The 72,089-nt window shown below is 42.7% G+C and overlaps 1 protein-coding gene across 1 annotated transcript; it reads left to right on the top strand.

Annotated features, from left to right (window-relative positions):
* Positions 1 to 5,052: 5,052 nt before the first annotated feature.
* LOC122935423 (anti-sigma-I factor RsgI-like) lies at positions 5,053 to 35,837 on the top strand. The gene is made up of 6 exons (XM_044291192.1): positions 5,053 to 5,161; positions 30,499 to 30,579; positions 32,468 to 32,527; positions 32,636 to 32,655; positions 35,120 to 35,143; positions 35,304 to 35,837. Exons 1-6 carry the CDS (start codon positions 5,053 to 5,055, stop codon positions 35,718 to 35,720), a joined length of 711 nt encoding a protein of 236 aa, XP_044147127.1. The 3' UTR covers positions 35,721 to 35,837.
* Positions 35,838 to 72,089: the final 36,252 nt, after the last annotated feature.

Here is a 72,089-nt window from a genome sequence, read left to right on the forward strand (position 1 = left end):
GAAGTTATCATTATGGGAGATTTCAATCTTCCAGATATAAACTGGAAAACCAAAATAGCAAGTTCTACCAGGAGTACAGATATTCTAAATTCCCTACTGGGGTTATCCCTACAACAAATGGTTGAGGAGCCAACCCGGAGGGAGGCCATTTTGGATTTGATATTCACAAATGGGGATTCGGTATATGATGTCATTGTAGGCGAAACCTTGGGATCTAGTGATCACCAGTCAGTGTGGTTTAATATAAGAACTGTGAAAGAGTCCCACCACACAAAAACAAAAGTTTTAGATTTTAGAAAAACAGACTTTTCAAAAATGAAATTAGTCATAAATGAGTCCTTATCAGACTGGAACGGATTACATGGAGTCCAGGAGAAATGGGACTACTTAAAAGGTGCATTATTGAAGGCAACAGAAAATTGCATTAGACTTATCAGTAAAAGCAAAAAAAGGAAGAGACCACTGTGGTACTCAGCAGAAGTGGCCCAAATCATTAAAAATAAAAAGCTAGCATTTTGTAATTATAAAAAAAAACAGAGCAATGAAGATAAGGAAATCTACAAGATTAGGCAGAAAAAGGCCAAGCAAGTTATAAGAACTTCTAAAGCTCAGGCAGAAGAAAAACTAGCTCAGTCTATGAAAAAAGGGGATAAGACATTCTTCAGATATATAAATGAAAAAAGGAAATTAAAACAAGGAATAACTAAATTAAAAATAAAGGACGGAAGGTATGTAGAAGAGAATAAAGGGCTAGCCGACTGCCTTAATAAATACTTCAGTTCAGTTTTTACAAAAGAAAAAGAAGGAGAAGGACCTCCACTAGAAAGGATGGCTAATAAATCGTTTGATGCATGTGTCTTTACAGAGGAAGATGTTCTAAGTTTGCTGTCTAAAGTGAAGACAAATAAGTCACAGGGGCCTGATGAGATACACCCAAAATGATTAAAAGAGCTTAGTGGTGAGCTGGCAAAACCTTTAAAAGATTTATTTAACCAATCATTAGTAACAGGAGTCGTGCCGGAAGATTGGAAATTGGCAAATGTCGTGCCCATTCACAAGAAAGGTAGTAGGGAGGAATCGAGCAACTATAGACCAGTGAGTCTGACATCAATAGTAGGCAAATTAATGGAAACCCTATTAAAGGACAGGATTGTGGAACATCTAAAATCCCATGGATTGCAAGATGAAAAACAACATGGGTTTACTTCAGGGAGATCATGTCAAACAAATCTTATAGATTTTTTTGACTGGGTGACTAAAATAATAGACGGTGGAGGTGCAGTAGACATCGCATATCTAGATTTTAGTAAGGCTTTTGACACTGTCCCACATAGAAGACATCAATAAACTGCAGTCATTGAGCATGGACTCCCATATTGTTGAGTGGATTAGGCAGTGGCTGAGTGACAGACAACAGAGGGTTGTAGTCAATGGAGAACATTCAAAACAAGGTCATGTTAACAGTGGGATTCCACAGGGATCTGTACTGGGACCAATTTTGTTTAATATCTTCATAAGTGATATTGCAAAAGGCCTCGATGGTAAGGTTTGTCTTTTTGCTGATGACACAAAGATATGTAACAGGGTTGATGTTCCTGGAGGGAAACGCCAAATGGAAAAGGATTTAGGAAAACTAGAAGAATGGTTAGAACTCTGGCAACTGAAATTTAATGTGGATAAGTGCAAGATAATGCACCTGGGGCGTAAAAACCCAAGGGCAGAATATAGAATATTTGACACAGTCCTGACCTCAGTATCTGAGGAAAGGGATTTAGGAGTAATTATTTCAGAAGACTTAAAGGTGGGAAGACAATGTAATAGAGCAGCACGAAATGCCAGCAGAATGCTTGGATGTATAGGGAGAGGTATAAGCAGTAGAAAGAGTGAAGTGCTTATGCCGCTGTACAGATCACTGGTGAGACCTCACTTGGAGTATTGTGCGCAGTACTGGAGGCCATATCTCCAGAAGGATATAGATACTCTAGAGAGAGTTCAGAGAAGAGCTACTAAACTAGTACATGGATTGCAGGATAAAACTTACCAGGAAAGGTTAAAAGACCTTAATATGTATAGCTTGGAAGAAAGAAGAGACAGAGGGGATATGATAGAAACTGCTAAATACATAAAGGGAATCAACTCGGTAAAGGAGGAGAGCATATTTAAAAGAAGAAAAACTACCACAAGAGGACACAGTTTTAAATTAGAGGGGCAAAGGTTTAAAAGTAATATCAGGAAGTATTACTTTACTGAGAAAGTAGTAGATGAACGCAATAGCCTTCCTGCAGAAGTGGTAGCTGCAAATACAGTGAAGGAGTTTAAGCATGCATGGGATAGGCATAAGGCTATCCTTCATATAGGATAGGGCCAGGGACTATTCATAGGATTCAGATATATTGGGCAGACTAGATGGGCCAAATGGTTCTTATCTGCCGACACATTCTATGTTTCTATTTAGACAAAGATAGCTGTGAATGTCCTCCTCACACTTGATTTTCTGGTGGATAATTCAATAGACCATACAAATCTAAAATCTGGCCAACTCTTTCGAATGATAAACTTTTCAAGGGAATTATATGAAGTCACCGCTACAGACTGAGTCTTGGTGCTTCAGTAAGAGAATATTTGTAGGAGTCTGAAATCCATGCTTGAGGGAAGCTTATATTTAGAGCATATTTGAGAAATTGTCACCAATTTTTTTCGCAATAAGAAAATCATGCACCATACACTGAGTTATCGACCACGAATCAAGGTGAAACATCTATTCCGGGAGGAAAAGATGGATTAGAAAAAAAAAGGAGAAACAGCAAACAGTAATATAAACTTAAAATGGACTGCCCTCATAATAGAAGGGAATAGAATTTAGGTACAGATTTAGATTTAATAACCCTGGTTATGGGATCAGTGCTCCAAAACAGAGCTGTCCGTGAAGGAGGTGTAAAGAGGCGAGAACTTACTTGGGGAATCAATCAATAAAAGTTGGGATATATGTATTTAATAGAGTTTATGAAAAATAACTGCAATCCCATAGTTCTGTCATAGAGCAGGTTGAATAGAGTAGGGAGAGAGGCCATGGGTTTAGCAAGAGTCAACAACAGGTCAACTGCAAACAAATTAACTTTTTACTCAGAATGTATCGATGTGCCCACCAGTAATACTTGGATTTAATTAAATTGGTTAAAGGTTCCATTGCTAGTACAAACAATGCCAGAGGTAATGGACAACCTTGGGGGATGGTTATTACAATGGTAATTTAAAGGGGTTGTCCCATACGGGTTGTCCGTAATTGTGATTGGTGTGAGGTCAGGCCTCGGCTGATCATGCAGTTATACCTTTCCTCTGGAAAGGGGATAAGTTGCTGTAAAGACACAACCCCTTCAAGTTACCGTCATCACCATTCTTCATATCTATAGGTAGAAGAACCTGAAATGAGTTGTTTATTACCCCCCACATTGTTTGCACCAGCTATGGAGCCTTTAGCCAATTTAATTGGTGCTGTTTGTGGATGTGTAATAACCCGGAGTGCCATTAACATCTAATGTATTTCATATCATCACTTAATAATGTGCATACTTATTCATGAGACTATGATGTTCAAGTGTAATAACCTGGTTCACCAGCAGATGGCAGCAACATTGGCAGAGATAGTTTCTCTGGAGAGGAGCCTTCTGGTTCCTTCCAGAGTTCTGTGTTAGGGAGAAGTTAGTGAGCAGTTTAGCCTTCCCCTCCTTGGGGACAGGTTGTGTTCTAGTCCACCCTCCTTAGGGAGAGGTTGTGTGCTGGCTAGCAGAGCACTACCTGCTATGCTAGGCTCAAAGGCCCTGCCTCTGAAGTCCACGTGGTTGCTTGTCCCCTCCTGGGCTTGCATTGCCTTTACCCAAGCTGAGCCAAAGCTTGAGGTACTCTAAAGCCAGGACAAGAAGTTCCTAGAACTATAAGTAAGATACAGACTACAGCTAAATTAAGTTCCAGCAGAAGAGAAAGAGTTTCCCATTTATCCAGCCAAGCATAGCAGGGCTGAGATTGTTGCAGAAAAGTATTTGCCTGCCAAAGTTAGGCCAATACCTGCTGATTACCAATATATTGTTTGTTTGGATTACCAATTTATGACAAGTAAAAGCAACTGTTCATTGTTACTACAAAGTATATATCCAGGTAGGAACACCCTGACAAGTGTACATAACATCTACAGAGACTGTAGGCCTCCCTGCACCACTCTGGCAATCCTACTTCTGGGTATCAATATTACCATCTACAAAGGGAGCCTTGAGCTTCCGCTGCTTAACCGCAGCTGGCGTCACGTTTACTTGCTCTATAAGAGGGACATATTTCGTAGAAACCTCCCAAGGGGCAAGTGATACCCCAGATGCTGAACCTGCGCGCCCGTTGCATCACTTTGGCGTCACAAACAGGATTTCATGCAATGTTAAAACTGTGTTCCATAACGAACAGGATTATGACAAAACCATACTGTGTGTCGCAGACTGTTTGACTCCTGTTCTTTAGTATAACAACAAAATTGTGCGCCTACCAACTTTATTTAACTGTTGGATTTATAAATCTGTTGTTGAAAGTGACTTTAATGACTTTGTTGCGGAGTGACCGGCGCCCAAAGAGTTAAATCGACATTTTTACAGTCTATGGCGCAGCATCTTCTTCATTCCCAGAGGCGCGAAACTGAAGGAGCGCTCCTCGCTGAAGCATGAAAACTTAGCCCTGCCTACAGGGAACTACTTTGCATCATGGAAGGAGGAAGTGACAACCTATCTGGATTACAAATGACTATGTGCCTTGTGGATTACAACTAATGACATTGTCTCCATGGATTACAATTATTTCCCTTGTATTACAAGAAACTTTTATTGCACTTAAAGTGACTGTCACGGTGGGGAGTGGGGGAAACCTCCCACTGTACAATGTTTATAAAGCCCATGCCACTAGGCCTGGAAGCCAGGATAAGGGAGCAGGTTACCTCCTATGCATCCCTAAATACAATCCCTGACCTCCTGATTGTATGAGCCAACCGTAGGACCCTAATAACCATCCCTGGTAATAATGTCAGGACTAGAAGACCTGTTCATCCAAGACACAGATGAACTCGAATGTCCAGCAAGCCTAGCAACAAGGAAAGGAACAGAGAGCAAGCATAAACACATAACGGCAGGTAAGAGCCCAGCGCAAACTACAGGCACTGGAACAACCACCACTTACCTGCCACAACAACTGGGTGTAACAACTACAGCTTGCTGACTTGTGGTTCACCCCTCCGGGAAACCATGGAGCCCACTTCCACAGGTACAGACAGACAGGGGAAATGTCAAACAACCATGCTGGAGTACAAACACCAAATAGACCAGACATGGAACACCAAATGACATACAACAAACACCCTGTACATAAACCCACACCAAACATCATAAACAGGTGAGGAAGGGTAAGGGGACACGGGGAAACATCGGGATGACATTGACAAAGAACTTGATATTCCACAAGGAGGCCCTCACGGACAGGTGACACATCCAGAGAGGAGCAAAGCTCCTACTCATACAAAGGCAGACATACAACTAACCTCAAGGAGAGGCATGAGGCCACACCCAGCACCTTTAACCCAAAACAAACCAAAATGGGAATAAACACCAGTCTTAACCCTTTGGCTACCGGAGGTTTTTTCATTTTTGCATTTTCATTTTTCTTCCCTATTTTTCGTGAGTAACTTCTTTATATTTCCAGTCACATATCTGTATGAGGGTTTATTTTTTTGCGAGGTAAGTTGTACTTTCTAATGCCACCATTACTTATGGCATAAAATGTAGTGGGAAGCAGGAAAAAAATCCAAATGGGGTGGAATTGGAAAAAATAACACAATCCCTCCACTGTTTTACGGGTTTTGTTTCCACGGCAAAACTGACCTATGCCCTTCATTCTCTGGGTCAGATCGATTACAACTATCGCCTATATGTATATATATATTTTTTTTACATCACCATAAATTTACATCACCATATTCTGACCCCCATAACCTTTTTATACTTATGTCTACTGAGCTGTTTAGGGGCAATCCAAAGTTTTTAAATGATACCACTTTGGAGTGTGCGTGACTTTTTTATCACATTTTATTTCATTTTTTTGGGTAAGAGAAGCAATGAAAAAATGGCAAAACGGCCATTTTTTCCCTTTTTTCCGTTACGCCATTAGCCATAATGGATTTTTTATTTTATTTTTTATAGTATGGGCGTTTTCGGTCGTGGTGGTACCCAGGATGTTTATATTTATTGTTATTTAATTTTTTTTTTATTATACAGAAAGGGGGGTGATTATTTCTAAGGATAGAAAGTTTAAATGTTTTTTAATTTTTCATTTTGACCTCAGGAATTTTAAAATTGACAATTTCTTTGCATTTTGCTCATTTCTTATGTTGGACTGCCATCTGGTGGCCAAAATAAGAATTGAAGCATTAATGCTCAGAATCTTTTCATAGAGACTCAGAGCATTCAGTGCAAGTACTGAAGTCCTGATTGGCCGTACAGGGCTTCAGTACTAAGGGGTTTTTGCGCATTTAGGTGCCGTGATCTCACTTGATCACAGCATCTAAAGCATGCAATTACCGCGATCGGCATTATTGCCGGTTGCGGTTTTTAGCTGAAGGTCTCTGCTGGCCTGCACGCGCGAGCGTCATGCTTGCACTGCGCTACCAGCGCCATACATGTACGGCGCTGGTAGCAAAAGGGTTAAAGGGGAAGTGTAAAATCATTCTAACAACACATTGCCACCAGCAACAAGCATGCACGGCAAAAGTGTCACGGTCAAGGGCGTAGCTATAGGGGGTGCACAGGTAGCAGTTGCTACCGGGCCCAAGAGCCTGAGGGAGCCCAATTGTGCCACATAAGAAGACACTGGTATTATAGAAAGTGCATGCTGGTCAAGTCATAACTCTGGCTGGAGGATCAAGAATTTGGCATGGGGTGGGGTGCTTGCCATTTACATTTTTGCCCCAGCCAGCACAAAGGCTATGTGCTTCCCTGCCCCCTGGCCACAAAGCACTGAGAGAAGGGGGGCCAAGCTGAACTCTTGCACCAGGTCCTTTAGCTATGCCCCTCGTCATGGTCCACTACCACCAGGCCATGACAGCCGTGACACTCCCTCCCCTCAAAGCCCTCCCCAAAACATAACGGGGAAAAAAGGTGGAACACCCAACACCAAGGGGAAAAAAAAGTGAAGATCAGTGTCAGTACATCACCCTGAACTGCCGCCAGCATGCCTTAACCACTGACTAGAAACCAGGCAGCCAGCCAACAAGCAGTCAGGAGAAACTCAGACTCAGTTCACACTCAGGGCCGCTGCCAGCAAGCATTCCCCAACCAGCACGCAGCCAGTACACCAAAAGAATGCAACCAGCAACATGGCACAAGAGCAAGGAACCACTGAGAAATGGACGAGGGGGGCTAACACTAGTGACAGTTTACAACAACGCAAACAGTAACCGAGAACCGCACAGTTAACCGAAACTCCCCTTTCGCCCTCCCTCCGGAGGAAAAGCATGAATGCCCAAAACGTGAGGCAATCCATGCTGCACCCACTTCCGCAGGGAAGAAACACCTGGGGAGCCATTTTTGAACATACTGTCACGGTGGGGAGTGGGGAAAAACGCCCCACTGCACAATGTCTATATAGACCAAGCCACTAGGCCTGGAAGCCAGGATAAGGGAGCAGGTCACCTCCTATGCAAATACAATCCCTGACCTCCTGACTGTATGAGCCAACCCTGATGGCTCATACCCGGAACGTAGGACCCTAATAACCCTAGAGATCCCTGGTAATAATGTCAGGACTAGGAGAAGACCTGTTCATCCAAGACACGGATAAACATAGAAACATAGAATGTGTCGGCAGATAATAACCATTTGGCCCATCTAGTCTGCCCAATATACTAAATACTATGGATAGCCCCTGGCCCTATCTTATATGAAGGATGGCCTTATGCCTATCCCATGCATGCTTAAACTCCTCCACTGTATTTGCAGCTACCACTTCTGCAGGAAGGCTATTCCATGCATCCACTACTCTCTCAGTAAAGTAATACTTCCTGATATTACTTTTAAACCTTTGCCCCTCTAATTTAAAACTATGTCCTCTTGTAGCAGTTTTTCTTCTTTTAAATATTCTCTCCTCTTTTACCTTGTTGATTCCCTTTATGTATTTAAAAGTTTCTATCATATCCCCTCTGTCTCGTCTTTCTTCCAAGCTATACATGTTAAGGTCCTTTAATATTTCCTGGTAAGTTTTATCCTGCAATCCATGTACCAGTTTAGTAGCTCTTCTCTGAACTCTCTCCAAAGTATCAATATCCTTCTGGAGATATGGTCTCCAGTACTGAGCACAATACTCCAAATGAGGTCTCACTAGTGCTCTGTAGAGCGGCATGAGCACCTCCCTCTTTCTACTGGTAATTCCTCTCCCTATACACCCAAGCATTCTGCTAGAATTTCCTGCTGCTCTATGACATTGTCTGCCTACCTTTAAGTCTTCTGAAATAATGATCCCTAAATCCCTTTCCTCAGATACTGAGGTTAGGACTGTATCACTGATTTTATATTCTGCTCTTGGGTTTTTACGTCCCAGGTGCATTATCTTGCACTTATCAACATTAAATTTTAGTTGCCAGATTTTTGACCATTCCTCTAGTTTTCCTAAGTCCTTTTCCATTTGGTGTATCCCTCCAGGAACATCAACCCTGTTACAAATCTTTGTGTCATCAGCAAAAAGACACACCTTACCATTGAGGCCTTCTGCAATTTCGCTGATAAAGATATTAAACAATATGGGTCCCAGAACAGATCCCTGAGGTACCCCACTGGTAACAAGACCTTGGTCTGAATATACTCCATTGACTACAACCCTCTGTTGCCTGTCCCTCAGCCACTGCCTAATCCATTCAACAATATGGGAGTCCAAGCCCAAAGACTGCACTTTATTTATAAGCCTTCTATGTGGGACAGTATCAAAAGCCTTACTAAAGTCTAGATAAGCGATGTCTACTGCACCTCCTCCATCTATTATTTTAGTCACCCAATCAAAAAAATCAATAAGATTAGTTTGACATGATCTCCCTGAAGTAAACCCATGCTGTTTTTCATCTTTCAATCCATGGGATTTTAGATGTTCCACAATCCTCTCCTTAAGTATGGTTTCCATTAATTTCCCCACTATTGATGTCAGGCTTACTGGCCTATAGTTGCCCGATTCCTCCCTACTACCTTTCTTGTGAATGGGCACAACATTTGCTAATTTCCAATCCTCTCGGGGACGACTCCTGTTGCCAGTGATTGGTTAAATAAATCTGTTAATGGTTTTGCTAGTTCACCGCTGAGCTCTTTTAATAGCTTTGGGTGTATCCCATCAGGCCCCTGTGACTTATTTGTATTAATTTTAGACAGTTGACTTAGAACCTCTTCCTCTGTAAAGACACATGCATCAAAAGATTCATTAGTCTTCTTTCCTAACTGAGGTCCTTCTCCTTCATTTTCCTTTGTAAAAACTGAACAGAAGTATTCATTGAGGCAGTCAGCTAGTTCTTTATCTTCTTCCATATACCTTCCTTCTTTTGTTTTTAATTTGGTAATTCCTTGTTTTAGTTTCCTTTTTTCATTTATGTATCTGAAGAATGCCTTATCGCCTTTTTTCCCCTGACTGAGCTAATTTCTCTTCTGCCTGTGCTTTAGAAGCTCTTATAACTTGTTTGGCCTCTCTCTGCTTAATCTTATAAATTTGTCTGTCATCCTCTTTTTTTTTTTTTTTTTTTATAATTCCTAAATGCTATCTTTTTGTTTTTAATGATTTTGGCCACTTCTGCTGAGTACCACAGTGGTCTCTTCCTTTATTTGCTTTTACTGACAAGCCTAATGCAATTTTCTGTTGCCTTCAATAGTGCCACTTTTAAGTAGTCCCATTTCTCCTGGACTCCAATGAAACTGTTCCAGTCTGATAGGGACTCGTGTACCACTAATCTAATTTTAGAAAAGTCAGTTTTTCTAAAATCTAAAACTTTTGTTTTTGTGTGGTGTGACTCAGTCACTGTACTTATAGTAAACCACACTGCCTGGTGATCACTAGATCCCAAGCTTTCCCCTACAGTAATATCAGATACCAAATTCCCATTTGTGAATACTAAATTTAAAATGACCTCCTTCCGGGTTGGCTCCTCCACTACTTGCTGTAGAGATAATCCCAGTAGGGAATTTAGAATATCTGTACTCCTGGCAGAACTAGCTATTTTGGTTTTCCAGTTTACATCTGGAAGATTGAAGTCTCCCATAATGATAACTTCCCCCTTCAATGTCATTTTAGCTATTTCCTCAACTAGTAGATCATCTAATTCTTTGACTTGGCTAGGTGGTCTATATATCACACCTACACGAGTTACTTTATGATTATCAAGCTGCAAGGTAACCCAAACTGACTAAATTGTTCTCGCTAACTTGTATCAAATTAGATTTTATGCTATCTTTCACATACAGGGCCACCCCTCCCCCTTCTTGCCTTCTCTGTCTTTCCTGTATAGAGAGAACCCTGGTATTGATATATCCCAGTCATTACTCCCCTTGAACCATGTCTCAGTAACAGCCACTACATCTATATTCTCAGATGCCATTATAGCCTCAAGTTCATTGAGCTTATTCCCTAGACTGCGAGCATTTGTAGACAAGACTCTGAGCTTGTCATTTCTTAACCTTTGTGACACTGGCCTCTTCTGGCATTGTTCCGGGGGGCAGTCGGACTGCTGGATTATCACTCTTTTGCCCCCCTTTCCTAGTTTAAATGCTTCTTAGCAAATACTTGGAACTGTTCACCGAGGACATTCGTTCCCTTGAGAGAAAGATGCAAACCATCTTTCTTGTACAGTTCTTTTCCATTCCAACAAGAGCTAACATGAGACAAAGCCAAACCCTTGGTTCAGACACCATTCACCAAGCCATACATTGAATTCCTTAATGCGCATCTTCCTGTCATGCTGAAGGTTATGCACAGGCAAAACTGCAGAGAATGAAACAGTTGATGCAACCTCCCGTATATCCTTTCCAAGTGTGTGAAAAGCTTCTTTCACCTTTGAAACCTCATTGCAAGCCGACGTTTTCCCGTAGCCTTCCTCACCTGTTTATGATGTTTGGTGTGGGTTTATGTACAGGGTGTTTGTTGTATGTCATTTGGTGTTCCATGTCTGGAACACCAAATGACATACATGTGTCTCATGTTAGCAGGCCTAGCAACAAGGAAAGGAACAGAGAGCAAGCATGAACACATAACGGCAGTTAAGAGCCCAGCGCAAACGACTCGCACTGGAACAACCACCACTTACCTGCCACAATGACTGGGTGGAACAACTACAGCTTGCTGACTTGTTGTTCACCCCTCCGGGAAACCATGGAGCCTACTTCCGCAGGCACAGACAGACAGGGGAAATGTCAAACAACCATGCTGGACTACAAACACCAAATAGACCAGACATGGAACACCAAATGACATACAACAAATACCCTGTACATAAACCCACACCAAACATCATAAACAGGTGAGGAAGGCTAAGGGGACACGGGGAAACATCGGGATGACATTGCCAAAGATCTTGATGCTGCACAAGGAGGCCCTCACGGACAGGTGACACATCCAGAGAGGAGCAAAGCTCCTACTCATACAAAGGCAAACATACAACTAACCTCAAGCTCCAGTATAAGAAGATCCATGAGGCCAAACCCAGCTCCACCTTGCACACACCTTTAACCCAAAACAAATGAAAATGGGAAGGTACACCAGCCTTAAAAGGGGAAGTGTAAAATCATGCTAACAACACATTGCGACCAGCAACAAGCATGCACGGCAAACGTGTCGCGATCTACTACTACCAGACCATGACAGCCGTGACAGTGACAGTGTAATGAACTTTGTCTTCAGGGACAGAAGATAAGAGACTCTAAAGTGATTTATTTGCACTACTTTATTGAACTATCTATTTGCATTATTAAAAATGTGCCTGCTATATTTTGCACTAACCGTTTTACTTTTCAGCAACGTTCAAGAAATGTGCATATTGTATGCATTCTTTTACAGGTGCCGCAATATGTTTTATTATGCACTTATTGTCCAACTTATTCATCTCACCATCTTAGCCATATGGTCAGCACCTTACTTTGTTGCTCACAATGGACTGCCTCTTAGTGCGTCTGGTATGTTCCAAGCATGTCCTATATTTTATCGCTCAATAATGTTTGCCTCTGAGTACAATTTGAACTAATGGTTCTAAACCAAGTGGTATTGTGCTAAGTTAAGCTAGTACATGTACAACTAATGGTTATAAACCAAGTGGTTATGTTCCAAGCAAACTAAACATCATTAAGGGTGATCAGCTGCTATTATCTCTGGCGTTGTAGGAGAAAATGTCTCTCCTCCCAAAGTACTGAATTATTGAAGTGTTTTAATGTTTGACCGGTCACTCCTCCTTGTTTGATGTGTCCTAAGGCTTTAGGCCTCGTCTTATAATAATATTTGCTACCTGTTTCAATCATCAAGGTGACAAAGCGTAAAGCATAAAGCATAATTAGACCTTGTTGCCAGAAGGGACCCCGGATATAGCCACCCTTCTATCTGTGGGCGTTTTCATTGCATAGTGGTGGGTTGATGGAGTGAAGTCACCCCTGTGCTTTCTTTGGTATTCATAGCCAGAATGTTCCGAAGTTAGTCTGTAATGATCGCTTAATGCACACTATATTGGTTCTCTGGTTATACCTGATAGGGAAACTGTTGTAGGACACCCTACTCATTTGGGCTGAGAGACCTGTTAGTAGCTGTTGCTAAACTTTATGTCTGTCTTTTAATGCAGCACCTTATCTAATTTTGATATCCTTAGAGCATATACATATATGTACCTCTACCCGGAGCACAAGTCAAGGGCGACTTGCCTCTTAAGTAAAGGGGAATGCCATTACCACTTCTTTTTGGCACCTTGCTACCATTTCCTATGTGCTAACGTATAACATCTAATGTATTTCATGTCATCACTTAATAATATGTATACTTATTCACAAAACTGTTATGTTCAAGTTTAATAACCTGGTCCACCAGCAGATGGTGGTCTGGAGAGGAACCTTCTGGTTCCTTCCAGCCCTCTGTAGCTAGAGGGAGGAGTTCTGTGTTAGGGAGAAGTTAGTGAGAAGTTTAGCCTTCCCCTCCTTGGGGACAGGTTGTGTTCTAGTCCACCCTACTTAGGGAGAGGTTGTGTGCTGGCTAGCAGAGCACTGTCTGCTCTGCTAGGCCCAGAGGCCCTGCCTCTGAATTCTACATGGTTGCTTGTCCCCACCTGGGCTTGCATTGCCTTCACCCAAGCTGAGCCGAAGCTTGAGGTACTCTAAAGCCAGGACGAGAAGTTCCTAGGACAATAAGTAAGAGACAAACTATAGCTAACTTAAGTTTCAGCAGAAGAGGAAGAGTTTCCTATTTATCCAGCAAAGCATAGCAGAGCTGAGAGAGCTACCGCATATAAGAGCTGAGATTGTTGCAGAGAAGTATTTGCCTGCCACAGTTAAGCCAATACCTACTGATGACCAAGATATCATTTGGAAGCTGTTTGGATTAACAATTTATTCCAAGTAAAAGCAACTGTTCAATGTTACTACAAAGTCTGAACTCCATTTATTCCACTTGTTCATCATCCAAGTTCACCTACCCTTTTTGCACTGCTTCGGACCACATCATGTCTGGGATCCACAGATATCCAAGTAGGAACACCGTGACATGTGTACATAACATCTACAGAGACTGTAGGCCACCCTGCGCCACTCTGGCAATCCTACCTCTGGGTATCAACATTACCATCTACAAAGGGAGCCTTGAGCTTCCGCTGCTTAACCGCAGCTGGTGTCACGTTTACTTGCTCTATAAGAGGGACATATTTCGTAGAAACCTCTTAAGGGGCAAGGGATACCGCAGATGCTGAACCCATGGGCCCGTTGCAGATGACCTGTTGTTGACTTTGAGGCTACATTGACATAACAGTAAATGAGTGAACCCCAGCATAAGGTGGAGTTTTTTTATGCCCAAAAATTATTTTCATCCACTTGCACATGCAGAGGCTTGATGCTGAAGGACCTGAACTCCCAGCATGATGCTGTCACCTAGAAACACCAGTCTTTCAGCATCAAGAGAAGATTGACTGCCTCTGCAAAGGCAAGTGGATGAGTGTATTTTTTATTTATTTAACCTCTAAAAGGCCATTTTTCACTAGTGTAACAGTTTTTAACAGCCATTAAACGAGTGTCGGTAAATTATTTCAATGGGGTCAGTCTGGCCATGAAAATAGCAAAAAATAGCACGCCTTATTGTTTGACAGACACTATTCATTGGCAATTAAATAAGGCGATGTGAATAGTCCCTTTGATTTCAATTTGCTCTAAAACGAGGCGTGTGATGGCTGTTACAAAAATAGCTGTTTTTCACTGTTGTACGACTGTAGCCTTACTAAACCCCGATCGCTCTTCCTAATCTATTCTAAAATATTAAAGCCCCTTTTCCCATTTATCATACTTATAATAAACTAACATAATTGGTATTGTCGAGTCTATAATGACCCAATTTATTAAAATATCCCATTATTAAACTTGTATAGTGAATGTTGTGGAAAAAAAAAAACAGTCTGGCTTCTATGAGCTTAACTTCTTTCTGCCTTTCCAGACTTTTCATCTGTTGGCGCTGTGCTTCCATTTCAGCTTCCATTTGATGGCGCTGTGCTTCCGTTTGATAGCGCTGTGCCTTGATGTCAGCTTCCATCTAAATTTCTGCTCTCTTGACAGCAAGTTGTTCAGCAAATTCCTTTCTTAAGGCTGAAGTACTTGCAGACTCTGATACGTGGGTGGCACTTCTGCTAGCGAAGGAAGTTACACTTGAGATTGTGGTTCCACCTAAGGACCTAGCATAGCCTCTCATAAAAAGCTCATTCATTCTACTTCTTGCTTTAACTTCATCATAGTTTTCTGCAGATGATAGTTCTCTCACAAGCTTTACCAAATATTTAGTGACCACGGTACATGTGTCCATGTTTCTGGGAAGGTGTCGTAGACGACCACAGGTTGACATATGCTGCCATAAGCTCTGATTCAGATTTTTCTACCATCTCTACCATATCACTCAAGTTCCCTTTTATACTTATTTCAGCTTTCTATGAAGGTCTTTAATGTATCATTTCCAGTTATCATACATTCTGGCAAACTTTTTTCCTTTCAGTGCTGCTTCTTGCTCCAAATTTTCCAGCATCTTTGGGGTCAGTTTTCTGGCATGTGATAAACGTCTTAGTTCATTTGTTTGGACTAGATTTGTTTGCAGCACGACTAATGCTTGTTCTTCACCTTCTATCCTATCTATCTTTGTATCCTCTAACAGTGGCATGGTAGGAATAGGCTCAGACATTTTACTCTAACCATTAGGATACCAGCACCATACATGTACGGCGCATAAATGCGGGACAGAAATCCCAGCGCAGTACAGGTCAGAGGCAGGGGTGGCTGTCACTGATAGCCGGACCCCTGCTGTATGCTCTAGCATCGGTGAAAACACTGATGCCAGCGCAATAACCTTTGCACGGCCGCAGTCAGTGCTGTCCGCGGCACGTGCGGTATCCTCACTGGTGCCGGTGTCCATGGGGTCCCTGCGCTGCTGTGACGGGGACCCTGTGGCAGGGAAGGCAGCCCGATGCCTTCCTTAGGCATCGTGGCTGCCTTCCTGGAGAGCCTGTGAGATCCAGCCCCCTGATCTCACAGGCAAGCAGGCTGTAAGTGTATTACAATCTGTAATACACTTACAGCCAATGCATTACAATACAGAAGTATTGTAATGCATTGTAAAAGGGATCAGACCCCCAAAAGTTGAAGTCCCAAAGTGGGACAAAAATAGTAAAAAAAAAAAGTAAAAAAAATAAATAAATTTCAATAAAACTATTTTTAAGTTTGAAGTAAAAAAAAAAAAGTGTCCTTTTCCCAAAATAAATAAAATTTTTTTTGTTGTAAAAGATAGGGAAAAAAAAGAAAAGTAGGCATATTAGTTATCGCCTCATCCGTATCAGCTCTATAAAAATATCACATGATCTAACCAATTAGGTGAACAGCGTCAAAAAGTAAAATAAAAACTATGCTAAAAAATTTTTGGGTCATCTTACAGCACTAAAAGTGCAACAGCAATCGATCAAAAAGGTGTATGCACCCCAAAATAGTACCAATCTGTCACCTCATCACGCAAAAAATGAGCCCCTACAATCACCCAAAAAATAAAAAAAACTATGGCTCTCAGACTATGAAGACACTAAAACATGATTTTTTTTGTTTCAAAAATGCTTTTATTGTGTTAAAGTGCGTCCGTTACAACCTGCTCTATAAAAATACCACATGACCTAACCCCTCAGGTGAACACTCTAAAAAAATATATATATAAAAACGATGTCAAAAAAGCCATTTGTTGTCACCTTACATCACAAAAAGTGTAATCGCAAGCGATCAAAATGTCATATGCACCCCAAAATAGTACCAATCAAACCGTCATCTTATCCTGTAAAAAATAAGCCCCTACATAAGACAGTCGCCCAAAAAAAATAATCTAAAAACAAACAACCAAAAAAGTAGTCATATTTGGTATTGTCGTGTCCATAACAACCTGCTCCATAAAAATAGCACATGATCTAACCTGTCAGATGAACACTGTAAATAACAAAAAATAAAAACAGTGCCAAAACAGCTATTTTTTGTTACCTTGCCTTCACAAAAAGTGTAATATAGAGCAACCAAAAATCATATGTTCCCTAGAATAGTACCAACAGAACTGCCACCTTATTCCGTTGTTTCCAAAATGGGGTCTCTTTATGGAGTTTCTACTCTAGGGGTGCATCAGGGGGTCTTCAAATGTGACATGGCAGCTTAAAATTATCCCAGTGAAATCTGCTTTCCAAAAACCATAATGCGTTCCTTTCCTTCTGCGCCCTGCCGTCTGCCCGTACAGCAGTTTACGACCACATATGGGGTGTTTCTGTAAACTACAGAATCAGGGCAATAAATATTGAGTTTTGTTTGGCTTTTAACCCTTGCTTTGTTAGTGGAAGAAAATTGATTAAAATGGAAAATCTGTCAAAAAAGTGAAAATCTGAAATTTCATCTCTATTTTCCATTAAGTCTTGTGGAACACCTAAAGGGTTAAAGTTTGTAAAATCATTTTTAAATACCTTGAGGGGTGTATTTTCTAAAATGGCGTCACTTTTTTGGAGTTTCTACTATAGGGGTGTATCAGTGGGATTTCAAATGTGACATGGTAGCTTAAAATTATCCCAGTGAAATCTGCTTTCCAAAAACCATATGGCGTTCCTTTCCTTCTGCGCCCTGCCATCTGCCTGTACAGCAGTTTACGACAACATATGGGGTGTTTCTAAAATGGGGCCATTTTTGGGTAGTTTCTATTATGTAAGCCTCACAAAGTGACTCCAGACCTGAATTGGTCTTTAAAAAGTGGGTTTTGGAAATTTTCTGGAAAATTTCAAGATTTGCTTTTAAAATTCTAAGCCTTCTAACATCCCCAAAAAATAAAATGGCATTCACAAAATTATCTAAACATGAAGTAGACATATGGGCAATAAAAGTAGTAACTTTTTTTGGAGTTATTACTATCTATTATAAAAGTATGGAAATTGAAATTTGGAAATTTTTCTAAATTTTTAGTAATTTTGGTATTTTTTTTATAAATAAAAATGAAATTTTTTTACTTAATTTTACCACTGTCATGAAGTACAATATGTGATGAGAAAACAGTCTCAGAATGGCCTGGATAAGTAAAAGTGTTTTAAAGTTATTACCACAAGTGACACGTGTCAGATTTGCAAAAATCGGCCTGGGATTTAAGGTGAAAAGTGGCTCGGTAGTGAAGGGGTTAAATGCTATAACAATCAATACAAATAATAAGATGCCTTTCACTTTAAATGCAATATTGACAAATGCTAAAATAAATGACTTTCACTTTAAATGTAACAGCAATAAATGCAGGCAATAAATGACTTTCACTTTAAATACTTTAGAGTCCATATTCTACAAACTGTCCTTTGTTTTAAAGTCTCTTATTTATGAACACAAAAAATGTCTCTTTATGCCAAAGCCTATATGCAATGATAAGTAATAAAAGGAAAGCTCTGACCTTATTCTGAAAAGCAGGATACTGCGATCTGAAGGTTGCTGGAACAAATGTCTGTTTTAAAGAAGATGCGTCTTTTCGTGATGTGATGCTCTGCGCTGACTTGTGATGCTCTGTGCAGACTTGCGATGCGCTGACTTGTATACGCTGCTTGCTATTCTTTGTGCTGACTTGCGATGCGCTGGCTTGGATACGCTGTGCAGGCTTTGGGCCTAGAGGCGGGAAACTAGCTGGCTGCAGAACGTGGCCTCTTCGTGGATAGCGATGCGGGCACTCTAGCTCTGGACTTTGGCCTCACCATGTGTCTCTTTCTCTCTCTAGGGATCGCAGGAGGGTTGGCGCTCTTTCTCTGACTATTTTGCCTTTGCCATTCTGCCACTTTAAGAGTCAGCTGCAGTTTGACTAATGCACACGTTCTGTAGCCTCCCTGGTAGCTCCGCTGAGGGGTCTTTGCTTGCTCACTCAGGGAACATTTGCTGCGCGGCGGTATATGCTGGCACTCAGCTGCTCTAATGCGCTCTTTTCTGTGCAAGTTGAGGGGTGCTTTTGCTTCGCCCTCTGAGGGTAATAGTTCCACTGTGGCAGGCGCAGTATGAAGTGTCTTTTGCGCTGTGGCATTAGAAGAATTTTAATATCTCTGTCTATTACTCTGTAATTCCTCTAGCGCCATTCTATGGAAACAGTAGGTTTAAAGAGCACACCAAATGCTTGAAATAACTTTTTTATTAACTTCAACTTTTCTTCATATATAACAAATAGCAGCAGATAGTCCATGTACAAAACATGTGTTGAATAAAGTAGGAATAAATGGTAGTATGCATAAGATGGTGGTTCAACTGTTCAATCTTGTCATTCAACATAAATGGTGGATATATTTCTCTCTTGAGTATCTGTATTCTCACTTTAAGTTATTTAAGCACTTTATGATCTCTCTGAGAGGTATATCTGAGGTTTAACCAATAGTTCACTTGCTCTACTTGGTTTGCCGTTTGCTCTATACAATTGTTTTGAGCAGTTTGCAATTTGCTTTCTAAGGCTCAGTATGATCTGGTATGAGCAGTTTGTTTGCAAGTTGTTTGGTGGAACTGTAAAATACACATAACTGTTCAGTATACAGTTCTAGTCACTACATTAACAATAGGAAGATATATATAACTGTTCTAAATACCTATTTTGGCCTCTTGTTCCCATAAAACTGAACTCTGACTGGAACTGTGTGTCTTTTCATCACCGTACCCCTCACTCTGGCACACATATAGAGTCCAGTGGAACTGCCTTCACCTTATAGGAATCTATTGCTCATATTACTTAGTTGCTGAGCTCCATCTAGTGTCATTAGTTACTACACCTGCCTCCCTCTTTCATCCTTAAAGGGGTTATCCACTTTGTTTTAATATTTCTTACCTATCCTCAGAATAGGTCATCAATATTACATATTTTCAGTTGTTTCACACTTGTTTGTTATGTATATAATTCCACATGTGTTAATTCATAGTTTTGATGCCTTCAGTGTGAATCTACAATTTTCATAGTCATGAAAATAAAGAAAACTCTTTGAATGAGAAGGTGTGTCCAAACTTTTGGTCTGTACTGTATATAACGACTAAAAATGCTTAAGCAACTATACAGCAATATACAGTTTTAGCAAAGGATATTCGGTACTGTTTTTCCAGACCCCTTTAATTTTCTTTAGGAATATCAGATTCTTAAGGACTCCAGACCCCTTTTTTTCTTTTGGAATATCAGATTCCTGGGAGACGCTACAGAAGCGCTTACCGGGTTCAAATAATCCACTCTTACAGTATAGGGTAGTAATAATATATATAAAAAATATAGAATCAATTACCCGATACTGTTTTTGGCGGATCCCACTTCTGACACCAAACTGTTAGCGTCTTTTCTTCAGGCAGGTTTATGATGGTTATACGATGAGGCATCAGACCTGCAACCCAGTGAATATTTCCCTGTACAATGAATATCCGATTTGCTCTGGCCAGGAGATAAAGAAACAGCCCAGACTGAACTTGGGTTTTCAATATCTGAAATCTCTATTCCACAGCACATACTTATAGGGCATTGGGGGTGGGAGCATAGTGTGTGGCAAGGTACAATTGAAACAATACTGGTTTTCTAGGAGGCATTGGGCCACCAAACATAATGTGTGACAAGATACAAGTGAAACTTCGTTAAACAATACTGGTATCTGCTATATACAATACATGAAAGGGACAGAAATATTTTACATATTGACCAAGGTTGATCTAAATGCTAATAAGTTTAATGACTTGTCACAGGTTGCTGTCATTGTATGTGAGGTGTGATTTTAAATAGCCTTTTCTAAGGGAGGAGGGTGCTATTGTGTTCACCAACTGGCAAAGGGTGTACGATGTGCTAATTTGGGGTACTGTATGCCACAAGAGATGAGGCCTTGTATAATCTGTGATGTATCAATAGTAAAATTATGAGAAATCCCTTTCACTGACGCCAGAGTCACTACATTCCACAGTTAAGTTCAGAATAATCATCACCCAATAGATCTATAGCCAATTGTTTATCATTATTGAACAGGTGCAAATATCATTACAGGGCAAGCCTAAGCCGAATGAGCCACCTAGAGAAGTCATATATTGTTTCTTAAAATTCAGAGTCAAGGAAGACCTTCTTAGTAGTGCCCAAAGCCATGGCCCATACTCCTTGGACAAATGTTCTGTCACCTTTATCAAAATCTGGCTCCCACCACTCTTACTAAGAGAAGAATACTTAATCCTCTCACTGATGCCCCCCGTGAACTAAAAATCCTCTATCGCTGGCTATACCTCTTTGGATTGTCTACTACTACTATTGATGTTAAGTGAAATTCCATCTATACATTCCATCTATAATTCCAACTATACAGTTCACACATACAAGTAATATTAACAACCCACCCATCTGGTTCTATACTATCCCTAAGGTACGACAAGGGTTAACGGTGGCACTGCAGGGGTGTATGCAGGCCACCGACACAAATACAGCTACCCAGTAATGCATAGGGTTAATACCCTGCAAATGTAGTAACCAGGGTTAAAGCACAGCAGCAAAGCTCCTGGGGTGTCAGTGTCCACAGGGGGAAGGGGGGGGGGTGTTTGCTGGGTACTGTAAGGGTTAACCAGGGGTGGTCAAGGGTATCAGGGACACAGCAGGGGTTAAGGGGTATGGTAACCAGAATACCAGCAGGGGAGCTGGGGTACTGGCAGGGAAGGGGTTAAACATGGAAATCGGGTACAGGGTTTAACAAGGGGTGGAAGGCACAGCAAGGGTAATCAGAGGGTTAATCAGGGGTGGTAAATCAGGGGTTATGGGGTTAACAAGGGGATAATAGGGGTTTGGTTTAGGGGAATGGGTATGGTAACCAGAATACCAGCAGGGGAGCTGGGGGTTCTGGCAGGGAAGGGGTTAAGGCATGTGAGGTGGTGGGATAGGGAGATAGGGTAGGGTTAATGGTGGGATTGTGGTAGGGATCGTTGGTGGGATAGGGGATATTGTAGCAGGGGGTCAGGGAATAAGGGGGTGATACTCATGCTCGCGTCCAGGGGGTCTCCTCCTGAGCGCAGGATGCGATCTGCTCCTCTTCAGATAAAGGTCGGCTCGGCTAGTCCCTCCTGAGCGCCGGTTGCGCTCTCCTGCAGGATGGGGGGTCCGGTCGGGGGTCTCTATCCTTTCTGAGGGGGGGGGGCGCGGCACGGCTCTTTCTTCCAGAGCGCAGGAAGCGCTCGCCTTTCAGGTGTGGGTCCGGTTGGGGGGCCTCCTCTTCCAGGTGGGGGCCCTGACCCTAACTAACTTGAGTGCCGGGCCGCCCGCACTCCAGCGCCGCTCACCAGGGGGCGCGCGCACGCGCCCATCATCCACGTGGGCCGCCGCAGTGATATGACGTCACTGCGCCGGCCAGCACATCGGGGGCGCGCTGCAGGCAGTAGACTCCTTTGATCTCCCGTCTGCAGCACCTAGCATTCCGGACAGTGCGCATAATAGGAGGAGGGGAGGCTTCTCCCCTTCTTCTATCATGCGTAATTATCTCCAGCGGCGCTGGAGATAATTACAACAAAGGGCTCAGATTCTGTTGAATCTGAGCTCTTTGTATCCATCAGGATGACCGGACCCTTGTCCGGTCATTCTGATGCAATTAGCCAGATTGCATCGGTTCGAATGCTTGGGGCACATTCACACTGATACATCTGGTTTCAGGTGTAGGAGGGGGGAATATATATAATATACATGCGTATGGATGCTTGGGGCACATCCATACACATGTATACATTAATACATATCTAAAGGGGGCACATTATTATATAAGGGGGCACAAGCCCCTACATTATAAGGGGGCACGGCTTCCAGGGGGATTATAGATAACAAGGGGCTGCAGTCATTTATAAGCATATATACACTAAGGGGGCACATATTTCCCACAGGGGCCACCATGAGCCCCTGGGGATCACCATGGGCAGACGTGCGCAGATGCTGGGCACATCTGCGCACATCATCCCATGATGCGGTGGTAATGTATACATATATACCATACATGCCCGCACGTGTTTGCAGGCATGCATGGATATATATGCATACGTCTCAACCCTTCCTCAACAACGTCACTGGCCCTGCGGTAAACAGCGAGAAGGCCGCGGCACTACTGCCAGCACCGCTGCCTTCTCAAACAGCTGATCGGCAGGGGTCCCGGGTGTCAGACCCCCGCCGATCAGATACTGAAGATCTATCCAGAGGATAGATCATCAATTTGAAAAAACTGCAGAACCCCTTTAACTAAATTGCCCAGAAAAAATTTCTGTTGGAGACTGAATGAGCTCATTCTTTGATTTCAAGCCACTATAAAAAATGTGGAGAACACACTGTTTGTGTTTTTCTCCCTTAATGACAATGACTAGACTAGCCTACAAAATATCTCAGAAGCCCATAAAGCCTTCATCCAAGGTAAACTGATCTCAATAGGTACACATCAAAAAAAGCAGAAATTTAAAACTGTCAAACTTGCTTTCGAGCATAAAGTTCCTTGAAGGTCCTAAAAAGTCAGTGGCAGATGCAAATCTGAAAGAATGGACTTCTCTTAGAACTGAGGTTAAGAACCTATTAAACTTGGAGAGTTCATCTCTCTTTCCAATACAAAAACTATGCACATGGTTATAAACCTACTAAATTTGCTAATTAAACAACGAAAACCTAAGGCGTAGAGCCATAGCATTTGGGCGGATCCTTATTAGATACCAGTTCCATTGAGAGACAATTATTTAGTAACATAGTATATAAGGCCGACATTTGTGCATCCAGTTTGGCCTGTTATCCTTTATGTAATATATGCTATTAGGCATTGAGCGTCACAAACGCACACTAACGGAGGACTTTTAGTCCTCTGTTTCTCTTTCCCAATTAACTGAGCAGCAAGCTAGTAGCCTATGTACCCCGTTCATAGAGGCATACATTTTAACAGCTCTCAAATCATCCCCCAAAACAAATGTCTAGGTCCCGATGGGCTAACCCCCTTCTATCATCAGTCTTCTGTACTGTTTCCCTAAAGATGGCAAAGACCGTTCCCAGTGTAGCAGCTATCAACCCGTTTCTCAGAGGTTCTGCAGTTCATTTAAACTGATGATCTATCATCTGGATAGATCATCAACATCTGATCGGTGGGGGTCCCGGGTCTCAGCTGTTTGAGAAGGCAGCGGCGCTCCAGGAGCATTGCGGCCTTTTCTCCGTAGTCAACTAGTATCACTTTTCAACTAGTATCACTGGCCTGGGAGCGGCTAAGCTCCATTCAAGTGAATGGGGCTTATCCCCGTCCAAGCCAGTTATACTAGTTGTGACGTCACTGGGCCTAAGGGAAACAGAGATAACGCCGCTGTGCACCTGGAATGCCGCTGCCTTCTCAAACTGCTGATCGGCAGGGGTCCCGTGTCTCGGACCCCCGTCGATCAGACACTGATGATCTATCCAGATGCCTGATTTGAGCCTGGAAGGAATTTCTTCCCCCTAAAATAGAGAAACGTTGCTTGTACCTCACAGGGTGCCTTTCTCTAGATCAACTTGCAGGATAACAGGCTGAACTGGATGGACGTACGTCTTTTTTTAGCCTTATAAACTATGTTACTATAGCAGAGACCATTTATAGGAGGCTCAAAAAGGAGGATCTGAGAGCCTAATACAACTTTTGGTCAAATGGGAGCGGGAAATACCTTCCACCCTCCACGACCTATGAACACTGTGTTACAATGGGGCTGGAATGCAGAGAAGATCCCACTACCCCAGCCAGAGCAGGCATATCTGGTACAGTATCTAGGATTGACTGGGACACCTGAGAGATCATAGCCCAGCATATGCAGCCAGTCTGGGTAGAGGGTGTGGAGGATGTTGGGCTACATGACTTGGGAGCCTCGGTCACATTGATCAAAGACATCTAGTAGAGGACAAATGTATTGTTCCCTCCAGCTGTGTGTTAGTGAAAGCGGCCAGAGGAGAATCTCTGAACATTCGGAGCACCTGACTACATCTAGACAGGGTTCACAGCCACTGACTGGTGGATGTAGGAGTAGTACAGCACCTGCTGGAGAATGTACTTCTGGGAAACAACTTAGGAGCAGATAGCGTTCGACCCCCACCACTGAAAAAATAAGAAGATCCACAACAACAGATTAAAAGCATACCAGGCCAGAGATACATGTGCAGTGGTTATATGCTGTCCATTTACTGATGCTGCAGAACCATTTACTGCACACCAAAGAAAAAGGTAGGGTGGGGCAAGTCACCTTGGGAAATCACCTCACCCCAGTCCAGTCAATTACGGGGGGAGTATTAGACTAGTACAGTCAGCTAATCTCTAACTAGCTGGGCTAAACCACTCTATCTGAGCATCAAGGTGGACACTGGGACAGCAAGGCTAATTCGGCATCTGCTGTATTGTGTCTCAACTCAGGTTCAGCAGATTATTCGTAAGGAAGTGGATGAAATGTTAAAACTGGGAGTGGTTATCCCCTCATGCAGTCCCTGGGCAGCCAGAGCAGTCCTTATCCTGAAAAAGGACCAGAGTACAAGGTTCTGCATGGACTACCTAAGGGTACTTTCACACTTGCGGCAAAGGATTCCGGCAGGGAGTTCCGTCGCTGGAACTGCCTGACGGGTGTGGCAATCCGGATGCAAATGGATGCATTTGTGAGACGGATCCGTAGATGTCATGCTTGCAGGTTGTCAGGAGCAGTGATGGCCAGTTTGCAGTGTTCGCCGACGAACACATGCGATCTGCCATCTTTATTCCCAAGTCCGGCGATGCAGAGGTAAGTCCTTACCTGTGCCTGCGCAGCGAGCCGCTCTGAAACACATGCAGTCATCGGGAGCAGGCAGTTCCGAGAACAAGTTCCGAGATTTGTGGTGCAGCCTGATGCATTAGACAGTGGGTTGGGAGCTTTTCTCAGTCAAGTAGACAGTATAGGGAAGGAACATGGTGTATCTCTCAAGGAAAATGTTAGAAAGTGAGAAAGCATACACCACCGTTGAGAAAGAATACCTGCCCATTGCCTGGGCACTTAAAAAACTGTTACCCTATGTGTACAAGAGCGAATGCTCCATACCAATGGACCACAATCCATTGAGCTGTCTACACAGGGTGGTGGGGGAGAAAGTGCAATTTCTACAGTGGAGGCTGGCATTGCAACTAGGGTTGAACAAATCGGGTTCGGATTGCTATATCCAAACCAGATTCCTTTAAAAACGATGTTAAGAATATGTGCTCTATCCTACTGTAAAATGTATGGCCTCCGCAGAGGTCATTCCGAAGTTTCAGCAAATATCACAATACTTAAGTCGTGTTTATTAGCATAAATTACTGTATCAAAATACGAGGCTGAACTCAGCTTCGTTAATGGGTTTACCAAAAACAAAAAAGTTGTGAGACTAACCGGATTTGTTTTTCTGAGGAGGTGAGTAGAGGCCTGGACAGAGAGACAACTGTGGATGTAGTGTTCTTGGATTTTACAAAGGCTTTCGATACTGTCCCTCATAGACGTTTTAATAGGTAATGTAAGGTCTATAGGCTTGAAAAGTATAGTTTATAATTGGATTGAAAACTGGCTGATGGCCTGTATCCAGAGAGTTGTGGTCAACGATTCCTATTCAGAATAGTCCTGGGTTATAAGTGGTGACCCCAAGGTTCAGTGCTGGGTCCTCTATTATTTAACTTATTAATGATATAGAGGATGGGATTAATATCACTGGTTCTATTTTTGCAGTTGACACCAAGCTATGTAGTAATATTGTCACGAGGTTGTCAAGAACCACGCCTGACTCCATTATACCCCGGGTCAGGAAGTCGCAGCGGTTGGCTGCGCGCTCTATGTAGAAAGATAGGGCTGTTTCTTTATGGTAGCTTTCTGGGTTTGCTTTGCAACCCTTTTTGGCTCACTCAGGGATCCGTAGCTCCTTCTCTTCAGCCGTTCCTTGTCCAGCACTCCCAACCTCCTTATATTCCCCTCTCCCACTTCTCTGGTTGCCAGATATAGAGCTTCCTGCCTGGACTCCTATACTGACCCACTGGAGTTGTGTTGCTGCGTTCCCTGGTTGTTGGTCCAGAACGTTACCCTCCGGATCCCTGTTGGGCCTTTGTGGTCTGCTGTTGTCGCCCACCTGGGTTTATGTGTTTGTCTGTATTGTCTGTCCTCTCCTTGGTGTTTTCCTCTTAGTGTCAGTGGTGCGGAATAGTGATCCCACCGCCCCGTTCACTACCTAGGGCTCATCTTAGGGAAAACCAGGGTTTAGGCACGTGATCGGCGTACGGGTGAGGAACCCGTCTAGGGACGTCAGGGCAGTCAGGTGCCAACCGCAAGGTGAGTCAGGGGTCACCACCTTTCCCTCTCCCTTGGGCAGGGCCTTCCCTTTTCCCTCCCTTTGCGTCACGCCGGTCATTACAATATGCAGTCTATGGAAGATGTCCAAAAACTACAAGCTGACCTGGATACTCTAGTGATTGGGCATCAATTTGGCAAATCTGGTTTAAAGTGGATAAATGTAAAGTTATGCATCAGGGTTGTAATAATCTATGTGCATCATATGTCCTAAGGGATGTAACATTGGGAGAGTCACTTGAAGAGAATGATCTGAGTGTACTTGTAGATCCAGTGGCGTAACTAGAGTGTTATGGGCCTCAGTGCAAACTGATGCTTCAGAACCATTTTCTGCCCCCCCCTCACAGTAGTTATGCCCAGATATGTGCCCCTCACAGTGGATATGCCCAGATATGTGCCCCTCACAGTGGATATGGCCAGATATGTGCCCCCTCACATTGGATATGGCCAGATATGTTCCCCCTCACAGTAGTTATGGCCAGATATGTGCCCCCTCACAGTAGTTATGGCCAGATATGTGCCCCCTCACAGTAGTTATGCCAGATTATGTGCCCCTCACAGTAGTTATGACCAAATATGTGCCCCCCTACAGTGGTTTTGCCAGATGATGTGCCCCTCACATTAAATATGCCCATGTCCCTCACAGTGGTTATGCCAGATTATGTGCCCCCCCTCACAGTAATTATGCCTTCATATGTGTCCTCTCATAGTTATGCCTTTATATGTACCCCCCTCACAGTAGTTATGCCAGATATGTGCCCCCCTACAGTGGCTATGCCAGATTATGTGCCCCTCACAGTGATTATGCCAGATTATGTGCCCCCTCATAGTTATGCCTTTATATGTGCCCCCCTCACAGTAGTTATGGCAGTAAGAGATGCCCACTTGAGCCCCCTCAGTCTAGTTGTTCCCATCAACCCCCCCCCCCTTCCCCTTTGCCCCCAGTCTGCAGTGTTAGGAAAAAAAAAAAAACATACCGTCTTCCCTGATGTTGCGCTGTCACACTCACATCGCGCTGCTGGCTGTACTGAAGGCAGTTTCCCGGGCCTTCAGAGCTCCTCCCACAGCCAGCAGCACGATGTGTGGCCAGCAGAGGGAGCGCTGGAGCTCCTGCTTCACTGATGATCTGGAGACAGCCCGGCAGTGACAAGAACTGCTAGGCCGAGTGTATGTTTCTAGTGAATGCGCGCGTCCGCCCTTTTCCCCCTCTGCGCAAACCTCCCCCACCTTGCCGCATATTAAACATGTAATGGAGCGCCCTGACGGGGCCCGGCATTGTCACTGTACTTCATGCCGGGCCCCGTCACAGCGCTTCATTACATGTTAGTACAGCGGGCCCCCTCCCCCCGCCGGGCCCGGTCGCAGTCGTGCCCCCCTGCGACAGCGATCGTTACGGCCCTGTGTAGATCATAGACTAAATAACAGCATACAATGTCAATCAGCTGCTTCTAAGGCCACCAGGATATTCTCATGCATTAAACGAGGCATGGACTCGCGGGGCAGGAATGTAATACTACCACTTTACAAAGCTTTGGCATGGCCTTATCTGTAAAATGTGTTGTGGATACCAGTCCATAGATAGGATATCCTAGAGCTGGAAAAAGTACAAAGGAAAGCGACTAAATGAATTACAATTATTTAGTCTTGAAAAAAGACGTCTAAAGGGGGATATGATTAACCTATATGAATATATAAATGGACTATACAAAAAATATGGTGAAAAACTGTTCCATGTAAAATCCCCTCAAAAGACAAGGGGGCACTGCCCCCGACTGGAGAATAAAATGTTCAAGAGTCAAAGCTTCTCTACTGTAAGAACGGTGAAGCTGTAGAATATAGACTTCCTCAGGACGTGGTCACAGCAGGAACAGTGGACAGTTTTAAAAAGAGCTTAGATAAATTCTGAAAAGTAAATAACATTAACGCTTATGAAAACATGTAAAAGTCTGGGTTTCAAACCCCTTTTCTAAAATTCACCCCCCCATCCCTTGGTTGAACTTGATGGACTTGTGTCTTTTTTTAACCATATTAACTTTGTAGCTAAGGAACATTAAAGGGAACCTGTCACCTCCCAAAACCATCCCAAGCCGCCCCTTTATCCCCTGCCCGGCGCGCTTCTCCACACATGCTTGAAGTCAAGGAAGCAGCGGCCTCCTTGCTTCGAGTCACGGTAACCAGCCCCCTTCCCTGCCCCTTCGCTATGACTGACAGCCGGCTGTTCGGCAAAGCCAGCCGAACTCTCGTGCATAAGCCCTGTCAATCACAGCAAAGGGGCAGGGAAAAGGGCGTGGTTACCGTGACTTGAAGCAAGGAGGCCGCTGCTTCCTTGACTTCAAGCATGTGTGGAGAAGCGCGCCGGGCAGGGGATTAAAGAACGTTTTCAGTACTTTTGCTGCATCTGCCTTCAGGAAGAAAGGCATCATCAGAAACACACTGCGGGCAACACGCAGGTACTGCTAGCGGCTTGGAATGATTTTGGGAGGTGACAGGTTCCCTTTAATCTTAACCTTTATTTTGTTTTCTCCAACAAGGGAACTTTTACTTCTAAGTTCTAAACTTTAAATGTTTTATTATTATGCTTTGGAATAACTATGTATAATTACATAACGATGTACCTCCATTATACCCTAACAGGGATTATCTCAGGTAAGCCATGGGATCCCTCAGAACAGTTAGCCCTGGCAATTACTATTGCTGGGGCTGATGGGTAGGGGCAGTGGCGTAACTAGAAATGACTGGGCCCCATGTTCTCTCAGACGTGGCCTGGCAGCCTCTCAATCCATTTCCTACAGTGTCGCTTAATACAATCTCATTTTATAATACTGTTGAGGGAGCCCTGACAACAAAATCTTTGAGTCCTCCTCCTGGGTGGGCCCCTTCTGAGTTCAGGCCCCAAAGCAGCCGCTTCCCCTGCTTCTCCTATAGCTACGCCCTTAGGTAGGGGTCAGAGGGCGCTAAATATCTGAGATCAGCCATTTCTCTTATTTGCAGGTGGTTGTGTAGGGAACGCTTAACTAGTCTAACATTACCTGAAAACATTTATTGATCGAACTCATTTATTGATTCATGACTTGTTTTTGGATGAAAGTCGCATTTTGCAGTTGTGTGGCTTGTTACAGTTATTTCTTCAGTCTGCCCTTTTATTTGCCCTTAACTAACCTCAGTAAAATGCAATTTCCACAATTTACCTGGGGAAAGTATAAGAAGTTATGTTAATGTATAAGACATGGCCTCCTAGGAATCTGAAATAAGCATCATAATTATTTTAAATTACTATCATTAACTTACTGGCTATTTTAAATGTACCATGTATGTCTTCACTAAGCTATTATCTTTATGAGACTTATAAGTATTACTATATTATATTTATGTCATTGAATTCTTGATGACCACACCTTGGTTGGGCTGAATTCCATAGTGTTTAGATCCACCTATTCTTCCAGTATAAATAGAGTGAGATGGACAGTTGCATCTCAGAGTCTACTGCTGCTTGCTCAAGGTAGGTGACTTCTGACTACTACTAGAAAATTCAGCCTGGTGCTGTTTTTCTGCAAGACATTGCGTATGGGTTTTCTCTTTCTTCGTGTTCCTCTTGACCAATATAAGTCTTTTTAACATTCTTATGGATTAAAGCATGCAGTATATCAGTTATGGAACATTTTGACGTATGAGATGTCCGTTAATCTATAGATAAAACAATTTTTATTATCTGGACAAACTTTTTGATTTATACTGTTATACTTTATTGTATAATGATTTCTGATAATCTATCCAGAAAATGCACAGGGGCTATACTTTTAGAGGAACTCTTGAGTTTCTAGGATAGGTTGCTAAACAGGAAAGCCTTTATTAGTGCAGATATTCAGACATTTATTGGACAAGTTTTAGGGTAGGTGATACATTTTAAATGGCTGGGAGACCCACTATGAGGTCCTACTTTATGCTCGGAGAGGAGTTTAGAGGTTCCTGATCCATGCGGTCATTCCACACAGACTGTATGGAGGAAGTCACAGAATCAACCGAGTCAATAAGTGGAAATTTCCTAATACTGGAGTTCATTCACAAGTTTAAATAATTGCTTGCTTCAGTAATACACAGTCTGTTTATGGAACCTGGACCTTCTACGGCTTGCATTCGTAGACCATTTTGCCTTTACAGAATACAGTTTGGATACTGGTTTTACTATAAAGCATTTCTGTTTTAAGTATGTTCTCCAAACCTAACTAACCATAATCAATGAGACATCATGCTACAAGTATTCCTCTGCTTAGGGTGCCCATAAATTGTGTAGCCAGGCTGCCTCAACCACCTGGATTACCACTTACCAGTGGGCTACACCTGTACTTGTAGCCTAAGGCATGTCAAGTATAGCCACAGCCGGCAAATGGCAGTTACTGCACCTGGCCTTATTGGGTACTGGCACCATTCACCTCTAGGGGATTATTACTTTATTACTCTGTATCCTATAGAAACAGAAGGCCGACTTGTAAATGTTAATTATCTCAATGACTTTTCAACCATGACTCCTGACATGAAGATGAAAGCAAAATTTAACAACCAGTTATTAAAAAGTGTAATGACAGAAGGTGATTCCAACCACCCACTTTATATGTTATGACAAGCTAAATAATAATCCAAGGTTTACTGGACTACTTACTACATAAGATCTGTAGTTGTAATGAAGAAAGTATTATATCGACTTCTAACCACATACTTTGTATATAATATTAAGACAACCAATATATTACTCTACGTTAATCAATATATGACCAATTCCACTAGTAGATTACAGTGAGCCCAGCTATCTGATCCTCCATAGACTACCCCTTCCCTAACAGTAGAATAGTCTATTTTTTGTATATATGGACTATAGTTTATCAGTCACATGGGAGGCCCAATTTGCAATCTTTTGAAAATGTTATCATTCACACACAGAGTCTCAAACACAGAGTCCTAAGATCACAGTTTCTTCAGGGAATTATCTGTTTTGGGTTGCCCTTATTGTGGTCGAGTCCAGTTATATGGGGATTACAGGATTCCTACTAGCTTGAAGAGAATCGGTCAGCTCCAAAGCACCCCCCAAACTAGAGTAAGCAGTGAATAGTGTAAGTGACGCTGAGTCCAGTTATGTAATTTTTATCTTCATACCCATTTGCATTCTGACGCTGTGCTCCAACAAACCAATAATAATTTTCCCTGCAGCAGTAATGAAGCGCCATGCCTGTTGAAATCAATGGGATAGCCATGAAATGCATTGAAAGAACACTAATGAGAGAATCCTTGAGACGTGCACCGCCTGCACTTCCTACACTAGGCATAATGCAATATATACGTTTTGCAGACACTGTTCCTTTAATCTACTTTAATGACTATTAATTTCTCAACAGCTTTTATCCTACACATCCTCTTCAGGAGCCTAAAAACCCAAACCAAAGCCATGGAAGGAGGTAAGGTCCTTAGATTTATAGCTGGCCTCTAATCAAAGCAAAATTAATCATTTGTCACAAATAGTGACCTAAATCAGTATATTTACCTTCTTATTTTTCAATTTTCAGCACCAAACCCCTCCAAGAAGGTAAGAGAAGAATTTGTCTTATAGGAAACAAGCCTGATTTATTACATATTCATGAACTGGAATAATTGAGATGAGATAACATAGGTGTGGTATGCGCAGGAAATATTGGAATAGTGTCAGGGTAATATATCAAAGGTTTTGATCCTGATGTTCGAGCATTCAGTCCCCTGTCATTTGATCAAAGAAGGCATTAGAAGCACTCATTGAATGTTGTCTGAAGATGGAAATTAAGATGGTCTCATAGACTTTCTATTAAGCCCATGTTCACGTCCCTCCTCATCTCAGTGATCGGTGAGGTGGTCTCATCAACTGTTTTAATTGGTGAGGGTCCAAGCAATATGTCACTCTGACATAGCCAAAGTTTATGTAAAGTGCAGTTACTCTTCCAGTTTATTGCCATGACTCTTTGTGTAAAAATTTTGGCCATGGCAGACAGTCTTGTTGGTGCCACATCTCAGTATCCAACACCTGATTTACATGCCCCACAAAACGGAGGATGGGCGTGGTAGAGGCTCTGGTAGCGACAGTGGTTCATTCAAATCACAGTGGCAATCCTCACACCGATGCTTCCTAGGGCCAGGTAGCGACAGGAGGACGTACCCGTTTTTCCCTTAGGGCCCAAACTGATGTTGGGGCTCCTCCCTGATGGTAGTTGAGGTGCCCTTCATGTCAAGCATTTTGTAAGGGTGCAAGGCAGGAGATATAGGTGCCATGGCTGGAGATTGAGTCAGTAACTTGACTATTTCCTCCCCAATAGCAATGTATGGATAGCAGCAATGATGTTGGTTGTGGTCCTCCTTCCCTCTATCTTTCTCTCTCTCTCTGCAGTATCTAAGGGTGGCAAAAAGGTTCTTGAAAACTGTAATTCCCAGGCTGAGGGGCACAGTATGATACAGCTGACCAGTCCTTGCCAACATTTAAAAGAGTGTATTAGCAATATCCCTTTTCATAGGAGTAGGTCTCTGAAACAAGCACAATACTGACTTCAGTGCATGGCCTGGACCTCTGATCCTCTTTTTTTCTGGAGTACTTTTATGTAGCAAAGGCATTCTTGCTTTAAATGTCAGTGATTCTCTAGGACTCAGACCTAATCTGATGAGTGACACTAGGGGTGGACCTAAGGCCTCCTACACCCGACCGTTTTTTTTTTAACGTTTACTGGCCGTTTTTTGCATTCCGTAAACGGTCCGTATATGGAACCATTCATTTCAATGGTTCCGCACAAAAAAACGGAATGTACAACGTATGCATTCTGTTTCCGTATTTCCATTCCGTTGAAAGGTAGAACTTGTCCTATTATTGCCCGCAAATCACGTTCCGTGGCTCCATTCAAGTAAATGGCTCCGCAAAAAAAACGGAACACATAGGAAATGCATCCGTATGTCTTCCGTATCAGTTCCGTTTTTGCGGAACCATCTATTGAAAATATTTTGCCCAGCCCAATTTTTTCGATGTAATTACTGTATACTGTATATGCCATACGGAAAAACGGAACGGAAACACAATGGAAACAAAAAATGGAACAACGGATCCGTGAAAAACGGACCGCAAAACACTGAAAAAGCCATACATTGTTATGTATGTATACATGTTAATCTTGACCTATCTGTACAAAACTATCAAGTGCACAATGCATTAAAGCAGAACATTACATTAGACCAATTATCACAATAACAATATATCTTTTTGCAAGTACTCTTTTCTGGGGTAATTCATATACACAACATAAATGCTGCTAAACCGCTGATTTTAGCAGAGCTAGCCAACTATCCCTACAGACATCACTATAAATTAATTCTGCCCCTGGACATATCTGTATTGTCAGAATCTGTACACTCATGATTCCTGTTTAATACTCTTAAATTATTACATGTAGGCATACAATCCGTATATAATATGTAACAATATTTGGCACAATCTCTACACTCTACATCAAATTGTAGAAATCTCAATTTAAAATAAAAATATAACTCATGTATAATGTCTGACTTTAGAATAAATTAATATAAATAAAGTTACAATCCGACTACCATTATCTGCTTTTATATAGAACTATTCCATCCATCATAGAAGTGCATCTAATAAGAAGACAAAGACCCTCATGACATTATGAAATCAATATGTCTGAGATTGGAAACACTTTCTGCTTCTTTTTCCTGAAAAATTCCACTCTTATCTATAGGCTGTGTCTGATATGGCAGCTCAACTCCATTCAAATAAAAAGGTCCAAGGTTCAATACCAGAGGCAGCCCATAGACCAAGCTAGCATCTCGTGATAAAAGCAGACCCTTTTTATAATCAATCACTTTTGAATATGTGCAAAATATACAAATACACAGATACTTAAATACACAGTTTTCATGTATGGTTATTGTGAGAGTCTGGATTTGTCAGAGATCACATAATATTCAGCGTAATGTATCCATGTTTAACCTCTAATTTGATTTTGATATTATTTCCCCAGCCTTCTGGCAGCCAACAGAGCTCGGTAAGTGGAACTTGTTAAACCGGTATTGCATGCTATAAACTATTAGTATGAACGGAAGTCATGTTCTGTTTGACTTGTAGATCTGTACTTTTTTATATTCTTCAAATCTTCATAATCAGTTGCCTTTGAGTGTAAAATGTATGTCTGTTTTTTTTTATAGACCTCAACTGTAGTAAGCCAAGGAAGCAGCCAAACCCAGACCAGTGGTCAACAGAACCAGGGGAGTGGACAAGACAGTGGATACCAAGGGCAAACTGGCAGCAGCTCCCAGTATGGCAGCGGACAACAACAAGATCAAAGCAGTGGCCAGCAGGGCAGTGGAAATCAACATGGACAGGATCAGAGAGGTGGTCAGCAGGGTAGTGGAAACCAACAAGCACAGGATCAGAGAGGTGGTCAGCAGACTGGTAGAAACCAACAAGGACAAGATCAGAGAGGTGGTCAGCATAGCGGTGGATACCCACAAGGACAGGGTCAGAGCAGTGGGCAACAAAGTTCTGGAACCCAGCAAGGAGGACAGAGTCAAGGACAGGGACAGGATTCTTCTTACAACTTTAGACAAGGAAAAGATCAGTAATAGACCTGTGGTTTGCCCTCCAATATCTATTTACACCTCATGATAATTACTGTCCCTTCATCCTTACTAAATTATTCTATAGCCAAAGCATATAAATAAAATTCTGTTGTGATTACAGCAATTTAACGTCTCCTCTTGTCATTTAAGTCAACCAATATGAAAAGGGCTCATTACCTACTAAATAAATCACAGGTGTACCCAAAAGACACATCTGGTAGGTTCTGGTATCTGCGCCAGTAACAGATTTGTGCCCAATGTCTTTTGCTCGATAAAATATGCAGATTCAGAAAACAAATGTCTCCAGTGTAAAACACAAGTGGAGAAACTACTATGCAATTATTTCCACCCACCACACCAACAGATAAAGTGCCTGAAGATGAAACAACATGGATTTCGGCCTAGTATGTCACATTATCACACACGGATGTTATCCTCTGCTACCCTACATATTGTAAGACACATATATGCTTGTTTTCAAAACTTAAACCCAAAAAATATTTTATTTGAACTGTGTAGAGATGAAATAACACAGATTTGTGCCAAGCATGTCAGATCATCACTCACAAATGTTATCTTCTTTGAGTGGATGAAGAGGTTCCTGCCAGCCATCATTTGCCTACAGGAGACACACTTAGATAAGGGATCTCTGAGATGGTTGGAGAAAAAAATGGATAGGGGAAAGTTACCATTCTGTATATACTACTTACTCAAGAGGGGTCTCAATTTTGATCCATAATAAAATTAAATCGGAGTGTTTGGCATGTGAGGCTGATGACTATGGTAGGTACCTCTTTTTATATGGTAGTATAGAAGGGGTTAAGATGGTAATTGCAAATATATATATCCCTCCGCCATATAAGTCAGATGTTTTGTATCAATTGTATAGATTTATGCTGAATAGACAGGAATCTATAATGATAGCGATAGGAGACTATAATGCTGTAATGGATCCACTCAGGGATAGAACATCTAGCAGAGGGGGAAGAACTCAAAATGTAGATTTTTATAAACTAGCCCACAAATTTAATTGGGTTGATGTTTGGCGTTCTCAGAACCCGGATGAAACCATGTATTCCTGCTATTCAAAAACACATCAAACTTGGTCTAGAATAGATATGGTCCTGGGAAATAAAAATGTAATGTCCTATAATAGGATTAAAATAAAGTATTTGCCCATGGCCTTATCAGATCACAATGCGGTGGTAATGGAACTAGAATTGAATAAAAAGAAGAATTTACCTCTGTTTAAGTTTAACCCCCATTGGTTATCAATGATTTCAGATAAAGAGATTATAACTGAAGAATTAAAAATCTTTTTTAGGGAGAATAACCATTCTGCGAGCAGGTTAATCGTCTGGGACACTGCTAAAGCATATTTGAGAGGACTGCTTTTTAAAAAAGTGAACTACTGGAAAAAAAACACTAGAGAAAGGGGGACCGTATTGGAAAAAAAAGTTCAAGAAGCAGGAATAACATGTGCAAAATACCCTACTGAACAGAATAAGAAAATATGGGAGGAAGAACAGGAAAAGTTAAAGCTACATCAAATGGATAGAAGCAGGAAAGAATTACTTTTCCAAGGGATTCGGTTAGCCTCAGAGGGAGAAAAAGTTGGTAAACTTCTGGCAAGCATAGTGAGAAACCAAAGAGGGAAATCTTGGATAGGGGCGATTAAAGATAAAAAGGGTACAATAACTAACACACCAGAAGGAATTAAAGAAGTGTTCCTGGAATATTTCCAGGAGTTATACAAGTCCAAGGTACATTACTCAATACAAGATTTAGAGCCATACCTAGATCAGATTCCCCTCAGAGAGATATCCCAGGCCCAAAAAGAATTTTTAGAAAAAGAAATATCAACGGTGGAAATAAACGAGGTTCTGGGATGGGTAAAACCTGAAAAAGCACCAGGATGTGATGGGCTACCTTTTGAAGTATATAAAACTTTCTCCCAGGTGTTAGTACCTGAATTAAAAACAACATTGGATGAGGTCAAAAAAATTGGGGATCTACCAGATTCTATGAAAGAGGCAATTATTGCACTAATCCCAAAAAAGGGTAAAGAACAACTAGACCCTGGATCATATAGGCCAATATCGCTCTTAAATACGGATGTCAAAATTTTAGCAAAAATTTTGGCCGATAGGTTATCAAAAGTGATTAAAAGTGTAATCAATGAAGATCAAACCGGTTTTATACCTGGAAGAACGATATATGCAAATATAAGAAGGTTGTTTTTAAATATTGAAGCCAATAGATTAGAAGCGGGGGAAAAAGCTGTACTTTCACTGGACGCCCAAAAGGCATTTGACTGTATTGAATGGGAATATTTATGGGTAGTACTAAAAAGATTTGGTATAGGGGATGGATTTATAAGGTGGGTACAGTTAATATATCACAATCCTAGGGCCAGAGTGATGGTGGACGGGAGCTTGTCCCTGCCCCTTGCCCTATATCGGGGCACTAGGCAGGGATGCCCTCTCTCTCCACTATTTGCTACTGCGATTGAACCTTTGGCATGCATAATAAGAAGTGATAGGGAGATTAAAGGTTTTCACTATGAGGGTGGGGAAGAAAAACTGCTAATGTATGCGGATGATATTCTCTTATTTATGCACAATATTGGGGATCAGTTCAATAGAGTTATAGATATAATAGATAGTTTTTTGTTTTTTTTCAGGACTAAATATTAATTGGGGGAAATCACATATGATGATGTTGGGAGATACACAACCACAGGTGGCTCTAAAGGTGCAGGTGCTTGGTAAACAGGAAAACTTTAAATATTTAGGGATACAAATCTCTGGAAATGTTGGGGAATATGAAAAATTAAATGTACTCCCCCTTATAAAAGAACTTAGGGCCAAAATACATATTTGGCGAAGACTACCGATGTCAATACAGGGCCGTGTAAATTTATTAAAAATGGTTTTCCTCCCTAAAATACTCTATGTCCTTCAAAACGCCCCAGTTAGGTTGCTGCTGGGTACTTTTAGACTATTTGATAGCTTAATGGGAGATTTTCTTTGGAAAGGTACGATCCCCAGAATAAAGAGAGAGATACTTCAGTTTCCAGTGAGTGAAGGTGGACTAGCTGTTCCGAATTGGTTTAGTGGGTAGGCAGGTATTAAATAGATTGGGCTGGAAAGAAGAATGGAATTATTTAGAGGTGCTGGAATCGGGTATACTTGGTAGAAATAATACTGGAAATAGAATTTTAAATCTATTAGAATACACATGGGTGGAAATTAAAAAAAATATTAGAGATTAAAGGGTTTTTGCACTACACACCAATTTGGAAAAATGTGCATCTTAAGGAACTGCAGGGGATTAAGGTGAATATAGACTGGGAAAAAAATGGGGTGAAATATATAAACCAGATATTTGAGCAGGGTAAGTTGGAAGACTTCAATGTAATGGTTAGAGAGTTCGGTATACCGCAAAAAGATATATATAAATATTTCCAGCTTAGGAACGCTTTGCATACAGTTCTGCAAGAGGATAAATACAAGATGGAAAGATCTGATACACTGTATAACTTTATTAATGCGGGTGAAAGAGGAGGAGCAACGGCTAAAAGATATAGGATACTGATGAAGGGAAAAAAGAAACGGGTTACAATTCCCACCAGGAAAAAATGGGAAAACGAACTTCAATCTTTTACGGTAGAAAAATGGAATGACGCTTTAAAAAGTTATGCAGTAGTCTCTAATAGGGGCTCACATAAGATCTCACAATTCTTTGTAGTTCATAGGCTCCATCGATCCCCACAGATATTAAAAAGAATGGGTGTTAGAATTTCGGATAATTTTATAAAATGCGGGGAGAGAATGCTGATTTAATACACTGTTTTTGGAGATGCCCAAGACTGTTCAGGTATTAGACAGAAATAACGGACACTGTATACTTAACCTTGAAGGTTCAAATATCAGAAGATCCCATGACTTGTATTTTGGGGGCAACTGAACATTTGAGGTTAAATAGAGATACACGAATGGTTTTGAGTAAGGTGTTATTTCAAGCCAGACTCCTTATACTTAAGAAATGGGTAGGGGCGGACCCTCCGACAGTGGGACAGTGGAGAAAAGCAGTGGATAACCTGATTAAAGAAGAACGAGCGATGGAGGGCCATGCTAGAAAAGTAAAAAGTGTTGATGAACTATGGAAGAATTGGTTGCTTTAGGGCTAGATAGATGGATAGATTGAGTTTGTTTTTGTTTTTTCTTTTCGCATCTCCCTCTCCACCCCCACCATAAGGGTGGTGGGTGGGTAAATGGGAAATGAAGATATATGTTTATGTATAGGAAAAATTGATATGTTTTTTTTTTCTTTTTTTTTTTGATATACTAAAAATTCAATTTTTTATCATGTTGACATTTTTTTTCTATTCTTGTTGAGATGATGGAAATAAAGAGATATTTAATAAAAAATAAAAAATGTTATCTTCTGCTATCCTACGTATTGTTAGACACTTACAGGTGAAACTCGAAAAATTAGAATATCTTGCAAAAGTCCATTTATTTCAGTAATGTAAATTAAAAGGAATTGCATTAATGGAGCTTAACCACTTCAGCCCCGCTAGCTAAAACCCCCTTCATGACCAGGCCACTTTTTACACTTCGGCACTACACTACTTTCACCGTTTATCACTCGGTCATGCAACTTACCACCCAAATGAATTTTACCTCCTTTTCTTCTCACTAATAGAGCTTTCATTTGGTGGTATTTCATTGCTGCTGACATTTTAACTTTTTTTGTTATTAATCGAAATTTAACGATTTTTTTGCAAAAAAATGAAATTTTTCACTTTCAGCTGTAAAATTTTGCAAAAAAAACGACATCCATATATAATTTTTTTGCTAAATTTATTGTTCTACATGTCTTTGATAAAAAAAAATGGTTTGGGTAAAAGTTATAGCGTTTACAAACTATGGTACAAAAATGTGAATTTCCGCTTTTTGAAGCAGCTCTGACTTTCTGAGCACCTGTCATGTTTCCTGAGGTTCTACAATGCCCAGACAGTAGAAAAACCCCACAAATGACCCCATTTTGGAAAGTAGACACCCTAAGGTATTCGCTGATGGGCATAGTGAGTTCATAGAACTTTTTATATTTTTTGTCACAAGTTAGCGGAAAATGATGACTTTATTTTAATATTTTTTTTTTCTTGCAAAGTCTCATATTCCACTAACTTGCGACAAAAAATAAAAAATTCTAGGAACTCGCCATTCCCCTCACGGAATACCTTGGGGTGTCTTCTTTCCAAAATAGGGTCACTTGTGGCGTAGTTATACTGCCCTGGCAATTTAGGGGCCCAAATGTGTGAGAAGTACTTTGCAATCAAAATCTGTAAAAAATGGCCGGTGAAATCCGAAAGGTGCTCTTTGGAATATGTGCCCCTTTGCCCACCTTGGCTGCAAAAAAGTGTCACACATCTGGTATCGCTGTACTCAGGAGAAGTTGGGGAATGTGTTTTGGGGTGTCATTTTACATATACCCATGCTGGGTGAGAGAAATATCTTGGCAAAAGACAAACTTTTCAAATTTTTTTATACAAAGTTGGCATTTGACCAAGATATTTTTCTCACCCAGCATGGGTATATGTAAAATGACACCCCAAAACACATTCCCCAACTTCTCCTTAGTACGGCGATACCAGATGTGTGACACTTTTTTGCAGCCAAGGTGGGCAAAGGGGCACATATTCCAAAGAGCACCTTTCGGATTTCACCGGCCATTTTTTACAGATTTTGATTGCAAAGTACTTCTCACACATTTGGGCCCCTAAATTGCCAGGGCAGTATAACTACGCCACAAGTGACCCCATTTTGGAAAGAAGACACCCCAAGGTATTCCATGAGGGGCACGGCGAGTTCCTCGAATTTTTTATTTTTTGTCGCAAGTTAGTGGAATATGAGACTTTGTAAGGAAAAAAGAAAAAAAAAGATATATCATCATTTTCCGCTAACTTGTGACAAAAAATAAAAAATTCTAGGAACTCGCCGTGCCCCTCACGGAATACCTTGGGGTGTCTTCTTTCCAAAATGGGGTCACTTGTGGCGTAGTTATACTGCCCTGGCAATTTAGGGGCCCAAATGTGTGAGAAGTACCTTGCAATCAAAATGTGTAAAAAATGGCCTGCGAAATCCGAAAGGTGCACTTTGGAATATGTGCCCCTTTGCCCACCTTGGCTGCAAAAAAGTGTCACACATCTGGTATCGCCGTACTAAGGAGAAGTTGGGGAATGTGTTTTGGGGTGTCATTTTACATATACCCATGCTGGGTGAGAAAAATATCTTGGTCAAATGCCAACTTTGTATAAAAAAATTTGAAAAGTTTGTCTTTTGCCAAGATATTTCTCTCACCCAGCATGGGTATATGTAAAATGACACCCCAAAACACATTCCCCAACTTCTCCTGAGTACGGCGATACCAGATGTGTCACACTTTTTTGCAGCCTAGATGCGCAAAGGTGCCCAAATTCCTTTTAGGAGGGCACTTTTAGACATTTGGATCCCAGACTTCTTCTCACACTTTCGGGCCCCTAAAAAGCCAGGGCAGTATAAATACCCCACATGTGACCCCACTTTGGAAAGAAGACACCCCAAGGTATTCAATGAGGGGCATGGCGAGTTCATAGAAATTTTTTATTTTTTTGCATAAGTTAGCGGAAATTGATTTTTTTAGTTTTTTTCTCACAGTCTCACTTTCCGCTAACTTAGGACAAAAATTTCAATCTTTCATGGACTCAATATACCCCTCACGGAATACCTTGGGGTGTCTTCTTTCAGAAATGGGGTCACATGTGGGGTATTTATACTGCCCTGGCTTTTTAGGGGCCCTAAAGCGTGAGAAGAAGTCTGGAATATAAATGTCAAAAAATTATTACGCATTTGGATTCCGTGAGGGGTATGGCGAGTTCATGTGAGATTTTATTTTTTGACACAAGTTAGTGGAATATGAGACTTTGTAAGAAAAAACAAACAAAAAAATATATATATTTCCGCTAACTTGGGCCAAAAAAATGTCTGAATGGAGCCTTACAGGGGGGGTGATCAATGACAGGGGGGTGATCAATGACAGGGGGGTGATCACCCATATAGACTCCCTGATCACCCCCCTGTCATTGATCACCCCCCTGTAAGGCTCCATTCTGACGTCCGTATGATTTTTACGGATCCATGGATACATGGATCGGATCCGCAAAACACATGCGGACGTCTGAATGGAGCCTTACAGGGGGGTGATCAATGACAGGGGGATGATCAATGACAGGGGGTGATCAGGGAGTGTATATGGGTGATCACCCGCCTGTCATTGATCACCCCCCTGTAAGGCTCCATTCAGACGTCCGCATGTGTTTTGCGGATCCATGGATAGGATCCGCAAAACACATGCGGACGTCTGAATGGAGCCTTACAGGGGGGTTATCAATGACAGGGGGTGATCAGGGAGTGTATATGGGTGATCACCCCCCTGTAAGGCTCCATTCAGACGTCCGTATGATTTTTACGGATCCATGGATACATGGATCGGATCCGTAAAACACATGCGGACGTCTGAATGGAGCCTTACAGGGGGGTGATCAATGACAGGGGGATGATCAATGACAGGGGGTGATCAGGGAGTGTATATGGGTGATCACCCCCCTGTCATTGATCACCCCCCTGTAAGGCTCCATTCAGACGTCCGTATGATTTTTACGGATCCATGGATCGGATCCGCAAAACACATGCGGACGTCTGAATGGAGCCTTACAGGGGGGTGATCAATGACAGGGGGGTTATCAATGACAGGGGGTGATCAGGGAGTGTATATGGGTGATCACCCGCCTGTCATTGATCACCCCCCTGTAAGGCTCCATTCAGACGTCCGCATGTGTTTTGCGGATCCGATCCATGTATCCGTGGATCCGTAAAAATCATACGGACGTCTAAACGGAGCCTGACAGGGGGTGATCAATGACAGGGGGGTGATCAATGACAGGGGGGTGATCAGGGAGTTTATATGGGGTGATCATGGGTTCATAAGGGGTTAATAAGTGACGGGGGGGTGTAGTGTAGTGTGGTGTTTGGTGCGACTTTACTGACCTACCTGTGTCCTCTGGTGGTCGATCCTAACAAAAGAGACCACCAGAGGACCAGGTAGCAGGTATATTAGACGCTGTTATCAAAACAGCGTCTAATATACCTGTTAGGGGTTAAAAAAATCAGATCTCCAGCCTGCTAGCGAGCGATCGCCGCTGGCAGGCTGGAGATCCACTCGCTTACCTTCCGTTCCTGTGAGCGCGCGCGCCTGTGTGCGCGCGTTCACAGGAAATCCCGGCCCTCGCGAGATGACGCGTATATGCATCGTTGCGCGCAGGGCTGCCGCCTCCGGACCGCACATCTGCGTTAGGCGGTCCGGAGGCGGTTAAAATGAGAAATTTGTGAAAAGGTTCAATATTCTAGGCTCAAAGTGTCATACTCTAGTCAACTAATTAAAGCATACCCCCTGAGCAAAGGGTACTTCAAAATTGTGACTTTAGGGTCTCATAAGCTATAAGCCATAAGCCATAATCATCCCAATTATAACAAATAAAGGATTGAAATATCTTGCTTTGCATGTAATGATATAACCTAAGAGATTCCTGGAGGTATATAAACTCCAATTTAAATGTGCCTGGTTTCCATCTACAGGCCACATTTAGGTGCACCTGTGAGGCCTGGGCCATACCAGACAGTCTTGAGTGGGACTTGCAGACTCCTCCCTCCTCCCATTGCAAGCATGGATACATGCTGGAGGTAACTGGTGAGTTGTTTGTGAGTCGGCCTTATGCTCCTGTAATTTGCCCACTGGCTCCTGGTATTTGCCCACTGGCACAGGTAGGAGAGTGTTAGGTCCCGGGCTACTTGAGAAACCTTGTCGCGGTGCCCGGGCTTAGACATGTCCTACTCCGTAGGACATGTTGACTAATCTCTCAATTTTAAAACCAGTTTGAGGATTTAGTAATACCGCAGAGTGCACCTGTCTTTTGCTAATTTGTTATATTGTTATATTGATTATCACATCCACACAATTGTTACCTTGTGTAGGATGTCTATTGTGGTACTTGTGGTTCGCTGCGGGCATCCTCCACCGTATGCATGTTTGCTGGGGATTGCCATTAGCAACGGGCCACAAGTGCAGGATTTGCTCCCCTATATATATGCACGACTGCATGTGGGTTTGAGCACCTCCTGCTATACCACGTCATTCCATTCAGTTTGTATATATAGAGATTCCTGGAGGTATATAAACTCCAATTTAAATGTGCCTGGTTTCCATCTACAGGCCACATTTAGGTGCACCTGTGAGGCCTGGGCCATACCAGACAGTCTTGAGTGGGACTTGCAGACTCCTCCCTCCTCCCATTGCAAGCATGGATACATGCTGGAGGTAACTGGTGAGTTGTTTGTGAGTCGGCCTTATGCTCCTGTAATTTGCCCACTGGCTCCTGGTATTTGCCCACTGGCACAGGTAGGAGAGTGTTAGGTCCCGGGCTACTTGAGAAACCTTGTCGCGGTGCCCGGGCTTAGACATGTCCTACTCCGTAGGACATGTTGACTAATCTCTCAATTTTAAAACCAGTTTGAGGATTTAGTAATACCGCAGAGTGCACCTGTCTTTTGCTATTTTGTTATATTGTTATATTGATTATCACATCCACACAATTGTTACCTTGTGTAGGATGTCTATTGTAGTACTTGTGGTTCGCTGCGGGCATCCTCCACCGTATGCATGTTTGCTGGGGATTGCCATTAGCAACGGGCCACAAGTGCAGGATTTGCTCCCCTATATATATGCACGACTGCATGTGGGTTTGAGCACCTCCTGCTATACCACGTCATTCCATTCACTTTGCATGTAATGAGTCTAGCTCATGTTAGTTTCACCTTTTAAGTTGCATTACTGAAATAAATGAACTTTGCACGATATTCAAATTTTTTGAGTTTCACCCGTATATGCTGACTTTGAAAATTTCAACTCCCCAAAAATTACATTTGAACTGTGCGGAGATTAAATAACATTGATTTTTGCCTGCTATGTCATGTTATCACTCACAGATGTTATCCTCCACTACCCTGCATATTGTAACATAAGTATTTGCTGGTTTTCAACACTTAAACAAAAAAAAAATATTATTAACTATGTGGAGATGCCCTGACATGAAGTTCAGACTAGTATTTTAAATGCTTTTACTGAGATTTCAAATGCTACATCTATTATCTGGATGGTAAAACACATGTTTTACAGTTTTATTTCACCTCCCACCCATAAACAGGAATGTGTTTCTGTTGAAATGGGGAAAAATGAAGGAACTGTCCATGCAGGTAGCTGCTTTTAAGGTTCTGCTAGGAGGCACACTCAGCCTCACCTCTTCTTACTCCCTAGCTGCCTGCCCCTATTCTACGCAGTTCTTCTTCTTTGTAATTCTAGCCTGTCCCTGGCAGTAGAATAAAAGCTTGATTGTCACTTTCGACTGTCCCTGACTGCCTAAGATCATATTTCTATCAGAAATTGTAAGTAGAGTTGACCAGACACCTGGATGTTCGGGTTCGACGGGTTCGGCCGAACTACACAAAAAAGTTCGAGTTCGGGAACCGAACTTGACCCTGAACCCCATTGAAGTCAATGGGGACCCGAACTTTTGAGCACTAAAATGGCTGTAAAAATGTCATGGAAAGAGCTAGAGGGCTGCAAATGGCAGGAAAATGTGGTTAAGAGCATGGCAAGTGCTCTGCAAACAAAAGTGGATAGGGAAATGACTTTAACCATCCCAGGACCGCCGCACGCAGGATTGCGTTCTGGCGGCGGCCCTGTCGTTCCTCCTAGACGCGCCGCGAGAGGCGAAATTTCCTGTGAACGCGCGCACACAGGAGTGCGCATTCACAGGAACCGGAGGTAAACCAGTGCTTCTACAGTCTGCCAGCGGCGATCATTCGCTGGCAGGCTGTAGATGCGATTTTTTTAACCCTTGAAAGGTATATCAGACGCTGTTTTGTTAACAGCGTCTGATATACCTGCTACCTGGTCCTTTGGTGGTCCCTTTTGCTTGGATCGACCACCAGAGGACACAGGCAGCTCTGCAATAAGTAGCACCAAGCACCACACTACACTACACCCCCCCCCCCATCACTTATTAACCCCTGATCACCCCCCTGTTATTGATCACCCCCCTGTAAGGCTCCATTCAGACGTCTGTATGTGTTTTGCGGATCTGTGAATCCGCGGATCCGCAAAACACGGACACCGGCAATGTGCTTTCCGCATTTTGCGGATCCGCACATTGCCAGAACTATATAGAAAATGCCTTTTCTTGTCCGCAATTGTGGACAAGAATAGGACATGTTCTATAGGCTCTACAAAAAATGCAGTGTTCGCCCGATCAGGCCTGATCTTTTTTTTCTGATCACTGCAAAAACACTGTAAAATCGCTGAGGCACTATAAAGATCACTTTTGAGGGGCATGGCGAGTTCATAGAATATATTTTTTTTTTGGCACAAGCGGAATTTTTTTTTTCTTTTTCTTACAAAGTCTCATATTCCACTAACTTGTGACAAAAAATAAAATCTCACATGAACCATACCCCTCACGGAATTGACATTTATATTCCAGACTTCTTCTCACGCTTTTAGGGCCCCTAAAATGCCAGGGCAGTATAAATACCCCATAAGTGACCCCATTTTGGAAAGAAGACACCCCAAGGTATTCCGTAAGGGGCATGGCGAGTTCCTAAAATATATATTTTTTTGGCACAAGTTAGCGGAAAATGTTTTTTTTTTCTCTTTTTTGTATAATTGTCTTTTTATTGAAAAAAGATAGAATAATAAAAGTATACAAATACAATTGTTCTTGTAATCATTTGACAATTCAACTGAATAGGTGGAAAAGGTAGCATGAATAACAATGCTAATACAGTGTTAGATTATGAAACATATGAGATCCAATCAAATGACATCATATCACAATAAATCCCAGTAATCGGGAAAACGAATCTCACACTCTAATGTAATATTTTATACTACAAGGGAACAAATAGGAGACAAGACTAGACACAAGAGGATAGACATACGAAAGGTATCAGTCGCTCTTATCAAAGAAAGTGTCCCAGGGTTGCCAAACCTTGTTAAATTTATCCACCGTGTTATTAATAACTGCCGTTAGGTACTCCATCCGTCTAATTTCCGTTATACTGGTGAACAGATCTAATTTAGTAGGTATGTCCCGCCTTTTCCAAAACTGAGCAATAAGGCGTTTCGCCGCCGACAGGACATGAAGTACCAAACAAAGCACTGGCTTCTTTAGCATTGTTGGAGGCATGTTCAGTAGAAACATATAGGGATCCAAGGAGAATGTAATATTAAAAAGCTGCAATAAAAGGTGTTGGACTTCTTTCCATAATGGGACAATAACTGAACAATCCCAAAAGATGTGAAATAGAGACCCTTGGCCCGAATCACACCTCCAACAAGTGCCAGAAACCGCAGGGTTCAAATGTCTAAGCATCTGGGGGGTATGATACCAAAACATTAATATTTTATATGAATTCTCTCTGAAGATCACACAAGTGGATGACATTGCAGCCCTACTCCAAATAATCTGCCATTCAGTTGGTGAGACGTCTCGCCCAAGGTATCCTTCCCATTTGGACATGTATGCATGACGTAGGACCTGAGGCGCCTCCGGGGTTGAAAGTAGAATATAAATATCCGATATAAGACCTTTAGTAGAGGTCGAGAGTTTGCACAATCTTTAAAACTGTGTCGGAGTGGACACCTTCGTATCTCTGAACATAGAGCTAAGCAGATGTTTTATTTGCAAATGCTGCCATCTAGCGGACTCAGGAAGATTATATCTCTCTCTAAGCAAGTCAAATGACATAATTTCCAAAGTTCTATAATCTATTATATCAGCAAATCTAAATAACTTATTAGAGAACCATGGCTTAAAGAGCGCTCCCTGCATCCCCGCCCTAAACACAGGGTTGAATAAAAAAGAGGTTAAAGAGGGCCTGGCCGAAACCAGTGGAAACTTTCGCTTACAACATTTCCAAATATCATACGTATGTGTCATAGGGCCCAATAATTGGACAGAACAATCAGTTGGTAGAGGAGACCATAGGAGGGCATTGGGATGAATGGGGGCTAGCCAGAGCTTTTCAATCTCCATCCATCTAGAGAATGCCTGGAGAGATGACCACGCCGGGATCCGACGCAGATGCGTCGCCCAATAATATTTCGTAACATCAGGGAGTCCTAGACCACCTTGCGTTTTAAGAGCAGTTAGGGTACTGCATGGGATTCTATGTCTCTTACCATTCCAAACAAACCGAAGGATGGAGGATTGTAATGCTCTTAAGTCCTTATTAGGTACCCGGACTGGAATAGTCTCCATCACATATAGTAACTTGGGTAATACGGTCATTTTGACCGCTGCAATGCGCCCTAACAAAGAGATAGGCAAGGGCATCCACTTAGCCATGAGTGTAGCAAGTTCTTGAAAAAGTGGAACAAAATTGTTTTCACTCCTAAATATTTAATGGTAGTATCGTTCCACTTGAAATGATAATTGCTTTGTAAACTACTTAAGGTTTCCGGATGGAGATTAATAGGTAATGCCTCTGTTTTTGACCTATTTATCTTGTACCCAGATAGTTTCCCATACTCTCCTATGACCTGGAATAAGTTTGGCAATGAGATATGTAAATCAGTTAGCGTTAGTAAAATGTCGTCTGCAAAGAGTGATAGTTTAAAGGCTACTCTATTTACCTCTATCCCATGAATGTCAGGATGGGCTCGTATTAGAGCCGCCAGTGGCTCTATGCATAATATGAAGAGCAACGGGGATAGCGGGCACCCCTGTCTCGTGCCATTGTGGATGGATATCATCTTTGACTGAGCGTGTGTCATTTTTACAAAGGCCGTGGGACGGGCATAAAGGGCTCTTATAGCATTCAGGAAGGACCCCCCTATACCAAAACACTGCAGCGCCGAAAACATAAATGGCCAACTCAGGCAATCAAAAGCCTTTTCTGCATCCAAGCCCAATACTAATGCTTGCTGCTTCCTCTTATTAAGAACATCTATTAGGTCTATAGTCCTCCTTGTATTGTCCCCACCTTGGCGATGTAGTACAAAGTTTTTTTTTCTCTTACAAAATTATTTTCCACTAACTTGTGCCCCAAAAAAATTCTAGGAACTCGCCATGCCCCTCACGAAATACCTTGGGGTGTCTTCTTTCCAAAATGGGGCCACATGTGGGGTATTTATACTGCCCTGGTATTTTAGGGGCCCTAAAGCATGAGAAGAAGTCTGGAATCCAAATGTCTAAAAATGCCCCCTTAAAGGTACTCATTGGAATTTGGGCCCCTTTGCGCACCTAGGCTGTCACACATGTGGTATCGCCGTACTCAGGAGAAGTAGGGCAATGTGTTTTGGGGTGTATTTTTACATATACCCATACTGTGTGTGAGAAATATCTCTGTAAATGACAACTTTTTAAATTTATTTACACAAAGTTGTCAATTTAGAGAGATATTTCTCTCACCCAGCATGGGTATATGTAAAAAGACACCCCAAAACACATTGCCCTACTTCTTCTGACTACGGTGATACCACATGTGTGACACTTTTTTGCAGCCTAAGTGCGTAAAGGGGCCGAAAGTCCAATGAGTACCTTTAGGCTTTACAGGGTTGCTCACAATTTAACCCCGCCCAAAATGCCAGAACAGTAAGCACACCCAACAAATGACCCCATTTCGGAAAGTAGACACCCCAAGGTATTCGCTGAGGGGCATATTGAGTACATGAAAGGTTGAACTTTTTGTCCCAAGTTAGCGGAAAGGGAGACTTTGTGAGAAAAAACAAAAAATCAATTTCCGCTAACTTGTGCCTAAAAAAAAAACTTCTATGAACTCGCCATGCCCCTCACGGAATACCTTGGGGTGTCTTCTTTCCAAAATGGGGTCACATGTGGGGTATTTTTACTGCCCTGGCAGTAAAAAGCGCGGGAATCCAAATGCCTAAAAATGCCCGCCTAAAAGATACTCATTGGAATTTGGGCCCCTTTGCGCACCTAGGCTGAAAAAAAGTGTCACACATGTGGGATCGCCGTACTTAGGAGAAGTAGGGCAATGTGTTTTGGGGGGTAATTTTACATATACCCATGCTGGGTGAGATAAATATCTCTGTAAAATGACAACTTTGTATAAAAAAATAATGGAAAAGTTGTCTTTTACAGAGATATTTCTCTCACCCAGCATGGGTATATGTAAAAATACACCCCAAAACACATTGCCCTACTTCGTCTGAGTACGGAGATACCACATGTGTGACACTTTTTTGCAGCCTAGGTGCGCAAAGGGGCCCAAATTCTAAAGAGCACCTTTAGGATTTCACAGGGCATTTTTTACGCATTTGGATTCCAAACTACTTCTCACTCTTTAGGTCCCCTAAAATGCCCGGACAGTATAAATACCCCACAAGTGACCCCATTTTGGAAAGAAGACACCCCAAGGTATTCCGTGAGGGGTATGGTGAGTTCATGTAAAATGTTATTTTTTGTCACAGGTTAGCGGAATATGAGACTTTGTAAGAAAAAAAAAAGACATTTTCCGCTAACTTGTGACAAAAAATAAACTTCCATGAACTCACTATGCCCATCAGCGAATACCTTAGGGTGTCTACTTTCCGAAATGGGGTCATTTGTGGGGTGTTTCTACTGTCTGGGCATTGTAGAACCTCAGGAAACATGACAGGTGCTCAGAAAGTCAAAGTGCGTAAATTCACATTTTTGCACCATAGTTTGTAAGCGCTATAACTTTTACCCAAACCAATAAATATACACTTATTGCATTTTTTTAATCAAAGACATGTAGAACAATAAATTTAGAGAAAAATGTATATAGAAATGTAGTTTTAATTGAAACATTTTACAACAGAAATTGAAAAATGTTTTTTTGCTAAAATTTCGGTCAATTTCGATTAATATAAAAAAAAGTAAAAATGTCAGCAGCAATGAAATACCACCAAATGAAATCTCTATTAGTGAGAAAAAAAGGAGGCAAAATTCATTTGGGTGGTAAGTTGTATGACCGAGTAATAAACGGTGAAAGTAGTGTAGTGCAGAATTGTAAAAAGTGGTCTGGGCATTAAGGGGGTTTAAGCTAGGGGGGCTGAAGTGGTTAAATAACATAAAATACGTTAAAAAAATAAATAAATCGTGATCTAGGAGGACGAGGTCCATATGGAGTAGGAGGCTGAGGAGGCGGTGGATGTGGCGGTTTAGGTGGAAGCGGCCGCGGAGGAGGAAGTAGCCTACACAGTTTTTTGGTTTTAAATTTATAAAAAAAAATAATAATTAGGGTACACCCCAAAACATTGGGAAATATAACCTGTGATAACCCCCTCCAGTCGTGCTAAACACACGTTCAGACAATACACTGGCTGCAGGGCAGGCCAGCACCTCCAAGGCGTAAAGGGCAAGCTCAGGCCAGAAGTTGCAGGGGCTGACCCCTGTCAGTCTGTTCATGTAGGTGTGTGCTCACATACTGTCCCACCATTTCGCACGTCCCCGTGATGTTCACGATCCAATTGGATATCTGCTCTATCAACTTTCGATGTTCTTTTCTGGGCCTACCATGGTGATCACGGTTATCGGCGAATTAGGGTTCCACCCCGGAGAGGGAGTGTGAGAAAGGGAGACCTCATCCAAGGGAGGTCAATGACTGCAATGGGATGAAGCGGAAATGTGGGAGAAGCTATTAAAACTGAAGAATTTTTTGGAAATTAGGGGGCTTGTGGCAATTACCCACTCCCGACTCGGGGAGGTAGTGACGATAAATAACAATACAGGACTCTTAAGATGCCCTGTTATTGTAATGATTAATACAAAATTATTGGAAATGTCACTGTGGTATTTTGGATTTGGAAACGTTAGCCAGGAAAGGCCCTGCTGCCGCTTTGTTGACTCTAGATAACTTCTGCATGATCGCATGTCCCTGTGACGTCCACCATCCATTTAGATATCTTCTCTATCAACTTTCGATGTTCTTTTCTGAGCCTACCATGTTGATCACGGTTATCGGCGAATCAGAGTTCCAGGCCGGAAAGGGAGTGTGAGAAAGAGAGCCCACAGCCAAGGGAGGATTAATTGTTTCAAATTAAAAATTATAGAGCGGAAATATGGGACAAAGTATTAAAGCGTAAATGTGGGACAACTTTTTAAAGTTTAAGCATTGAATGAAGGGAGGTGGCGCGCATCAATTAATGAAGAATTTCTTAAATTTTAGTCCCTGTCAACTATGCAGAGCAGGGGTTTCTATCCGGCAGAATTTTAAAAATGTCACCTGACAATGTAACAGACGATTTTTTTTTAATTTATGTTCCTGTCACTTATGCAGAGGTTCCCCAGTGACATCCACCATCCATTTGGATATCTTCTCTATCAACTTTCGATGTTCTTTTCTGAGCCTACCATGTTCATCACGGTTATCGGCGAATCAGGGTTCCACGCCGGAGAGGGAGCGTGAGAAAGAGAGACCTCATCCAAGGGAGATAAATGTATAAAAAAATGTGGGGATCGAGCGGAAACATGGGAAAAGTTATTGAGGCGCAAATGTGGGACAAATTACTGAAGCGCAAATGTGGGAAAAGTTATTGAAGTGCAAATGTGGGACAACTTGCTAAAGTTTAAGCATTGAATGAAAGGAGGTGGCGCGCATCAATTAACCCTTTCATGACCAAGGGTCATTGATGCCCCAGTGTCCAGGTCAAAATTTACAAATCTGACATGCGTCACTTTATGTGGTAATAGCTTTGGAACACTTTTACTTATCCAAGCCATTCTGAGATTGTTTTCTCGTGACACATTGTACTTCATGATAGTCATATATTTGAGTCAATATATTTCACCTTTATTTATGAAAAAATCCCAAATTTACAAAAAAAATTGAAAAACTCTAAATTTTCCAAATTTCAATTTCTCTGCTTCTAAAACAGAAAGTCCTACCTAATAAAATATTTATTACTTAACATTCCCCATATGTCTACTTTATGTTGGCATCATTTTGGAAATGTCATTTTATTTTTTTAGGATGTTAGAAGGCTTAGAAGTTTAGAAGCAATTCTTACAATTTTTAAGAACATTTCCAAAACCCACTTTTTAAGGACCAGTTCAGGTGTGAAGTCACTTTGTGAGGCTTACATAGTGGAAACCCCCATAAATGACCCCATTGTAGAAACTACACCCCTCAAGTTACTCAAAACTGATTCTACAAACTTTATTAACCCTTTAGGCGTTCCACAAGAATTAAAGGAAAATGGAGATGAAATTTCTAAAGTTCACTTTTTTGGCAGATTTTCCATTTTACCATTTTTTTTTCTTTAACACATTGAGGGTTAACAGCCAAACAAAACTCAATAATTTATTACCCTGATTCCGCGGTTTACATAAACACCCCACATGTGGTCATAAACTGCTGTACGGGCACACGGCAGGGCGCAGAAGGAAAGGAATGCCATACGGTTTTTGGAAGGCAGATTGTGCTGGATTGGATTTCTGAACGCCATATGTTTTTTATTTTTCTGCCCAACGTCTTGTGCAGGGGCTAGTTTTTTGCAGAAAGTGTTGAGGTTTTTATTGGTACCATTTTTGGGTGCATAGGATTTTTTGATCATTCATTATTACACTTTATGGGGCAAGGTGACCTCAAAATTGGCTGTTTTGGAACAGTTTTCATTTATTTATTTTTACAGCGTTCATCTAAGGAGTTAGGTCACATGATAGTTTTATAGAGAAGATCGTTACGGATGTGGCAATACCTAATATGTATACTTTTTTTATTTATTTAAGTTTTACACAATAATAGCATTTCTGAAACCAAAAAAATGATGTTATAGTGTCTCTATAGTCTGAGAGCCATAGCTTTTTTATTTTTTGGGCAATTGTCTTAAATAGTGACGGTTTGATTGGTACTATTTTGGGGGTCATACGCCTTTTTGATCGCTTGCTGTTGCACTTTTTGTGATGTAAGGTGACAAAAATGTTTTTACACAGTTTTTATTGTATTTTTTTTATGGTGTTTATCGGACGGGGTCTATCATGTCATATCTTTATAGAGACGGTCGTTACGGACGCGGTGATACCTAATATGTGTAGTTTTTTAATTTTTTATAGGAAAAGGCAATTAATTTTTTTCATTTTACATTTTTATTTATTTATTTTTACTTTTATTTATTTTTTCACATTTTTTTTTCAAGTCCCTCTTAGATCTTGAAGATCCAGTGGGGCTGTACTATACTTTGCAATGCTCTTGCGTTGCAAAGTGTAATATATTCAGATGCCCTGTAGGTGGCAACAGCGGACGCTTTTGCAAAGCGTCCGGTTGCCATGGCAACTATCGGGGCTGCCATCGCAGCGCAGCAGCCCCGATGGTGGAGAGAAGGAGCCCCCTCCCTCTATTAACCCCATAGATGCCGCTTCCGCGGCATCTATGGGGTTACAGAACTTACAGCAGAGTGTCAGCATAGAGCTGACACTCTGATGATGGCGGCAGCTCAGGAATGGAGCCGCCGACATCAAACACAGCAGGGGGCAGACGGGGGGCAGTGCTGGAAGGGGGGGGGGAGGGAGGGTGTCACGCCAGCAGGGGGCGGACTCAACGAGGGGGCAGCACTGTGGAAGATGGGGAACAGATGGAGGGAGCACAGATGGGGGGCTGCACAGATCGGGGACGGGGGGCGCTGCACAGATGGGGGGCTGCATGAATTGGGGGGGGCACGAGGACACTGATTTCAGGCTCTGATCTGCAGAGCGCAGATCAGAGCCTGAATTTGGCATTTTTTCACTGCCGCGATCCGATTGGTTAGTCTGCACAGACTAACCAATCGGATCGATTGCCGGCAAGGGACCACTCTGATTGGTCCCTTGCCGGCATTACTGCACTGTATGCTGTCCGTGACAGCATACAGGGCAGGGGCAGAAGCTTTAATCCAAGCGCTTTGCAGCGCTTGGATTAAAGAGCTGCCAGAACGTTTATATACGTGGTAGCTGCACGGGGTATGTGCAGCCATCACGAATATATACAGATTGCGGTCGGGAAGGTGTTAAAGAAGAATTTCAGACATTTTATTCCCTGTCACCTATGCAGAGCAGGGGTTTATTAACGTCTAAAATAGTAAAATGTCAACCCAAGAATGTAACAGAAAAATTACAGTAATTTATTAACCTGTCTACTTGGTAGAGCAGGGGTCTATGACAGAAAAAAATAGTTTATTGTCACCCCAAAAAGGTAAAAGAAAAATTATTGAAATTTATTAAGCTGTCAACTAGGTAGAGGAGGGGGATGTTACACCCAAAAATTTGTGAATTTCAACTGAAAATGTAACAGACAAATTCGTTTTTTTTTTTTTTTTTACCTGTCTACTAGGTATAGCAGTGGTACATTACACCCAAAAACTGGTGAATTTTACCCGAAAATTTTACTGACAAATTAGTGAAATGACATAAAATAAAATACCTAAAAAAAAAAAAATATAAGGATTTATGAGGTGGAGTTCAATATGGAGTAGGAGTTTGAGGGGGCGATGGATGTAGCGGTGTAGATGTAAGCGGCGGTGGACGTAGTGGTGTAGATGGAAGCAGCGGTGGAGGAGGATGAGGTAGCCAACACTGTTTTTTGGTTTTAATGTATTTTTTTTTTATTAGGGTACAAAAATACAAGAATGAGCAATTGCGCTGCAGAATAACAATGGCTGGTTAAGGCCGGTATACATGTCTATTCTGCACAAGTTACAGACAAGTCCTGTGGGATCCATGCCTGGTTCATTTTAATAAACGTGAGCTTGTCCACATTGGCTGTAAAAAGGCGGCTGCGCTTGTCTGTGATGACGCCTCCTGCTGTGCTAAACACACGTTCAGATAATACACTGGCTGCAGGGCAGGCCAGCACCTCCAAGGCGTAAAGGGCAAGCTCAGGCCATGTGCCCAATTTGGAGACCCAGAAGTTGAAGGGGGCACACATACTGCTCCATCATGTTGGTGAAATGCTGCCTCCTGCTAAGACGTTCCATATCAGCTGGTGGTGCTGGTTGTTGTGGCGTGCCGACAAAGCTTTTCCACATTTCGGCCATGCTAACCCTGCCTTCTGAGGTGCTGGCGGTGCCCCAGCTGCGTTGGCGACCTCTTCCTCTGCCTTGCGCTTCCACTGTGCCCCCGCTGTCAGGTGGGAATGCCACTTACGATCACACTCCAGTGACGGAATTAAGGATGGTACGTTGTCCTTGTAACGGGAATCCAGCAGTGTGGCCACCCAGTAATCAGTACAAGGGAGAATGTGGACAATTCGGTGTTCGTTGCGGAGACACTGCCCTGGCTGGACAATTGTGTGTAGAAGGACATGCGCCAAACTGCTATCTGCCTCAGGCCCAGCCGCCACTGCATTTACCCAGTGTGCTGTTATGGAGATATAACGTCCCTGACCGTGCTTACTGGTCCACGTATTCGTAGTGAGGTGCACCTTGCCACAGATGGCGTTGCGCAGTGCACACCTGATTTTGTCCCCTACTTGGTTGTGCAGGGAAGGGATGGCTCACCTGGAAAAGTAGTGGCGGCTGGGCACGACGTACTGTGGGACAGCCACCACAAGGCCTTTAAAACCATCTGTCTCCACCAGATGGAATGACAGCATTTCAAATGCCAGTAATTTAGAAATGCTGGCATTCAGGGCTAGGGATCGTGGGTGGGTAGAGGGGTACTTCTTCCTCTCCAGTGTTTGGGAGATGGAGAGCTGAATGCTTCCGTGGGACATTGTGGAGATGCTTGGTGACCCAGGTGGTGGTGGTGTTGGCAGATCCTCTGTTTGCGGGGTGGCAGGTGACACTGTCACTCTAGAGGTGGATGAAGAGGCTGAGACTGCAGCAGAAGAGGAAGCACGAGGAGCCGGAGACCTTTCATGGGTTTTGAGGTGTCTACTCCACTGCAGCTCGTGCTTAGCACTTAAATGCCTGGTCATGCAGGTTGTGCTCAGGTTGAGAACGTTTATGCCTCGCTTCAGGCTCCGATTGCACAGCATGCAAACCACTCGTGTCTTGTCGTCTGCACATTGTCTGAAGAACTGCCACGCCAGGGAACTCCTTGGAGCTGGCTTTGGTGTGCTCGGTCCCTTGCTGCGGTGGGCAGTAGCAGGCGTTCTGTCTAGAGGACGGCCGCTCCGCTTTTGCACCCTGCTCCCTCTTCTGCTGTGCTGGTGGCTCTGTGCGACCACCGCCTCTTCCTCCGAACTACATAGGTCACTCGCATGACCTTGATTCCATGTGGGGTCGAGTACCTCATCGTCCTCCACATCATCTTCCACCCAGTCTTTACACTTTCTTTTTCGAAAGCCCCAGCAGTTGGCACCTGTGTTTCGTCATCATCCGAGACGTGCTGCAATGGTCCTCCCATGTAATCATCTTGAAACATAAGTGGTTGGGCATCGGTGCAAAAAATCTCTTCCACTTCTGGGGCAGGGATAGGTGGATGGACCTGGGAAACCCTGCTAACAGAGTCATCAAAAAGCATAAGGGACTGCTGCATGACTTGGGGCTCAGACTGCTTGGCTGATTTGCAAGGAGGTGAGGTGAAAGACTGATGGACATAGGCTGCAGGTGCCAATTCTGATCTTTCAGCAGGAGACTGGGTTGGAGACAATGTGAAGGAACTGGAGGCACTGTCAGCAACCCAATCTACTATTGCCTGTACTTGTTCAGGCCTTACCATTCGTAGAGCCGCATTAGGCCCGACCAAATACCGTTCTGTCGCCTACTCGCACCTGAGAAAGGGGTTTCATTTGTGTGTGTAGCTGGCACAGATCGACCACGTCCTCTCCCTGCAACAGGAGCTCCACCAGCAGCACCACGACCTGGGCCAAGTCCCTTATTTGACGCTCTGCTCATATTTCTCAAATTTAGGATCTTGCCCTAAATGGGTGTTTAATTAATATCCGAAAAGAACGACAGTATGTACAGGGTGTATCTCACACGCCCTGATCCAGACTAGGCCTCAATTAAATTTGTTTGCCCAAAATGGCTGTATTTCAAATAACAGAATATAACCCCTGTATATAAAGGGTGTATCTCACATACCCTGATCCACACTGGGCCACAATGAAAGATTTGTGCCCAAAATAGAACACAATAGAATGTAAAGGCTGTATCTCACAATGACATATGCAGCAAAGGCTGCAAAATAAACATTTTTTTCCCCTAACGTCTTGATGCTGCAAGGCCTGACAAATTGTGTATTTTAACCAAAAAAGGATGTTTTATTAATAAAAGAATATAACCCCTGTATATAAAGGGTGTATCTCACACGCCCTACCCACACTAGGCCGCAATTAAAGATTTGTGCCCAAAATGGCTGTATTTCAAATAACTGAATAGAACCCCTGTATATAAAGGCTGTATCTGTCACGGCTGTAAGTGTGCAACAAGAGCCTACACAGTGAAAAGCAACTGACCAGACCCAAACTAGGGAGGATAACGGGTGACCCCTGTCAGACCCTAAAAGCTCTCCCTAAGCTGCTCAGCCTATGCGAACACCCCAATGGTGGATGATCGCATATCCTCAGACCTCATAGTAACATAGTACATAAGGCCGAAAAAAACATTTGTCCATCCAGTTCGGCCTGTTATCCCGCAAGTTGATCCAGAGGAAGACTCCTCTCTAGTAGCTATAGCCTGTAATATTATTACACTCCAGAAATACATCCAGGCCCCTCTTGAATTCCTTTATTGTACTCACCATCACCACCTCCTCAGGCAGAGAGTTCCATAGTCTCACTGCTCTTACCGTAAAGAATCCTTTTCTATGTTTGTGTACAAACCTTCTTTCCTCCAGACGCAGAGGATGTCCCCTCGTCACAGTCCTGGGGATAAATAGCTGATGGGAGAGATCTCTGTACTGACCCCTGATATATTTATACATATTAATTAGATCTCCCCCTCAGTCGTCTTTTTTCTAAAGTGAATAACCCTAATTTTGATAATCTTTCAGGGTACTGTAGTCCACCCATTCCAGTTATTACTTTAGATGCCCTCCTCTGGACCTTCTCCAGCTCTGCTATGTCTGCCTTGTTTACAGGAGCCCAGAACTGTACACAGTACTCCATGTGTGGTCTGACTAATGATTTGTAAAGTGGTAGGACTATGTTCTTATCACGGGCATCTATGCCCCTTCTGATGCAACCCATTATCTTGTTGGCCTTGGCAGCAGCTGCCTGACACTGGTTTTTGCAGCTTAGTTTGCTGTTTATTAAAATTCCTAGATCCTTTTCCATGTCAGTGTTACCGAGTGTTTTACCATTTAGTATGTACAGTTGACTTGCATTTTTCCTTCCCATGTGCATAACTTTACATTTATCAGTGTTAAACCCCATCTGCCACTTATCTGCCCAAGCCTCCAGTCTATCCAGATCCCTCTGTAGTAGTATACTGTCCTCATCAGTGTAAATTACTTTACACAGTTTAGTGTCATCTGCGAAAATTGATACTTTACTGTGCAAGCCTTCTACAAGATCATTAATAAATATATTGAAGAGAATAGGGCCCAATACTGACCCCTGAGGTACCCCACTAGTGACAGTGACCCAATCTGAGTGTGTACCGTTAATAACCACCCTCTGTTTTCTATCACTGAGCCAGTTACTTACCCACATACAGATGTTTTCTCCCAGTCCGAGCATTCTCATTTTATATACTAACCTTTTATGTGGTACAGTGTCAAATGCTTTGGAGAAGTCCAGATATACGACATCCATTGATTCGCCGCTGTCAAGTCTAGAACTTACCTCCTCATAGAAACTGATTAAATTAGTCTGACATGACCGATCCCTCACGAAGCCATGCTGATATGGCGTTATTTGCTTATTTCTGTTGAGATGCTCTAATATAGCATCTCTCAGAAAACCTTCAAACAGTTTACCCACAACAGATGTTAAACTTACCGGCCTATAGTTTCCAGGCTCTGTTTTTGGCCCCTTTTTGAATATTGGCACCACATATGCCATGGACCAATCCTGTGGGACATTCCCTGTCAGTATAGAGTCTGCAAATATCAGAAATAAGGGTCTGGCTATGACATTACTTAATTCCTTTAGGATACGGGGGTGTATGTCATCCGGTCCTGGCGATTTGTCTATTTTAATCTTTTTAAGTCGCTGATGTACTTCTTCCTGGGTCAGACAGGACACTTTTAATGGGGAATTTATTTTTGCATTCTGCATGTCATCTGACAATTTATTTTCCTCAGTGAATACATTGGAGAAAAAAATATTTAACAGCTTTGCTTTCTCCTCATCGCTCTCTGCGACTTCCCCCTCATTACTCTTTAGAGGGCCGACACCTTCAGATTTATACTTTTTAACATTTATATAATTGAAGAACATTTTAGGGTTAGTTTTACTCTCTTTGGCAATTAATCTCTCGGTCTCTAGTTTGGCCGCTTTTATTTGTTTTTTACATGTTCTATTTTTTTCCTTATAGTTTTTCAGTGCTTCCGTGCTCCCCTCCTGTTTCAGTGAATGATATGCTTTCTTTTTGTCATTTATTGCTTTCTCGACTATATAACACCTGAACACTCTACAATAGTGAGGGGACACGACCACCGGCTCCCTACACTAGACACGGAGGGAGTCAGGGTCACCTGGGATCCAGCAAACAGAAAATCACAAATGAATGTACACTTAACTGAAGGAGCTGCGGCTGCAGTGAAAACAGGCCCAAAGTCAGCAGACAGTGAAAAGATATCACACAGGTGAGGATACTCAAGCGAGAGCTACAGCTCAAATGAAAAGTATAATCCGCACCTCTACAAAGGAGGAGGGGTGATTTAAAGGCAGCGAAATCAAACACAGGAGGGACAGCTGGGAGGAAGGAAACCGAAAGTAAAGACCTCATCACAGGGGCGGAGAAACAGGGCAGAGGGAACTCCTCCAAGCTCTAGTAGTGACATCATCACAGGGGTGGAGAAACAGAGCTGTGAGAACGTCTCAAAGCTCTGGTAGTGACAGTATCTCACACACCCTTATCCAGACTAGGCCGCATATAAAGATTAGTGCCCAAAATGGGTGTTTGTTTCATAACTGAATATGACAGCAGTATATAACCCTGGAATTTCAAACGTCTTGATGCTGCAAGGCCTGAAAAATTGTGCATTTTGCCCAAAAAAGGGTTTTTTATTAATAGAAGAATATAACCCCAGTATATAAAGGGTGTATCTCACACGGCCTTTTTTTTTTTTACTTTCTTTATTATTATTCCAATATTAACAAATTAAATTATAAACACATATCAATATTAACATCATTTTCCAACCAAAACCCCCCTCCCCAATTCCCTCCCCCTCCCATCCCATGATGAGTCCTACTTCTCCACCGGCCCTCCGTAACATAACCGAGGAATGATGGAGAAGGATGGAGAGCAGAGGGAGCTCTATAGATTCCATTCTCCCCAAATTCTACTCCATTTTATCTCAGTATCTCTTTGCTTATACAAAATATGTTCATATCTCTTGTTGTTATTTACCAAATTTAACCATCTATTGATACTAGGAACATCTTGCGCTAACCAAGAGCGCGCTATTAGGAGTCTTGCCAGAAACATTATTTTGAACAGAAGATTTTTTTTATATTGGGTATCTCACACTCCCTGACCCACACTAGGCCGCAATTAAAGATTTGTGCCCAAAATGGCTTTATTTCAAATAAGTGAATAGAACCACACTATGTAAAGGCTGTATCTCACAATGACATATGCAGCAAATGCTGCAAAATAAACTTTTTTTTCCCCCTAACCGGTGTTTGTTTAATAACTGAATATGACAGCAGTATATAACCCTGGGATTTCACACGTGCTGATGCTGCAAGGGCTGTAAAATAGTGGATTTTGGCAAAAAAGTGTGTTTTTAAAAACCCAGAAAATTATGGCTGTATTTCTAGCTTAAATTGCACACTGACTGATCCAGATGTTGGATATTGCCAAAAAAGTGTGTTTTTTTTACTAACAGAATATGAAAGCTGTATATAACGTTTGAATTTCACACGTCCAGATGTAGCTAGGGATGAAAAATAGTGTATTTTGCACAAAAAGGGTGTTTTAAAAAAAAAAATTATGGCTGTATTTCTAGCTTAAATTGCACACTGACTAATCCTGCAAATGCACCAGATATTGTATATCGCCAAAAAAGGTTGATTTTTTTACAACCAGATTATTAGTGCAGTTTTTCAAGCTTGGATTTCAATGTCAGAAGAGCTCAGATGCAGTGCTGGTGTACTGAGCTTGCATAAAATGGCCGTCGCCTCCGCTCACCTAACTAACAGACGGATAAAAGTTGTTGTTTTTCGGTCGCTGGGCTCAGGGCAGGGTACAAAAGATTAGGTAAATTGGAGTTCTGATCACAAATTCTGTCCTATTCTCTCCCTGAAAGCACCAGCAGCATCCTCTCCCTACACTAGTAACAGCAGAGTGACGTGCAGCCTCCAGCTTATATAGAGGCTGGGTCACATGCTGCACTGGCCAATCACAGCCATGCCATTAGTAGGCATGGCTGTGATGGCTTCTAAGGTCACACAGTTAAACGCTTGTTGATTGGCTGCTCTGCAGCATTTCAAAAAGCGCCAAGAAAGCACCGAACCCCAACTTTGACTGAAATGTTCGGGTCCGGGGTCCAAAAATCCTAAAGTTCGGTACGAACCCGAACTTTACAGTTTGGGTTCGCTCAACCCTAATTGTAAGACCCATACCACACATATGGCAACTTTGTGAGCACTTGGTTTCAGGGGTAGAGCTCTAGGAGTGTCTTCACTGCCGTGTCAAGACATGTCTCTTTCCCCTGTCCTGTGCATTTAAGTATTTTACCCTCCTTCCTTTATTTTCTTGTGTGTAATCAATAAAACTTTTTTTATTTCATGTTTTTAAGCATCCCCTCCTGCTGGAATTTGCCCAAATTTTTTAACCCCTTAAGGACAGGACCAATTTAATTTTTTTTGCATTTTTGTTTCCACTCCACATCTTCCAAGAGCCATCATATTTTTTTTTACATTTTCTATTCACGACTCCATATGAGGGCTTTTTGGAGGAACTATAGGAAAAAGAGAAGCAATTCTGCATTTTTTTTGTTTTTGTTTCGTGTTTACAATGTTCCCTATGCAGTAAAAATTAGATTCAAACCTTATTCTGTGGGTCAGTATGATTGTATGATTACAGTGATGCCAAATGTATGTAGTTTCTGTTTTATTTTCCTATTTTTTTAAAAACCGTTTAAAATGTTTTTCTTTGCATTAACACATTCTGACAGTCATAACTTTAATCTTCTATCTACAGAGCTGTATGATGGCTCATCTTTTGTGGGGCAAGCTGTAGTTTTATAGACTTTTTTTGTGGGGGAATATCCCTTATTTTTATTTGTTCTCTGTTACAGCATTCACTGCATACAATAAATATATGTAGCAATAACAATTATTTAAAAAAATGTTTACTTTTAATTTTGTATTGCACTTTTTAGTCATGAGATCTTTTGATCTCTTGTACCATAGACTGCAATAGAATAGTTTATGAATAGAATATTAATGCAGTCTATGGGATTTTCACTGGCTGCCTGTGAAGCTGTGCATCGGACATGGCTTTGCAGACAGCTCACTGGAGCAGGAGCTCCACTCGGAAGGCAGAGGGAGTCAGGAAGTCCCCTCTGTTTAAACCCCACAGATCAGACCCCTGTCGCTATTGACAGCAGCATTTGAGGAGTTAACGCCGAGCCCAGTTACTTATCTCTGACTCCGGTCACTGCATTATACAGCTTGCACCCACTGCATATGGCATCAGCTCAGTTCAGAAGCCGGCACGACACTTCCTCTTAACTTTCATGACATACCGTTATGTCATGGAGGGTTAGGGGGTTAATTGGTCTTCTGACCCTTTAAATCTTGCAACAGTAAAATTCATGTGGCATTTTATGCCGGCATTCTCCGCTATATGTAACAACTTGAGGGTCACAGCTCTCTGGATTTGCCGTATTCTGGATAAGATAGCTGGCACAATTCAAAAAGTGGAAGCATAAAAAAAAAAAGAGGGGTCCACCACCTAGACGGCGCCAACCTCGTGTGGTCTCAAAGACAGGACTGAAGGTGTATCAGTAAGAATAATTCAGTGACGATTAGATATAATAAAAATGTTGATTAATCGTTAAAATATTAAAAATGTCACAGTATTCTTACAGAGTAAATCAATCTTGGTCAAATAAGATAAAGGTGACTTACTTCACTGAGGAGGTCAGTGGGATGAAGCTCAAGACACACAATGACCAAAACCTCCCCCACTAGGATCATTTGTAGTATTGTAGGCAATAAACGCTGTGTCCAACACTTCTGGTGTTTTTCCTCTTTTTATTTTTTCAGAAAATCACAGGTAGGCTCAACGCGTTTCGGGAAATACAACCCCCTTCATTAGGAGGAGTGTAAGCAAGTTAAAAACAGCTACAAGCAGTATTAAAAGTATAACGTACCATTGGGCTTTATATACCTGTCTTAATAATGCCATGTGCTGGGTGGAAGGTGGGAGTGATGTCACTTCCTGTTGGAGACAGGAAGTGTGTGTTTCACGCTGGAATGCACTTTTACATCATAAAAATATACTTAAAAATATAATATAAAGATGTCCAAAAACTACAAGCTGATCTGGATACTCTGAGTGTTTGGACATCAATTTGGCAAATGAGGTTTAAAGTGGATTAATGTAAAGTTATGCATCTGGGTTGTAATAATCTATGTGCATCATATGTCCTAGGGGATGTGTTGAGGGAAGTGTCATATTTAAATATATATGTATATATGCAGTGACATATATACATATATATTAGCCCTTGTCTATGGGCTCCTCCAGGGGGGATCTGTGGATATGCACAGAGATGTATGTAGACCCCTTGGCGACATGCATCTCTGTGTATATGTATTAATGGAAGTAATGTTTTTGCCCGGTGGGTATGTGTATATGTGTGTTGAGGAAGGGTGGTAGATATGCATGCCTACTGGGGCATGCATATATATGTATGGGCGGTGCATAATCCCCTCAGAGGGCGATGTGCGCAGATGTGCCCAGCACCTGCGCCCATCTGCCTCTGATATTCCCCAGGGGCTCATTCATGCCCCTGTGGGAATTGATATATATGTGCCCCCTTGATATACATGTGCCCCCTTGATATACATGTGCCCCCTTGATATATATGTGCCCCCTTGATATGTGCCCCCTTGATGTATATATGCCTTCCTGAATTAACCCTATAATCCATATATGCTTATAGATGTGCCCCAAGCATCCATGGGCATATATGGCCGGAATCCCACCTGCTGAGGAGGGGGAGTGGAGGAGACGAGGAGACCGACAGTTGGACAATTAGGTCCAGCGTTGGCCTCTACAAAGGACAGAGGATCAATAAGATCCTCTGCCCTTTGTCACCATCTCCGGCAGCGCCGGAGATGGTACGCCTCACAGAGACATGGGAACAAAGAGTTCCCATGCCCCTGTGAGTGGCTGACCTCCGGCGCTGTAATTACAGCGCCGGAGGTAAGCGTCCGCTTCACAGGCGGGAGGATCAAAGGATCCCCCCCCTGGAAGCGCGGTCCGAGATCCTCGGGCCGGCGCGGTGACGTCATATCACCGCGCCGGCCCACTTATTGAGGCCGGCAGTGCGCTGCCAGGCTTAAATAGGCCAGGCGGCGCTCGCTCGGGAGACAGGTAAGTCCACCAGCAAGAGGAGCATCCCCTGGACCAACGAGCCCCCCTGGACAACGAGCAAGAGACCATAAGTATCGCTCCCCTATACCACCAACGAACCTTATTACCCTCCTATACCTCCCCCTATTAACCCTAACGCTACCCTATACCACCAACGCCTTATTACCCTCCTATACACCCTCCTATCTTACCTTATCACCCTCCTATACCTCCCCCTATCAACCCTAACGCTACCCTATACCACCAACGCTACCCTATAACCTTATTACCCTCCTATACACCTATATCACCCTCCTATCCACCCTTCCCTACATCATACCTACCCCTGTTGTATACCCTCACCCCCTATACCCATTGTTTATCCTATCACCCTAGTCCCTGCCCTGATACCCTTACTGTGAAGTACCCCTAGATACCTCACCCCTATTACAGTTTGTGGTTTACTTACACCCCTGTAAGACCACCATTGACCCTCGTCGTACCCCATAGGGATAGCATACGGTCAGGCTTGGGTGGGCTACTGGTAATGTGTATGAATGTGTATTGTCATGAATAATAGACTTTGGGGTGGATTTGGGACTGTGTTAGTGTAGTTAGAACCGTGTTAGTATATTGTATTAGTGTGTGTATTTATATTGTAGTGCGCGGTTATAACGATATATATCTATCCCCTTGTTCTAGATATATATATAGTTATAAACATAATAATACCTTTATTGTTGTAAAGTATCGCCGCAATAGAGGTAGTATATTATTGGCATTGTATTACTAGTGTATTATTAATAAATACTGTGTCATTTATACCTATTGTGTAACGTGTGATTACTAGTGGTAGTCAGTAAGGCGCATGCAGTTAGGGTAGTTAGTGATTAGCGTAAGGCAATCAGCAGTGATTTGTTATTCATTAAGGCATTAATAGGCAGAGTCATCATAAGACGATTACGCCTATTTATGAATATTAATTATCGAGATTTGCATAAATATCAATAATTAATATCCCCTTTAACAGGATGTAACACTGGGAGAGTCACTTGAAGAGAATGATCTGAGTGTACTTGTAGATCATAGACTAAATAACAGCATACAATGTCAATCAGCTGCTTCTAAGGCTAGCAGGATATTGTCATGCATTAAATGAGGCATGGACTCGTAGGGCAGGAATATAATACTACTACGTTACAAAGCTTTGGCATGGCCTTATCTGTTAAATGTGTTGTGGATACCAGTCCATAGAAAGGATATCCTAGAGCTGGAAAAAGTACAAAGGAAAGCGACTAAATGAATTAAATTTATTTAGTCTTGAAAAAAGACGTCTAAAGGGGGACATGATTAACCTATATGAATATATAAATTGACTATATAAAAAATATGGTGAAAAACAGTTTCATGTAAAATCCCCTTAAAAGACAAGGGGTGTTGTGCATTTTTATACGTATACAATATTATCTAATGACATTATAATCAAAATGTGTGCTCATATCATTGCCTTTAAAGGGATTCTGTCACCTGCTTTTAGCATTTTAAGCTGGCACCATCGCTATATTGATTAAAGTACCTTATTTCCAGCAGTCTTCTTTTTACTTATTTTCGTTTGGTAGTTTTGATTAGGGATGAGCGAACTCGAACTGTATAGTTCGGGTTCGTACCGAATTTTGGGGTGTCCGTGACACGGACCCGAACCCGGACATTTTCGTAAAAGTCCGGGTTCGGGTTCGGTGTTCGTCGCTTTCTTCGCGCTTTTGTGACGCTTTCTTGGCGCTTTTTGAAAGGCTGCAAAGCAGCCAATCAACAAGCGTCATACTACTTGCCCCAAGAGGCCATCACAGCCATGCCTACTATTGGCATGGCTGTGATTGGCCAGAGCACCATGTGACCCAGCCTCTATTTAAGCTGGAGTCACATAGCGCCGCCCGTCACTCTGCTCTGATTAGCGTAGGGAGAGGTTGCGGCTGCGACAGTAGGGCGAGATTAGGCAGATTAACTCCTCCAAAGGACTTGATTAACTGATCGATCTGCAGCTGTGGATCATTGAGCTGCTGATCCTCAATTGCTCACTGTTTTTAGGCTGCACAGACCGTTTGTCAGTCACTTTTTTCTGGGGTGATCGGCGGCCATTTTGTGTCTTGTGGTGCGCCAGCACAAGCTGCGACCAAGTGCATTTAACCCTCAATGGTGTGGTTGTTTTTTGGCTAAAGCCTACATCAGGGTGAAGCTGTCACACCAAGTGCATTTAACCAGCAATAGTCTGTTCATTTTTTGGCCATATACAAAATCAGGGGCAAGCTGCGCCTGTCACCAAGTGCATTTAACCCTCAATGGTGTGGTTGTTTTTTGGCTAAAGCCTACATCAGGGTGAAGCTGTCACACCAAGTGCATTTAACCAGCAATAGTCTGTTTATTTTTTGGCCATATCCCAGTCTAATTCTGTCACTAAATCCATACCGGTCACCCAGCGCCTAAATACTAGGCCTCAAATTTATATCCAGCTAAATCTGTCCCTAGTGCTGTAGCTGGGCGAGTTATTTAGTGTCCGTTCAAGCACATTTCTTGTTCTGGGTTGAAATACAATTCCCAATTTAGCAATTTCATAATTTAGTGGTTTCTGCTATATCAGAGCTATTTGAAATCTATCCCTAAAAGGGTATATAATATTCAAGGTGCACATTGGGTCATTCAGAATAACTTCACACACACCCGCTACTGTGTATTTCCAAGTCTAATTCTGTCACTAAACCCATACCTGTCACGCAGCGCCTAAATACTAGGCCTCAAATTTATATCCCGCTAAATCTGTCCTTAGTGCTGTAGCTGGGCGAGTTATTTAGTGTCCGTTCAAGCACATTTCTTGTTCTGGGTTGAAATACAATTCCCAATTTAGCAATTTCATAATTTAGTGGTTTCTGCTATATCAGAGCTATTTGAAATCTATCCCTAAAAGGGTATATAATATTCAAGGTGCACATTGGGTCATTCAGAATAACTTCACACACACCCGCTACTGTGTATTTCCAAGTCTAATTCTGGCACTAAACCCATACCTGTCACCCAGCGCCTAAATACTAGGCCTCAAATTTATATCCCGCTAAATCTCTCGTTACCGCTGTCCTGTTGTGGCTGGGAAAGTTATTTAGTGTCCGTCAAAGCACATTTTTTGTTCTGGGTTGAAATACAATTCCCAATTTAGCAATTTCATAATTTAGTCGTTTCTGCTATATCAGAGCTATTTGAAATCTATCCCTAAAAGGGTAGATCATATTGAAGGTGCACATAGGGTCATTCAGAATAACTTCACACACACGCTTCTGTGCATTTCCAAGTCTAATTCTGTCACTAAATCCATACCGGTCACCCAGCGCCTAAATACTAGGCCTCAAATTTATATCCCGCTGAATTTGAATACAATACATTGGGCCAAATAATATATTTGTTGTTGTGGTGAACCATAACAATGAGAAAAACATCTAGTAAGGGACGCGGACGTGGACATGGTCGTGGTGGTGTTAGTGGACCCTCTGGTGCTGGGAGAGGACGTGGCCGTTCTGCCACATCCACACGTCCTAGTGTACCAACTACCTCAGGTCCCAGTAGCCGCCAGAATTTACAGCGATATATGGTGGGGCCCAATGCCGTTCTAAGGATGGTAAGGCCTGAGCAGGTACAGGCATTAGTCAATTGGGTGGCCGACAGTGGATCCAGCACGTTCACATTATCTCCCACCCAGTCTTCTGCAGAAAGCGCACAGATGGCGCCTGAAAACCAACCCCATCAGTCTGTCACATCACCCCCATGCATACCAGGGAAACTGTCTCAGCCTCAAGTTATGCAGCAGTCTCTTATGCTGTTTGAAGACTCCGCTGGCAGGGTTTCCCAAGGGCATCCACCTAGCCCTTCCCCAGCGGTGAAAGACATAGAATGCACTGACGCACAACCACTTATGTTTCCTGATGATGAGGACATGGGAATACCACCTCAGCATGTCTCTGATGATGACGAAACACAGGTGCCAACTGCTGCGTCTTTCTGCAGTGTGCAGACTGAACAGGAGGTCAGGGATCAAGACTGGGTGGAAGACGATGCAGGGGACGATGAGGTCCTAGACCCCACATGGAATGAAGGTCGTGCCACTGACTTTCACAGTTCGGAGGAAGAGGCAGTGGTGAGACCGAGCCAACAGCGTAGCAAAAGAGGGAGCAGTGGGCAAAAGCAGAACACCCGCCGCCAAGAGACTCCGCCTGCTACTGACCGCCGCCATCTGGGACCGAGCACCCCAAAGGCAGCTTCAAGGAGTTCCCTGGCATGGCACTTCTTCAAACAATGTGCTGACGACAAGACCCGAGTGGTTTGCACGCTGTGCCATCAGAGCCTGAAGCGAGGCATTAACGTTCTGAACCTGAGCACAACCTGCATGACCAGGCACCTGCATGCAAAGCATGAACTGCAGTGGAGTAAACACCTTAAAACCAAGGAAGTCACTCAGGCTCCCCCTGCTACCTCTTCTGCTGCTGCCGCCTCGGCCTATTCTGCTGCTGCCGCCTCGGCCTCTTCCTCCGCCTCTGGAGGAACGTTGGCACCTGCCGCCCAGCAAACAGGGGATGTACCACCAACACCACCACCACCACCTCCGTCACCAAGCGTCTCAACCATGTCACACGCCAGCGTTCAGCTCTCCATCTCACAAACATTTGATAGAAAGCGTAAATTCCCACCTAGCCACCCTCGATCCCTGGCCCTGAATGCCAGCATTTCTAAACTACTGGCCTATGAAATGCTGTCATTTAGGCTGGTGGACACAGACAGCTTCAAACAGCTCATGTCGCTTGCTGTCCCACAGTATGTTGTTCCCAGCCGGCACTACTTCTCCAAGAGAGCCGTGCCTTCCCTGCACAACCAAGTATCCGATAAAATCAAGTGTGCACTGCGCAACGCCATCTGTGGCAAGGTCCACCTAACCACAGATACGTGGACCAGTAAGCACGGCCAGGGACGCTATATCTCCCTAACTGCACACTGGGTAAATGTAGTGGCAGCTGGGCCCCAGGCGGAGAGCTGTTTGGCGCACGTCCTTCCGCCGCCAAGGATCGCAGGGCAACATTCTTTGCCTCCTGTTGCCACCTCCTCCTTCTCGGCTTCCTCCTCCTCTTCTTCCACCTGCTCATCCAGTCAGCCACACACCTTCACCACCAACTTCAGCACAGCCCGGGGTAAACGTCAGCAGGCCATTCTGAAACTCATATGTTTGGGGGACAGGCCCCACACCGCACAGGAGTTGTGGCGGGGTATAGAACAACAGACCGACGAGTGGTTGCTGCCGGTGAGCCTCAAGCCCGGCCTGGTGGTGTGTGATAATGGGCGAAATCTCGTTGCAGCTCTGGGACTAGCCAATTTGACGCACATCCCTTGCTTGGCGCATGTGCTGAATTTGGTGGTGCAGAAGTTCATTCACAACTACCCCGACATGTCAGAGCTGCTGCATAAAGTGCGGGCCGTCTGTTCGCGCTTCCGGCGTTCACATCCTGCTGCTGCTCGCCTGTCTGCGCTACAGCGTAACTTCGGCCTTCCCGCTCACCGCCTCATATGCGACGT

This window comes from Bufo gargarizans, chromosome 4, assembly GCF_014858855.1.
Source record: "Bufo gargarizans isolate SCDJY-AF-19 chromosome 4, ASM1485885v1, whole genome shotgun sequence".
Taxonomy (NCBI): Eukaryota; Metazoa; Chordata; class Amphibia; order Anura; family Bufonidae; genus Bufo; species Bufo gargarizans.

Bases quoted from the DNA above. Each gene is read 5' to 3' on its own strand.
- LOC122935423 (XM_044291192.1), top strand. From the start codon at position 5,053: ATGTCAGGACTAGAAGACCTGTTCATCCAAGACACAGATGAACTCGAA. The intron at 5,162-30,498 runs GTAAGAGCCCAG...TGAATTCCATAG, and splicing joins GCATAAACACATAACGGCAG to TGTTTAGATCCACCTATTCT. The intron at 35,144-35,303 runs GTAAGTGGAACT...TTTTTTTTATAG, and splicing joins CTGGCAGCCAACAGAGCTCG to ACCTCAACTGTAGTAAGCCA.